This window comes from Macrosteles quadrilineatus, unplaced genomic scaffold (genome assembly GCF_028750875.1).
Source record: "Macrosteles quadrilineatus isolate MER2022 unplaced genomic scaffold, UCM_ALF_1.0 Scaffold_2__2_contigs__length_208266976, whole genome shotgun sequence".
In the NCBI taxonomy this organism is placed as follows: domain Eukaryota; kingdom Metazoa; phylum Arthropoda; class Insecta; order Hemiptera; family Cicadellidae; genus Macrosteles; species Macrosteles quadrilineatus.
This window is the reverse complement of record NW_026542595.1, coordinates 174,269,930-174,342,018: the sequence shown is the minus strand read 5'-3', so window position 1 is coordinate 174,342,018 and position 72,089 is coordinate 174,269,930. Positions and strand designations below refer to the sequence as shown.

Here is a 72,089-nt window from a genome sequence, read left to right as displayed (position 1 = left end):
ACAACAACATAATCTCAGCTAGTAAATACTGCTTATAGTTCCACATTTGTACCCATAATGATAAGCAAAAAGGCAGCACGTGATGTACACTAAGCATAAAGGCAGTATCTACATTGCAGATATTGCCTTTCAATAGTTATTTGTGTAACTAGTGAGCCGTGACTTGCCCACCAAGCGTCCCACCAATGTCACGCCTCAGTTTTTTTTATAGTACGAGTACTGGCTTTGCGCCGGAACTCAGTCGGTTTGGGTCGGGCAGCAATCCTGCAACCCAGAGTCAATGTCCGCCTTCTGTCACATTTTCACCAGAAGGCCGGCGATTGTCAATTTGTAAAGACTTGGGTATCTTCGATGAATATCAGTGTTAATCTTTCAATGTCACTGTTAATTTTGTTCATCCGTTCTTCGTAGACTCTAGTCATGGTTTAAGTGTTTTGCCAGACGTCAGATGAGTAAGTTGATTGATTATTTTTGATTTGTTTAGGTTAGAAAGTTTCTGAATTAGTCTTGGCTTTCAGCCACATGTTGTGCAGACTTTGAGTGGGTTTTGGCTAGTGAGAAACAAGTATTAAGCACCTTCTGTGCATTGGTATTACTTTTATTTACCAATTACTTGTTTTTCAAGGCGCTAGACCCATTTCTGAGGCTGGAATTGAACAGAGTTTTGTTGGGCCTTTGGCCAAGCTTTGTGTGGTCAGACCACAAGTTTTTCTGGTTAGTTTAGTAGTTTTTGTTGTTGTCAAGTTTTCAAAGCTTTCCCCGAGACTCTAGGCCAGATATTACCCAAGAAAACTCACCTTGAAACTCACTTTTGTGCGGGCTAGGGTCCGTTTGTTCTGTGTCCCTGTTAACTTGTTATTAGGCCTAAGGCCTAGTTTGTGCTCATTTTGGTTTTGTTATTGTGGCCTACAATTTGTTTAATGTAAATTTTGTCCCTTTGTCCCCTGTAAAAGTGTTTTTTTGTTATTTGTAATGTAGGCCATGTCACTCAGCCTAATTTTTTTTAGTTAAGTAATGGCGCCTCCTGGGGGCCAAGCTCGGTCATAATTAGTTAGTATTAGTGCTCTTACTTGTCCCCTGCAATTTTCATTAAGTTTGGTTAATAAATGACCGAGTTATAAGGTTTTTAGTTTAGCGCATTCTTGTATTCTGAGTGACCGTAGGTAACTGACCCCCTACCTAGCCTCAGGCTAGTTGGTAGGCATGGGTATGTCTTTTAAAAGCTGCGGGCACCTGTGCCACAGCTTTTAAAAGCAATTTGAGCAAATTTGGTTGGTAATAACCGGAGTTATTACCGGTTTTTCCTGAAAATGCACCTCCAGCCAAAGAATTTTTTATATTTTGTGAAAACTGTTTTTTGAAGTATTTATTGTAGTATTTATGTAACTGTTTTGTGTTTTACTAGTGTATATTACCCTTCTGGACCCTAAATTCATATTTTTTATTGTTAACTAAAAGTTTTTATGAAAATGTCTGTCAGAATGTGTTGTTTAAATCTGCAAAATCCTAGAGTCTATTTATTGTTATGTTTTTAAAGCTTTATTCATCTGAACTAATTATTTCTAGTCATTTTCCATTTTCTAATTTTAAAGACTGTTTTACAAAGGAAAGCCTATTGAAAGAAAAGTATTTTTAATAAAAATCTCATTTGTAATAGTTTTGGTCAGTGAACGAGTGGTGCGGAAATTGTTTTTTGGAATTATTTCTTGAAAAGCTTGGTAGGCCTAATGTTATCAAGTTTATGGACTTTTATTAGTTAGGCCTGGAATGTGTTCAAAGGGTCCCAGATGAGAGGCTTCATTCTGCTGCTTCCGGAGAGGGTCGCCCGGGGAGACACTACAACTTCTCCTTCTTCGGGCTGCCCGTCACCCTGCTTCTGGGACCAGTAGAACACTACGCCTTCTACCACCACCGACTACCACCAGGAAGGACAATGACTATGATGTGCAAAAGGAAACCGCAAGTTTTATGTTTAGGCATGAATATTTAAAAGGACTGTTATTTAAAGGGGCCCCAAAATAATTCATCTTCGGTTATTTATGTGTCATAGTCATCGTTATTTTTTAATTGTTATTTATTTAATTGTTATTTATTTAATTGTTAATTCATTCAAAGTTTATATTGCAGTTACCATCCTTAAATTATTTCATTGTTAGGCCTAATTTGTTACTGGTACCAGTTTTTGTAATTCAGAAGGGTAAATTTTTTGAAAGATTTTTAAATGAATTCTTTGGATGGCTGACATTGTTGATGATTGTTATTTGTTGAATTTTGAGATTAATTATAGGCTTTGTTGACAACTGTTGTTTTGTTTTGATATTCACCCGCGGCCTTTCACTGTTGTTAGGGATGTGGGGCGGCCACTCGCACTGTCACTATGGGGGGCATGCTTCCACTAGTTGTTCGTCTGGGGGCGGTGCGAGGGGTCGGCTCACTAGTTCGTGAAGTAGCACATCGATCGCGTTACACATTATATTCATCCTACAGCTACCATACAGCATACAAATAATTAGTCTTTCAAACCACTAAACAACAGGTTTTAGGTTCGGTTAAATCCAAGCGTTAAACAAAAATAGAAGGTTGGCACGGAACAACAGGTTAAGTCGTAGCTTTGACTGTTAATACTACAGTAGTATCCAATAGTCAATGGTCGTAGAGTCGTAGTGTCAAAATCCAAAAGGCTGTAAAACGCTGCACGAGCTGATTGTAATCGTAGTATCTTAAACTGTTGTGTGAAAAATTGACCTTTCTATAATTTGGAAATGTTGTACAAAAACTTATAATTAATACGCTACATGAAACTTTGTCGGTTGAACTCCTCCGCCATTTCTTAACCGATTTTATCCATTGACGTCTCATTGGAAAGAGCGTGTCGCGTAGATTTGCAAACTGGCCTTACATTTTTTTTTAAGTCCCTTGGGCTCTGCCCCAGTGGCTTTGAAAGTTCCCAAGTTATCCTTATGGAGAACATAATTGTTTACATTTTGATCAGCTGTATAATTGCTGTTAATTGCTATTATTTATTTTTCAATCCAATGAAACGCATTGAGAACATGTATTTACTATTTGAGTTTGTGTAAACATAACCCCCAAGACGGATCGTGTTAGTATGGTTATGGTTGTATCTAAAATTGGTGTATTTATCGTTGTTTTGTGTCGCTATGACGGATCGTGTTAACATGATTCTAACTTAAATTTGTGCATTCATCGTTGTTTTCTGTACCTATAATTTGTTTATTTGTTTTTTTCTTTTAAATGCCTCCGACGTGACGAAAACGAAACATGTACAGGAGGCGTAATCGTGATAACGACCGCAGCTACAGAACAGTGGCGCGTAGGCTTAACTCATCACAGTCAGCACCTGACCCTGGACAATCTCAACTATTAAGTTACAAATGCGCCCTAACACGACCCCAAAACGACTTTTCGTTCTCAATTGGCCCTCTATCAATGACCTGTGTTGCCTGTATAGCGAGGCATTTAGAGAGAAGGCGAAAACCATCCGGAATGCTTTAGGTTTATCAATAACGAAGATAAACATGGTCTGAGTTACACTCCGGTAATCTTTGTGTTGACTCTTTTAAACTCATTGTAAATATGACTGTTATTCGTTTTGAAATAACTCCTGTAATACATTGCAATTGCTCGAATTCGAGCAACATGTACACTAGTATGTTAATAAAGCATCGTTTCATAAGGGCGGTGCGAGGGGTCGGCTCAGATGGTAGCAGAGCGTGGTTTTTTGGTTGCGTCCTGGGTGCCTTGTTGTGAAATTTCGGTTTCACGACTTGGATACTTAGAGATCCGATCACTGTCCACGTTCTGATTTGTTTTGAAGGGCCGTGGATGGATTTGATTTTTGGGTGATTCTGGTCTGGCAGTCTTAGGAATTTTTTGAAGAAATGTTGTCGTGTTGGGGTAAGCACACTGTTGTAGTTTTTATTAGGAGCTCGCCCTTGGCCGAGTCACCGGGTGGAATCTGGTTAATGACTTGCATCCTTTGGGAGCAAGAGTGTCTAAAGCATGGCCAAACCCAAAATTGAAACTGTGTGTGTGTGTTTACCTCATCACACAAATGTTAGGTGTTGTCGTTTAGTGTATGTATGTATGTGTGTATGTCGTGAGTGTAAGTCCGTGTTTTTGTTTTGGTGGCTAAGGCGGTGTGTATGGGCAGGTTCTTCTGTTTGGGACCTCATCTGACTGTAGGCATTTCAGTCCAGAGCCTTTAGTTAGTTAAGTTTGTGAATTGTTTGTTATAAAATTTTTTGTGTGTGTTTTGGAAGGTAGACCGACTGACTGAAAGCAAAATGGGTTTGTTTGCTCCACTGCCCAATCCCATTGCTGGGGTTTTGAGCGACATTCGCCCGGTTGATGGTTTAGAGGTAGAAACTTTGTTGGAGTTTTTGGGAAAGGTGTTGCACCTGAAGGAGTTCCCAGGCATGGAGGACTCAGTAGCGTTGGAACTGCTGGTTCCACTCTGCCTGAGACCTCTTGGTGACAAATTGTTAGACTGTTTGAAACGGGGAGTAAACTTTGACATTTTTCACAGTGAAGTGCTTGAGCTCTTTGTCCCCTTCAGGGTCATGGAGAGATTGAAGGTTGAGAGAGTGTTTCGACCTCAAAAGTTTGATGAAACTCTCAGACAGTATGTGGGTGACATTTGTGGCGTGTGGCGTGTCCTACGGCTGGGCATCCCTGAAAACCAACTGGTGGACATTGTCTTGCAGGGGTTGAAGCCTGAGGAGCGGTCCAGACTGATTTTTGCTCCGAAGCCTTCTTCTTTTGCAGACCTGGATAGGCTGGTCATCCTTTCACGGAGCGTTCAAGACGCTGATTGTCAGAGGGAGCATGTTTCGGGGCATCTTCCCCAGACTGTTCTCCATCCTGTTGTAGCTTCCGTGGGTCAAGGTCCTGAAACACCGCAGAGACAGAGGCGTCCTGTTGTTTGCTTTGGCTGTGGTCAAACAGGTCACATGAGACGAGAGTGTCGTCAGAGGGTTAATCTTGGGACTTTGTCCAAAAACCTGAGTAGCTCACAAGGGGAAAGTTTGCCTAAACCGCCCTGTGAGAAAGCTGTTTTGGAGAAAGTCAGCAGGAATTTGGTTTCTCTGAGTACTGCCCCTTCTGGGAGTGCTGGTTTTGGGGAGCCTCTGTCGCGGGGAATGAGGGAGCTTGCATGCATGGGAGTGAAAGCGGCGCGCTCAACTTGCCCCCGACTCAACATCTTCTTAGGTAAAACGGTGCAGAAGGCCCTTGTGGATTCTGGGTCAGCCCGTTGTCTCATTTCCCTTTCCCTGTTTGAAAATCTAAAATCTTCTGGGCTAATCAAGCAAGTTGAGCGAAGTACCCACATCTGCTGGACTGCATCAAAATCCCCACTTCCTATCATCTATGAAGCCCGTTTGAAATTCAAGATTGAACATTTTTCTTGGGTGTGGAGTTTTTGGGTAGCCAAGGACCTTTGCATTCCTGTCATTTTGGGAGCGGATTTCATCAAGCATTGTGGCCTGATTTTGGATTTAGGCAGAGGCCAGTGCTTCTTTCGTTTCGCAAGACGGGTGCTCATTCCTTTCGCGGATGAAATTGTGGATGGTGCAGCTGTGGTAGAGCCTGAGACACCCAGCAAACCAAAAGTTGATCCATTAGGGCATCTGACTCCTGGTGAGGCTGAAGCTATCAGAACATTGTGTTCTCGTTTTCCTGAGGTGCTGACGCCAAAGCTTGGAGTCACAAATCTTTTGGAGTACGAAATCCGTTTGACTGACACCCGTCCTGTTCGGTCTCATCCTTACAAACTTGCTCCACCCAAGATGGAAACACTCCGTGGAATCATCAATGAGCTTCTTGAAAATGGGGTAATTGAGCCTTCTCGCTCAAGTTACGCTAGTCCAGCTTTTCTAGTTCCAAAGCCAAATGGCAAGTCTCGAATGGTTCTAGATTATCGCAAGTTGAATGCTCAGATTGAAATTGACTCTGTCCCTCTCCCTGATTTGCACTCTGCGTTCGATTGGTTCGGTAAGGCCAAGTATTTTTCCGTCTTTGATTTGAACCAGGCTTACCATCAGATTCCTTTGAAACCTGAATCTCGGCCTCTCACTGCTTTCTGCGTTCCGTGGAACTTGTACCAGTTCACACGTGTTCCCATGGGCCTAGCTGTGGGAGCCCAGACCCTCACCAGACTTCTGGACTCCATCTTTCATGACGTCAAGTTCAAATTTGTGTTCAACTATCTTGACGATCTTTTGGTGTACAGTGAGAGCTTTGAAGACCATCTGGTTCATCTTGAGGAAGTCATGAATAGGTTGCTTAGGGCTGGCCTTACCGTAAATCCCGAGAAAGTTAGTTTTGCTCAGGCTGAGATTTCTTTCCTAGGTCATCTAGTATCTTCACGAGGTGTCTGTATCGATCCGGCTAGAACCCAGGCTATCAGGGAGTTTCCTCCTCCCCGAGATGTCAAAGGCATTGCCCGTTTCATCGGCATGGTGGGTTTCTACCGGCGCTTCATCCCCAATGTGGCTGAGTTGGCGGCTCCTCTCAATGAGCTTCGGAAGAAGGGCGCCAAGTTTGTTTGGGGTGAAGCACAACAGATGTCTTTTGATCTTCTGAAAGAAGCTATCATGCAACCCCCGGTTTTGGCGATGCCAGATTTCAGTCAAAAGTTTGTTTTGCAAACCGATGCTTCCTCCGTCGCCATTGCGGCTGTGTTGTCTCAAGAGGTAGATGGTGTTAGGCAGCCAATTGCGTATGCCTCACGCACTTTGAACCCATGCGAAAGGAAAAGCTCTTCTGTGTATGAGTTAGAGTGTTTGGCTGTCGTGTTTGGAGTGAATAAGTTCAGACGTTTTTTGGAACACAAAGAGTTTTTGCTGGAAACCGACAACCAAGCGCTCTCGTGGCTCCTTGCACATCCTCGCCAGCTTGGGAAAATTGGTCGTTGGGTGGTCCAAATATCTTCCCTCAAATTCCAAGTGCAACATGTTCGAGGCACGCAGAATGTGATTGCTGACACTTTATCAAGGATGTATCACTCACCTGACGACCAACCTTCTGATCAGGAGGAGCACACTGGGTGTGCCGTGCTCCTGGAGTTTCCCCTTGCCTTTTCTGAGTTCATCCCACATCAGTTAAAAGATCCCGAGCTGGCTAAGATCATTGGTGAGCTTCAAAATGGGGGAGCCCACCCCCCATATTTTCTGTCCCAGGGTGCTCTTTGTTGTCGAGACCGACAGCGAGGTAAACCCAAGGTTGTGCTGCCTAGTCTTCTTGTACCCATGGTCTTTGCGTACTTTCACTCTTCCCCTGTGGGTGGGCACTTAGGGATTCACAAGACCATTGCGAAGGTTAGGGACATGTTCATCTGGAAGGGTATGGACAGGGACATTGCGGCACGAGTGCGTTCTTGTCAAACATGCTCGCTAAGCAAGCCTGCTCAGAATACCAAGTATGGGTTGTTGTCATCTGAGGTGGCGGAGAGACCTTTGGAGAAGGTTTTCATAGACTATGTAGGGCCACTCCCACGTAGCAAGTCAGGAAACAAATTCTTGCTTGTTTGTGTGGATGCCTTCTCCAAGTTTTGTTGGCTTTTTCCTTTGAGGAACGCCACTGCACAGCTCACCGTGCAGGCACTTCGTACCCATTTGTTCCAACACTTTGGGATACCCGCCACCATTGTTTCCGACAACGGAACTCAGTTTGTGTCTCACCTTTTCAAAAGAATGTGCTTTGGGCACGGTATCCGCCATGTGACCACTTCTCCTTACTATCCACAGCCTTCCCATGCTGAGAGGTTCAACAGAAATCTTCGATCCGCTCTCATAGCTTTTCATGCTGACAAGCAGACCACCTGGGATCAGGAACTTCCTTGGATTCAATTTGCTTTCAATACTGCACACCATGAGAGTCACAAGGCGGTCCCTTTCGAGCTGTTGTTGGGCTATCCACCCAATAATCCTTTGGCAAATGTGTGGAAAATTGGCGACCTTCTGCCACCCCCTGGTGCTGCCAATGTCAAGGCAACTTGGCAGGCGGCTAGGAGGAACTTGATCCGAGCTAGGGAATTGGTCCGGAGGAAGCACAATCGAGGTCGGTTGGACAATCCTTTCCAGGTGGGGGATTTGGTTTTCTGTAAGGCTCATCCGGTCAGTTCGGCCGTGGACAAGAGAGCCGCTAAGTTGTCTCATCGGTGGTCAGGTCCCCACCGCATCTTGAAGTTCTTGACTCCTGTCTCCGTGCGGCTGGGAGATCCGCAGGCTGGAGAAGTTTTCCGGAGGGCTCACATTTCTCATCTGAAGCCTTTCCGGGGAACAATTCCGTAGGTCATCTTTCATTACTCTTGTGTCTGAGTGGGAAGTGCACTGGGCCAGAGAGCTTGATCACCTCTTCTGTCCCTTGTGCGCTGCTGAAGATTTTTCCCTAGTAAATTTTCCAGCACTGGCCAGTGCAAACCCTGGGGGTGAGTAGTCCCTCCAGTTGAAAGACTTTTGGCGTTCCCCACTTCAGACACCTGAGTTGATCTGTGGTGTTGAGATCTTCTAGAATTGGGAGAGGTTGTCTTCTTTTTTTTTGGAGAGGAAGTCCTCCTTTGGGGGGGGAGGTTGAGCCGTGACTTGCCCACCAAGCGTCCCACCAATGTCACGCCTCAGTTTTTTTTATAGTACGAGTACTGGCTTTGCGCCGGAACTCAGTCGGTTTGGGTCGGGCAGCAATCCTGCAACCCAGAGTCAATGTCCGCCTTCTGTCACATTTTCACCAGAAGGCCGGCGATTGTCAATTTGTAAAGACTTGGGTATCTTCGATGAATATCAGTGTTAATCTTTCAATGTCACTGTTAATTTTGTTCATCCGTTCTTCGTAGACTCTAGTCATGGTTTAAGTGTTTTGCCAGACGTCAGATGAGTAAGTTGATTGATTATTTTTGATTTGTTTAGGTTAGAAAGTTTCTGAATTAGTCTTGGCTTTCAGCCACATGTTGTGCAGACTTTGAGTGGGTTTTGGCTAGTGAGAAACAAGTATTAAGCACCTTCTGTGCATTGGTATTACTTTTATTTACCAATTACTTGTTTTTCAAGGCGCTAGACCCATTTCTGAGGCTGGAATTGAACAGAGTTTTGTTGGGCCTTTGGCCAAGCTTTGTGTGGTCAGACCACAAGTTTTTCTGGTTAGTTTAGTAGTTTTTGTTGTTGTCAAGTTTTCAAAGCTTTCCCCGAGACTCTAGGCCAGATATTACCCAAGAAAACTCACCTTGAAACTCACTTTTGTGCGGGCTAGGGTCCGTTTGTTCTGTGTCCCTGTTAACTTGTTATTAGGCCTAAGGCCTAGTTTGTGCTCATTTTGGTTTTGTTATTGTGGCCTACAATTTGTTTAATGTAAATTTTGTCCCTTTGTCCCCTGTAAAAGTGTTTTTTTGTTATTTGTAATGTAGGCCATGTCACTCAGCCTAATTTTTTTTAGTTAAGTAATGGCGCCTCCTGGGGGCCAAGCTCGGTCATAATTAGTTAGTATTAGTGCTCTTACTTGTCCCCTGCAATTTTCATTAAGTTTGGTTAATAAATGACCGAGTTATAAGGTTTTTAGTTTAGCGCATTCTTGTATTCTGAGTGACCGTAGGTAACTGACCCCCTACCTAGCCTCAGGCTAGTTGGTAGGCATGGGTATGTCTTTTAAAAGCTGCGGGCACCTGTGCCACAGCTTTTAAAAGCAATTTGAGCAAATTTGGTTGGTAATAACCGGAGTTATTACCGGTTTTTCCTGAAAATGCACCTCCAGCCAAAGAATTTTTTATATTTTGTGAAAACTGTTTTTTGAAGTATTTATTGTAGTATTTATGTAACTGTTTTGTGTTTTACTAGTGTATATTACCCTTCTGGACCCTAAATTCATATTTTTTATTGTTAACTAAAAGTTTTTATGAAAATGTCTGTCAGAATGTGTTGTTTAAATCTGCAAAATCCTAGAGTCTATTTATTGTTATGTTTTTAAAGCTTTATTCATCTGAACTAATTATTTCTAGTCATTTTCCATTTTCTAATTTTAAAGACTGTTTTACAAAGGAAAGCCTATTGAAAGAAAAGTATTTTTAATAAAAATCTCATTTGTAATAGTTTTGGTCAGTGAACGAGTGGTGCGGAAATTGTTTTTTGGAATTATTTCTTGAAAAGCTTGGTAGGCCTAATGTTATCAAGTTTATGGACTTTTATTAGTTAGGCCTGGAATGTGTTCAAAGGGTCCCAGATGAGAGGCTTCATTCTGCTGCTTCCGGAGAGGGTCGCCCGGGGAGACACTACAACTTCTCCTTCTTCGGGCTGCCCGTCACCCTGCTTCTGGGACCAGTAGAACACTACGCCTTCTACCACCACCGACTACCACCAGGAAGGACAATGACTATGATGTGCAAAAGGAAACCGCAAGTTTTATGTTTAGGCATGAATATTTAAAAGGACTGTTATTTAAAGGGGCCCCAAAATAATTCATCTTCGGTTATTTATGTGTCATAGTCATCGTTATTTTTTAATTGTTATTTATTTAATTGTTATTTATTTAATTGTTAATTCATTCAAAGTTTATATTGCAGTTACCATCCTTAAATTATTTCATTGTTAGGCCTAATTTGTTACTGGTACCAGTTTTTGTAATTCAGAAGGGTAAATTTTTTGAAAGATTTTTAAATGAATTCTTTGGATGGCTGACATTGTTGATGATTGTTATTTGTTGAATTTTGAGATTAATTATAGGCTTTGTTGACAACTGTTGTTTTGTTTTGATATTCACCCGCGGCCTTTCACTGTTGTTAGGGATGTGGGGCGGCCACTCGCACTGTCACTATGGGGGGCATGCTTCCACTAGTTGTTCGTCTGGGGGCGGTGCGAGGGGTCGGCTCACTAGTTCGTGAAGTAGCACATCGATCGCGTTACACATTATATTCATCCTACAGCTACCATACAGCATACAAATAATTAGTCTTTCAAACCACTAAACAACAGGTTTTAGGTTCGGTTAAATCCAAGCGTTAAACAAAAATAGAAGGTTGGCACGGAACAACAGGTTAAGTCGTAGCTTTGACTGTTAATACTACAGTAGTATCCAATAGTCAATGGTCGTAGAGTCGTAGTGTCAAAATCCAAAAGGCTGTAAAACGCTGCACGAGCTGATTGTAATCGTAGTATCTTAAACTGTTGTGTGAAAAATTGACCTTTCTATAATTTGGAAATGTTGTACAAAAACTTATAATTAATACGCTACATGAAACTTTGTCGGTTGAACTCCTCCGCCATTTCTTAACCGATTTTATCCATTGACGTCTCATTGGAAAGAGCGTGTCGCGTAGATTTGCAAACTGGCCTTACATTTTTTTTTAAGTCCCTTGGGCTCTGCCCCAGTGGCTTTGAAAGTTCCCAAGTTATCCTTATGGAGAACATAATTGTTTACATTTTGATCAGCTGTATAATTGCTGTTAATTGCTATTATTTATTTTTCAATCCAATGAAACGCATTGAGAACATGTATTTACTATTTGAGTTTGTGTAAACATAACCCCCAAGACGGATCGTGTTAGTATGGTTATGGTTGTATCTAAAATTGGTGTATTTATCGTTGTTTTGTGTCGCTATGACGGATCGTGTTAACATGATTCTAACTTAAATTTGTGCATTCATCGTTGTTTTCTGTACCTATAATTTGTTTATTTGTTTTTTTCTTTTAAATGCCTCCGACGTGACGAAAACGAAACATGTACAGGAGGCGTAATCGTGATAACGACCGCAGCTACAGAACAGTGGCGCGTAGGCTTAACTCATCACAGTCAGCACCTGACCCTGGACAATCTCAACTATTAAGTTACAAATGCGCCCTAACACGACCCCAAAACGACTTTTCGTTCTCAATTGGCCCTCTATCAATGACCTGTGTTGCCTGTATAGCGAGGCATTTAGAGAGAAGGCGAAAACCATCCGGAATGCTTTAGGTTTATCAATAACGAAGATAAACATGGTCTGAGTTACACTCCGGTAATCTTTGTGTTGACTCTTTTAAACTCATTGTAAATATGACTGTTATTCGTTTTGAAATAACTCCTGTAATACATTGCAATTGCTCGAATTCGAGCAACATGTACACTAGTATGTTAATAAAGCATCGTTTCATTCATTCATTCATAAAGTGTTGCCAACTTATTTTCAAGCGCACACGTATTACGTGCCTTATAAAAGTACACTGTTTTTTTTTATGATTGGCTGGAATACTGGAGTGCGTCAAAAGTAAGTGAATGCGGCAATTGACTTTGCGTGCTGTAATCAATGCTCTGTCAGGTAACTGTAGGGAAATAGTTATTTGTGTAACTAGTGGTGAAAGTGGCACTTTGCTGCACACGAGAGCAATGTTTACGCACGAGCCGCAGGCGAGTGTGGAATGATCTCGAGTGCAGCAAAGGCCTTTTTCACTCGTGTTACACATTATATTTTTCCTACAGTCACTATAAAGCATATAAATAATTAGTCTTTCAAACACTATGCAACACGTTTTTAGGTTCAGCTGGCAACACAAATGGTGCCCTAGAGAAAGTAGTACCCGCGGTCCATATCACTCCGCTATTTTTCCTCGGCAAGAAATGTGCTCCGCGTTTTGAGAATATAGTTCCGTATGTTTTTGTAATTTGAAGTGGTTTCCGCGCCTAAAAGAAATGCTTAAAAGGTATTTTCTTGTTTATTAAGATCGTAGGAAGGTTTTAAAAACGTTTAAAAGAAAAGTCCAGAAAGTTCAGAAATACCGAAACTATAAACACGAAATGACAGGTTAAATCGTAGTTATAATAGTCAATCAGCTGCTCATAGTATAATTATCTTTAAGTGTTGCCAACCTATTTCCAAGCGTACACGGATTACGTGCATAATGGAACCACGCTGTTTGTGTTGTTTCGTTGGAATTCTGATGTGCGGCAAAGTATAAACCGTACGGCAAAGTATAAACCGTACGGCAAAGTATAAATATGCAGCAATTAGCAGCTTTCTGTACTATAAACAGTACAAGGAAGCCAACTTTGTCGGGTGACTGTAGGAAAAAATAATTGTCAGTGGTTTTTATCACTTATTTTGAATTTGTTTTGATTTTTTCTCGAAATACTTTTGCCTTAACAGATAGAGATCGTAGTTAGGTCCATAACTGGAAAATGTTCACAGTCACTGCACAAGATAACAAGCTCTGCCTTTGAAACGCCAAGGATCTTAATGCTAGCAATCCGACATTTGGACACGATAAAGTTTTGCTATTTGAAATTATTCATTTATGTTGACTTTTTAGCAAATTTCCCTATAGGGAAGTAGCTATTACCGTTGGTGGCACGGTAAGACCTGGGCCCAAGACCGATTTATTTTTCATTTTGATGACCCCAGAGTCTAAAAACACTACTCGTTCAAATTGTTATATTATATGTATATATTAAAGGCTAATGGAGAAAAAATATGTTTACATTTGAACAGATGAATACATTTGAATTTGACACTGTCACTAGAGGGAACGGGTATTTAATTAGTGGGGATATAAATCTTTGCATGGTTGTGGTTTGAAAATTGTTGTTTTACAAACTACATAAATAATAAACTAGTTTTATAATTTTTAATATATTTTCATTATAGGTAAGTGTTTAGATTGAAAACATCAGAGAACTGGCAGCAGTATTTGCGGCTGTCCGGACCGGCGCGGCGAGAATGTATCGAACGCTTCTATTGTAATGGTTCTTGAGTAGGATAGTTAAAATATATAGGTAATCCTTTTTTGTGTATTTGAAAGAGGATTTTATGCTGTATAATTTGTATAAACAGTTTTCCTTATAACAGGAAACCAAAAGGATACTTGGTGAAAAATGATAATTATAAGTTGCAATAATAGTTCAAATTAATTAAGTTTTAAATCAGCAAAGAAAGGTAAAGAAAAAATTAACACATTTTTAAATATTCTGGAGTCCACAAGACATTTTTATGCAAACAGGAGGTTTTAAGCCAATTAGTTTACTAGTAACGCCCATTTCCGTAAACACTTGCATAAATCCAACATTGCTGACTTATTTTTCTGGGACTTTTTTCTGGGACTTTCTTCTGTGGGTTCAGGAGACCTTAATAAATGATTTCCAACAGGTTTCAACTTTCATTTACCAAATCTTGTCATTTTGGAGAAAATTGCACTGGACTATTCATAACACTTTCTGAAATCGTTAAATTAATCAAAAAATCAAGATATGTACTCTATTTTCTCGTTTTCAAGATCTGCAACTGAATAACAGTATTCTGTTTAATATTTTCAGAATATCAATGGCAAAGGAATTGTTATTTGCTTTCGAATAAAATCTATTTTTTGTTAGAGATGGCACCTGCCTGATCCTATCATGTAATTATTATGTTGTGTGGTTTGCTTCTTTATGGATATATGTTGATCAAATTTGGCAAATTTATTTATTTCATCCGATATTAATAAGAAATACACTTTTTACCTTCCCCATAACAGAAAACCGCGTTAAATATCTTATTATTGTTTAATATCTTGTGGTAATATCTGAGCAAAAGTCCAATCCGACAAATTGAAATTCTCTAGTCTGCAGGTTTGCTGTGGCGGGATGATTTATTTCTAAAAGAGCTTTGATAGCCTCTAAATTTAAGAATTGGTTGATTCAAATATGAAGCACACTCTCTTTTGCACCCTATCATTAATGCATTGCTTTGGTTTTATCAGGAAAACAAGCTGAAAAAATTCTGAACAGTGAGCACCAAGTTGACCTAAAAGTTATAATTAATCACTTTAATTGGCTATATAGACGTGTAGGATGAATCTCACTTACTAATTGGCATGTTTATAGCTCGATTCTGTTCGATTAGTGTTGACTTGTTGATAATTTGAAACTGGCACTAGCTATTTTCAATTATTAGACTTTTATCAATTAATTTATAGCTATGCAAAGCTAGTTGTACAATTAGCAAAACGAATGGGAAGCCTTTGGAAGGTTCTTGAAGTACATATTTGATCAATTATATTATGTTTAATGAACTTACAATCAATTGCTTTGATGCAAAATAATAAGCGTGATAAAGTATTAGCAAGATTTTTTCATAAAGTATTATAGCTATAAGACCAGGACTACTAAAAATTATTTATCTTAAAAGGGTTTAGAAAGTAAAGCCGTGGAAGTAATTTAAAGAGAACTTAGTCGCCATTAAAGTAGAGCCTATTACAGCAGCAATTAGTCACAATGTGTTGCCAACGACGCTTTTCTTCGCAGAATTTTATTATTGAAAAATACTCAATTAAAGTTTAGCCAAGTTATTTGGTAATTCTCAATTTTCTTAGTGGACACTAACAGCAGTTTTGTTGATGAACAACGTTGAAACTATCCACTTTTAAGCAAACAATTAACAAGAATAGTTTTTTTACGTGTTTGGGAAACCCGTTTTATGCTAAAAGGTCAATTTAATCATAAATAATTTATAAATTAAAAACTTTTTTTAAAACAAAACGTTTTTAAACGCACTAAAAAGTAGAAAATAATTTATAAATATGTGGAGAGTATAAATACTTTTAAGATTTAAAACGAAAAACGTGGGGTGCATGCAATAGATAATTTAGAATTACCTTCACCTATTGAACTAATGTATTATTATCAATTGCATGCACCCCACGTTTTTCGTTTTAAATCTTAAAAGTATTTATACTCTCCACATATTTATAAATTATTTTCTACTTTTTAGTGCGTTTAAAAACGTTTTGTTTTAAAAAAAAGTGTTTAATTTATAAATTATTTTATACTTTTTAGTTTTTAATGTGTGTGGATGTTAAATCAATTTCAAGCATCTATATCAGATAAAGACAGAGGCATGTGGGAAATCTAAGGTTTATTTAGGTCGCCGGAATTTTATCCCCCTGGAATTTTACCCCCTGGGCACAGCTGACGTCACTATGACGTAGGAACCTGAGTGGCCAAAAGTTTGTTCGCGGCCGGAATTTTACCCCCGCGGATTTGGAAGTCTAACGAAAATAGCCAGAGCGTGATTAATTAGATTAGCGATAAAACCCGGAATTTTATGCCCTGTCCATATAACCAGCGTTTAGACAACTAAAGATGTACGGTCCGGATTTTTACCCCCGGAATTTTACCCCCCGGATTTTTACCCCCCGGAATTTTACCCCCTGGCCGATTTTAGAAATTTAATAATTGATTTTCTTATTTCTGTTTTTAATTAATTGTAAACTTTTAATTATTTAGTAGCCTAACTTTATTTATTTATTTTGTAAAGAAATGTTCGAAACAATTATCGTTAAGTTGATTGTTTGTACGTCATATTAACCAACTGTTGGCTTCAAAAATCGAATCCTAATACTAGAATCTCAAAATTAAAATTACAAACTTGTTCGATTAGTGAATGTTACAAATAAATTACAGTAATATACAGTTGGCTACTTAATAATAAAATGTTTACTATAAAACTAAAACAGAATGAAGATAATTAATCATTCTCACTAATTTATATATCTATCTGGCCAGTAGGTAAAATTCCGAGGGTAAAATTCCGGCGGTAAAATTCCGGGGGGTAAAATTCCAGGGGTAAAAATCCGGGGGTAAAAATTCGGGGGTAAAATTCTAGGGGGTAAAATTCCGGGGGTAAAAATCCGGGCCGTACACTCTAGGTTTTTATAATTTGATGTGTACTGATTGAATTCACAACCGTGAAAATATATGTTTAATTCAGCGTTTAATCCATCGAGCTGATGTCGCGAAACTCAAAAGTTCGCGGCCGGAATTTTACCACCTGGTTTGTGACGTCACGTTTGCCCAGGGGGTAAAATTCCAGGGGGATAAAAATCTGCTACCCCGTTTATTTGAGTTTCTTTTCATATAAATATGTATACTAACTTTAAATATATCAATTTATTTATTGTATTGTTTTTTACTTTCTCTCCCTATACCATAGTATATGGAGAAAGTATTGATTTCGATAAAAATTTAGTATGTTGTAACCCTTTAAATTCTTAACAAAATGGTGCAAATCCCATTTCTTTCAATATACGGTTCAAAAGTTATGGTAAATTATGTTATTTTCCCATAAAAACCCCATAAAATAACAAAAAATAGGATTTTAGACAAAAATCCGGTTTTGATTTAACATAGTATGTTATGGTCCTTACAATTTTGATAGTTTTTTTCATTTTTTAGAAATTTTTATTTCTAATGGGGATTTTTCCATAAAACCCCATAAAATAACGGAAAAATAGGATTTTCCCAAAAATGGCCCGAACGATTTTGATAAAAATTTAGTATGTTATAGTCCTTTATATTCTGAACGAAATGGTACAAATCCCATCTCTGTAAAAATTACGGTTCAAAAGTTATTGTAAATTATGTTATTTTCCCATAAAAACCCCATAAAATAACGGAAAAAAAGATTTTCCCAAAATTGGCTGGAACGATTTTGATAAAAATTTAGTATGTTATAGTCCTTTAAATTCTGAAGAAAATTGTATAAATCCCATTTCCGTATATTTACTCTCACCGCTTACACATGATAAAGGTTGTTGACAAACTTATGGGAGAAAGTATGTGTCAGAATGCTGATACCGTTTATTTTACTAAATAGAATACTAAATAAATAACAATTGACATTATTAACAAACACCTTTTCCTACAGTTACCTAACAATGTACATGTTCTCTCACTGATTTGAGAAAGCAAAGTGGCCAATTCGCTCATCAGTGAGACAATGTTAACATTGTCTCACTCTAATTACTTTGTCTCACTCCAGATTTGCAACGTGAAGGCACGAAATAGTGAGCGCGTAACATGCAGGCAACGTCGTGTGCGCGCGAAGTACGTTGGCAGCACTGGCTGTAAATCAGCTGGTCAACTGTTGTACTGTTGTATTTGACACTTCACATTAAATGTTATATTAAAAGTTCACTTCTGTGTAAAAATAGGTTATGTTTGAAGAAACATCAGACCAATTTATTTGTTTTATGGTAACTGTAGGAAAAGTATAATGTGCAACTCGAGTTCAAAGTACAATTGCCTCACTCGAGAAACCATTGAGTAAGGATTTCTCTCGAGTGAGTCAATTGTTCACTTTTCTCACTAGTTGCACAAATAACTATTATATATGCAATCAGATTGTTTATCTTTATTTTGAAATATATTTGTTTGTATAAAGAATCTCTTGAGTGCATAACCTGTACCTCTTAACCTCTGCTCTTCGAACTGTCAAATTAAAGTATATTTAAGCTGTATATTAATTTAAGCTGACTTAAATTAATTGATATATTTACATTCTTTCAAAATGTAAACATGGAAATTTTGGAAGCCCATGGGGCGTATCCCAAGGGAAATATGAAAATTAAATGATATAATATTGCATTGTCATCCATTTGTGAGCTAAGTTTCAAGTTTCAAGTCTCTAGCTCATCGGGAAGTATCAAAATTTGCAAGAAAGCGAGTTAATAAAAACAAACCCATGGGGCGTAGCCCAAGGGTAATATGAAAATTAAATTATATAATATTGCATTGTCTTCCATTTGTGAGCTATGTTTAAAGTTTCAAGTCTCTAGCTCATCGGGAAGTTAGTATAAAATTGATTGCAAAATTTGTACCGGACAAGAAAGCAAGCTAATAAAAACGTTTTAATAAAATAGATTCAACTCATCCAATACTTGTTAAATACCGACCAACTTGTTTACCTAATACCGTTTTTTTAAGCAGCCGTTTCAGATCAGTTCTGAGAATTGAAAAAATTCACTTAACAACATTGTTTACTTACTTAACGGCATTGTTGCTTTACTTAACAACATGGGTAACGGACCAATGAGGTTTAAGGATTGAGAGAGAAGAAGTAAAATTGTTATGCTTCGAACTTCACAGCTGTTTAGACCAATTTCATTGTTAATGAGTTGTGCAATTAGTATTGCAAGGGCACAATGTTTCGTTGCATCACTCTCAGTGGCAATGAGAGGTTATAAATGAAAACACAACCTCTCTTATAAGCTATGTGTAGTGATTGTTAGTTTAAAAACTGTCGTTGGAAAAGTAGTGTACGCAGCTAAATAGTCTTTATGTGATCTTTGCGTAAACTACTATTAGTTATGAAATAGACTTACGTTAAATCTCGACCTTGGCGGTGCCTGATGATTGTAAAGTGACATTTCCAGGTCGACCTGTGCCCCATTTACACCATTTACACCGTGCCAGTGATCACACAGGCACGAGCTTTGCGTGTACACTTTGTACAGCCTCTACTCAACTGTCTGTCAGTTTCCTGCAACCGCTAACCTGACTAATTTATTCTTTTCTTTTTCAACTCGCCGCAGAGCGTTTGGAAGACTTCGTCACGTTATATTTTTTTATTCTTAAAAAAAAATTTTGTAATTATTATCAAATTTGGATTTTTATGATGATTGTGTGAACTAGGAGTTAAAAATTTTACAACCTATCCTGGGAGTTTATATGGTAAGAAATTACGCAATTGGTTACCTTATAAACAGTTATAGTCCTAAAAATAAAATCAATATCTTTAAGGGCAAAATTTATGAAGTCAACTCACTCCCACAATTTACATAAGTCAGGTTATGGAATTAATTTGCATACAATTAGGTTTTAATGGCAGATTCGATGTAGGATATCTAGGTTTAATGCTTGGTACTCGAGACTATGATTGTGAACAGAAATTTCAGGTTTTTTTTCATTTGAAACCAACTTACCATGAACACATTTTTCAATAACAAAAAAATAAATTTCTGGGCCAATAAATTAATTCAAAGATTATCGAATTGAACACAACAGAAAATCTCAATAATGGAGTATAGACTGATCGGTTGTATTTAAGAGATGAATGGCATGAAACAATGAAACACTCCTCTTTTAGCTCTTCAATTCTTTATAGCCTTCATTTGATCAAAACAGCAGACATTTGAGAATGTGGACGGTTTCATTCAAATCAATTTAAGCATTTCCAAACTGCAATATAGGACCTTCTATTATACTAAAGGTAAGTAGTTGATATTTGATTCCTAGGATATTTTTTTGTCTTAAACATGAAAACTCAGGTCACCTTGTTGTGTAAAATTTAGAAACTTACTTGTTACGTTAGGTTACGAAATTTTAAGTTACATTTACAACTGGATTGTAGAGATAAAAAAACCTTTCCAAACCAAAAACAGAATAAATTTTTAGGTAATACAGTAGAAGATCTTTACTTACATACATGTATATGAATCTATGATGAGTCTATAAATAATTAAAGTTAACTTTGGTCGTTATGGCCGAAGGATAATTTACAGTAATGAGTTGCAATTAGACACTAACGTCTTGTCCTTGAATGATTAAGTTGAACAGAGATACTAGAGATCAATACTTATCACTTATAGGTAGCTAAAGAGTAGCTGGCATTACTTTAGTGGCTTGCTTCATGATTGTTTTGTAGTGTAACAATTTAATAAACAGCGACGATGACTTGCTATCAGATACTAAAGTCTCATACTTGACTCGAACTATAAAACTTTGGGCAGTGATATTAGTAAATAATAATTTATAGATCTGCTTGCTCGTGAACTGATTTGTGTTTATAGAGAATTTATCTTTTGAATTAAAAGTTGTAGAACTTTAAGCCAAAAGTACGCCAGAAGTTTTAAGTTGCTTAGGTTTGTAAGCAAAGTATCTTTTTTCTAACTATAAACATCTTTTTAAAGCTTGAACTGGTTCGACAAGCTTCTGGGATCCGTTATAAAAAGTCCTGTTGGAAACAAAAAATACCCCCGCCGCAGCAAACCTGCAGACTAAGCGAATTTCCATTTGACTGATTTGATTTACACTGAAATGTCTACTTAAAAATATAACATTTATTCCCGATTTAAATAGAATTAGTTTAACAAGTACTTAGGTTTGCTGCATCAGGGAGGGTAAAGCTGTTTTTTTTTTTGTAAAATGTTAATAGTTAGTAAGAAATAAAAACGTTTTCCAAATTTGATCAAAATATGTTCATAAACAAGCAAACTACAACAGTTTACTTATTCTCCATAAGAATAACATGGGAATTTTAATTTTATAATTTTGTTGAATTTTCTCCGTAACCATTAGGCGCATAATAACGCTTCAATATACTAAATTATTTGTTTTTTTAAGCTCTACAAAATGGTTTGGAAAGAAATTGCTAAATTTTATGTTTTTTGGGTCAAAAATGGGAAAAACCTATTTTTACCCCATAAAACCCCCCGTAAACCCCCGTTCCCATGGTCCGATCATGCTGGATCGCGAACTCGTTCGAATAAACGTAGGTTTACACGTTTGTACCAAATTTCATCAAAATCGGATCATTTTTGCTCGAGTTATCGTGCTAACGGACACATATATATATATATAAATATATATATAAATATATATATATATATATAAATATATATATATATATATATATATGAATTTGAACGGATGGTGTTTTTGGCCTCTAGGGACCTCAAAACGAAAAAAAAAATCGGTCCCGCGTCCAGGTCTTACCATGAGTACTACGGTAATAGCTTATTCCCTATATGGGAAATTCGCTAAAAGATCTTTTACTTACTTATTTAAACTAATTTTCAAGAGGTTACAACCATACCTTTAATATTTTTGCCATAATTACTAACGTGTTGCTAATGTGTTTACATGAGAATATTTCAAACTAAGTTTAATTCGTACATACGTCTCATCAAACTTTGACATCCTCATTAACCGTTTAAAGGCTTTGGATTTAATGAAGTGAGTGATCTTAAACTTTGAATTTCCTTCAGTAAATCAAATATAACTCTAGCGTCAAACTCTGATTCCTGAGGAATATATTTTCGTTGATAGGCCTACAAATTTTGTATCTATATACATGTGTATATTGTTAAGTATAAGTGTGCGTATTATTCAAATCAACTTGACCCCATTTAGACATTGGTTTTAACATATCTCAACTATATGCTGTATAAATACACGTAACTTTTTTGTTATAAATGTGACTAAAATTTACCTCTGAATCTCTGATGGCTCAAAGTGACATTTGATGGTACAAAGTTACCTTTGATGACTCAAAGCAACATGTGATGGTACAAAGTTACCTATGATGAATCAAAGCGACATGTGATGGTACAAAGTTACCTATGATGACTCAAAGTGACATTTGATGGTACAAAGTTACCTATGATGACTCAAAAAGACATTTGATGGTACAAAGTTACCTATGATGACTCAAAGTGACATTTGATGTTGTAAAGTTACCTAAGATGACTCAAAGCGACATGTGATGGTACAAAGTTACCTATGATGGCTCAAAGTGACATTTGATGGTACAAAGTTACCTAAGATGACTCAAAGCGACATGTGATGGTACAAAGTTACCTGTGATGACTCAAAGCGACATGTGATGGTACAAAGTTACCTATGATGACTCAAAGTGACATTTGATGGTACAAAGTTACCTAAGATGACTCAAAGCGACATGTGATGGTACCAAGTTACCTATGATGACTCAAAGCGACATGTGATGGTACAAAGTTACCTATGATGACTCAAAGCGACATGTGATGGTACAAAGTTACCTGTGATGACTCAAAGCGACATGTGATGGTACAAAGTTACCTGTGATGACTCAAAGTGACATTTGATGGTACAAAGTTACCTATGATGACTCAAAGCGACATGTGATCGCACAAAGTTACCTATGATGACTCAAAGTGACATTTGATGGTACAAAGTTACCTAAGATGACTCAAAGCGACATGTGATGGTACAAAGTTACCTAAGATGACTCAAAGCGACATGTGATGGTACCAAGTTACCTATGATGACTCAAAGTGACATTTGATGGTACAAAGTTACCTGTGATGACTCAAAGTGACATTTGATGGTACAAAGTTACCTATGATGACTCAAAGCGACATGTGATGGTACAAAGTTACCTGTGATGACTCAAAGCGACATGTGATGGTACCAAGTTACCTATGATGACTCAAAGCGACATGTGATGGTACAAAGTTACCTATGATGACTCAAAGCGACATGTGATGGTACAAAGTTACCTAAGATGACTCAAAGCGACATGTGATGGTACCAAGTTACCTATGATGACTCAAAGCGACATGTGATGGTACCAAGTTACCTATGATGACTCAAAGCGACATGTGATGGTACAAAGTTACCTATGATGACTCAAAGTGACATTTGATGGTACAAAGTTACCTAAGATGACTCAAAGCGACATGTGATGGTACAAAGTTACCTATGATGACTCAAAGCGACATTTGATGTTGTAAAGTTACCTAAGATGACTCAAAGCGACATGTGATGGTACAAAGTTACCTATGATGACTCAAAGCGACATGTGATGGTACCAAGTTACCTATGATGACTCAAAGCGACATGTGATGGTACAAAGTTACCTATGATGACTCAAAGTGACATTTGATGGTACAAAGTTACCTAAGATGACTCAAAGCGACATGTGATGGTACCAAGTTACCTATGATGACTCAAAGCGACATGTGATGGTACAAAGTTACCTATGATGACTCAAAGCGACATGTGATGGTACAAAGTTACCTGTGATGACTCAAAGCGACATGTGATGGTACAAAGTTACCTGTGATGACTCAAAGTGACATTTGATGGTACAAAGTTACCTATGATGACTCAAAGCGACATGTGATCGCACAAAGTTACCTATGATGACTCAAAGTGACATTTGATGGTACAAAGTTACCTAAGATGACTCAAAGCGACATGTGATGGTACAAAGTTACCTAAGATGACTCAAAGCGACATGTGATGGTACCAAGTTACCTATGATGACTCAAAGCGACATGTGATGGTACAAAGTTACCTATGATGACTCAAAGCGACATGTGATGGTACAAAGTTACCTATGATGACTCAAAGCGACATGTGATGGTACATAGTTACCTATGATCACTCAAAGCGACATGTGATGGTACAAAGTTACCTGTGATGACTCAAAAAGACATTTGATGGTACAAAGTTACCTAAGATGACTCAAAGCGACATGTGATGGTACCAAGTTACCTATGATGACTCAAAGCGACATGTGATGGTACAAAGTTACCTATGATGACTCAAAGCGACATGTGATGGTACAAAGTTACCTAAGATGACTCAAAGCGACATGTGATGGTACCAAGTTACCTATGATGACTCAAAGCGACATGTGATGGTACAAAGTTACCTGTGATGACTCAAAAAGACATTTGATGGTACAAAGTTACCTAAGATGACTCAAAGCGACATGTGATCGCACAAAGTTACCTATGATGACTTAAAGTGACATTTGATGTTGTAAAAGTTACCTATGATGACTCAAAGCGACATGTGATCGCACAAAGTTACCTATGATGACTCAAAGTGACATTTGATGGTACAAAGTTACCTAAGATGACTCAAAGGGACATGTGATGGTACCAAGTTACCTATGATGACTCAAAGCGACATGTGATGGTACAAAGTTACCTATGATGACTCAAAGCGACATGTGATGGTACAAAGTTACCTATGATGACTCAAAGCGACATGTGATGGTACAAAGTTACCTGTGATGACTCAAAAAGACATTTGATGGTACAAAGTTACCTAAGATGACTCAAAGTGACATGTGATCGCACAAAGTTACCTATGATGACTTAAAGTGACATTTGATGTTGTAAAGTTACCTATGATGAAACCGTCCACATTCCCCGATCAATGCCTGGTGTTGTGATTAAATGAAGGCAATAAAGGGTCCCACGACGATTGTTTCATGACATTCATCCCTCCAATTCAACTGATCACTCCATACTCACTTATTGAGATTTTTGTTGCATTTAATTCGGTTAACTTTGATCAAATTATCGTCCAGAAAATTACAAAGTAATGAAAATCGTATGTATATTAAGCTGACGTGAGAATGTACTGGAAATACTAACAGGTAAATTAAAAACCCCTTTTACCTTACAGTTATTAATCTTGAAGATAATCAATGTCTTGAGGTGTTAGCTAGATGTTCTACCTTGAACCTGGCTTTAAGCTAATTGTATGCAAATGCATTCCTTAACCTAGCTTATGCAAACTCTTGGTTACGAGTTAACCTTATAATTTGTTCTAAGTCCTTCAAAGCATTGATACTTGCAAATTAAGGCATATGAATTTTTATGGTTTTAATATGTAACCAAACGTCCACCAATAAAATATCATTAGATAAAAAATAATACGTATTGTTCAGAATGGATAACAATAACCAATTTTAAAGAATATATTCGTACGGTATTTAACGGTATATATTCCTGGTAGATATTTTTATTTTCAGACGATTGGAGTATTATATTTTATACATTTGTAGGAATGTCGTTGTCGTATTTATAATGCTAATGCATATCGTTTATTTGACCAGAGATTCCAATCATTCTGCTTCCAAGTTTACAAGTTTAATTAATCATTCCTTTCAGAACTAATCAATAGTCATTTCCATGTAAATTTGCAATATTCATCCAAGCGTATTCAAACAATGTTATACATATGAACACGATTACAACACGCATATTTACGTTTATCTTTGGCGAGGGCATTGCATGCATATAAATTAAAAATTATGATTATAAATAGATCATTGTGACTTTTTACCATTAATATACTCTTCTCTGTGTTAAGAATCTAATGTCTTAAAATCTTTTAACTGGTCATTTGTTTACTCTTAGTCAATACGATGCATAAAACCGTTTTCAAAATTATTGAAAATGCTGCGTTTTCTAGGAAAGTTTTTAGTTGCGTACCTATTTACGATAAACAATATATTTGATGTGTTAAAAATTTCGTTTCAATAATGTGAAATCAAGGTGATGTTAGCCTCAACACAGGGTCCACCTACAAGAGATAACTATGTTTTCCATACTCTATGTAAATCCACAGTTGCAATATTTGTTAGTATGGGAAATAAGCCGATCCTCATTTAATTTTCATAATTTAAATATGATTTTGTTAACAATTGAAAAAAAAACCAATGCATAAGTATTTTGCATAAGTGTTTAACAACGTTATTTAACTGTAAACACAATGTCAAAGATATTTGCTTGCTGGTTGTGCCGCGCGCCGTTAGATTTTCTCGACGCAATAAACGCAGTACGCGCGTGCCTCTATATTGCTGCTCGCTACCCTTCTATATTCTTCGTGCTAACCTGTTGGGTTAGGCGTAAAACGATATCGTCTTATCAATTATCTATATTACATAGTTTTACTAACAATCATTTTTATGTTGCTTAAACGCAATACATGTGCTGAATTTACTTGGCTTAGATTTGCAGTTAATATTTTCACTTTATGAAATAACATGAGGGAATAATTGCCCTGATGGAGTCTGAACGAATCCAAAGCAAAGCTTCAGAATACAGTACTTTAAAGTCGGCATTTCACGTCACCATGAATAATCTTGAAGTTTGAACTCTGCAAGAAGTTTTAATTTAAACATATGTTTGCAGCGTCTTTGTAATTAGCAGATTCGATGCAATACATGACGACTGAGGAATTTTCATTGTTTTAAAACAGCAAACTAACTGCCAAAAACCATACGAAAGATTTACATGCATCTTTTCTTTAGGTAATTTAACATTGATGCTGTGCAATGACATAATCTCAAAGAATGACAAACTATTTTAAGGTTAGAAATAATACAGTTCTATATGGTTCTATGTATGCGGAACAAAATATTTCGGGTTTATAATGCAGACTTAGGTTCTCCTGACTAACATAAATCAGCTGTTTATTGATTTATTAAACTAATAGTACTTTAGGAAGTTGCAGGGTTCGAAAAATCTGCTAAAGACGTGATACACACATAATATTGCAGCAAACATTTTTACAATGGTAATCAGTTGACTTATCAACTAATCACTAAGGTAATCCACGTAATTCTGATACCTGAGCTGGAGGTTGCACCTTGAACCTGGCCTAAAACTAATTAAATGCAAATCCATTACACAACCACGCTAATGCAAATTTTGGTTAATTTTTGACGTCGGTTTTGACATTTTTTGAAAACACAATACTAAGTTATGAGTAATTTGTGTTTGTATTTACATTTTAGACACTAAAGTGTCAATGTTTTAAAACAAATGCGCTGACGATGTATTATAAACTGTGACAATAGTAGATAAAAAATGTCGTATTGGAAAGTTTTAAATTTGCTTTAATTAAACCGTTCATTGTTTACAACTTATGCTCAGGCTTAATTTATTGTATTAACTCTATATTTGGAGAAACATTTTAGGTATTGGATATCCTACTACTGTATTGAACTATAAATTCTCATTTCCATCCATCTATACAGCATTTATCCAGCATTACTATCTGCCTTTCCGGAGTAAATGCTAAAATTAAAAAAAAATGCTAATAAGGTGGATGTTTATAGCTCAAAACAACTTCATATAGGTGTTCAAACCCTACGAATCACCAATGGATTTAGACGGATGTATGACACAGCAATACAATAGCCCATGTTGTTCGGAAATCCCCATAAGTTGTAGGTCCAAATTTCTATGAAGAAATATGCTACTATGGCTGTGAAAATCAGCTATTGGAGAACTACAGAGATCATCTTACTACCTGTCTTGAGAATTTTTTTCAATAGTGAATTTCCATATGGGGTTTATTATGAACTAACATCTCTCAAACCTTAATCATATCCCAATAGATCCATCCAATGTTTTTCATCGTCTTATTCTTATGTTTACCTAAATATTCAAATATTTAACAGTGTACACATATATTGTAGGAAATTCTTCAAACTCAAAACACCTTAAGTTCAATGTTTCTACGCATTAGCCTATAGTAATATTTCAACTTCAACATCTTGTCAAACCTACAGTTTATGACACCATAAATCGTTTCCCATGAGTTTATATTCTCCCATAAACAGGGAAAGCAAGACCGATATAGCATCCCTAATGCACTTGTGATGTTGTCAAGATATTGTCATATGAGTGGTTTATGTTTATTGCATAAAGTGGGAACCTTTCTTGAGTCAGTACATATTTTCTATTTTACGGGACTTCCTATAGTGCTTGAACAATATAAAACTAAGGACATTGACAATGGAAAATAGTGGTATCGTAGTTATTTAGAAGGTTGCTGACCTTTAGTTATTATTTTTATCATTTACGTGTTCTATGTTAGGTATTAATAGAGTTTTAGCTTTTTGTTAGTTGTATGTCGGGTTGGATTTGTTATCTGTTTTTTGTTGCAGAGTATAATTGTATTCACTTCAATTCGTAAGGTACTTGGTTTCAAAATTAATTATTATAAAATGAACCTTTTATCGTGATTACGTTAATACTGTAATTAGGCTAATTATATTCTAAATCCAATAAGTTAATAATAATAAACTGATATTAACAGCAATATACTCTCGTAAATATATCTTTAATCATCCTAAATTAACAAAAATAGCGTGTGGTACAACCGTGGTTTGATAGTTACTTATTAAATACAAGGTAGATGACGACAACTTAAAAGTTCACTCGACAACAAATGGCTCAATGAACAACAGCTGTGATGACAAATTGCTCCATCTCCCTCCTGCAGGATTAACTTTCTAAGAAACAATTTTATACACTCAGAGCAAAGTTTTAAAATAAATTATGTGACATTATATCAAAGCACAGAATTGCTTATGTTTTGATATTGTTATTGTTAATTGGCTCATTATACTTGATATTACGGTGATTTTCCGTAATTTCCCTAGGAAATGTTGATACAGAAATTAGATACAGATTTTTTGAAGATTTGACGTAATTCGAAAAGTTTTGGAATCCTTGTTCCACCATTGTACTATTTTGGACCTAGTTGATTTTTTTATCAAATAAACCTATTCTGTATAAATAAGTAATGGTACAGTCAATTTAAGCTCATAAGATAAGTTTTAAGCTCATATGATTATCTTATTTCAGTAGACATATTTGTGGGTTTTCACCAATGAAAGATGTGAAAGCGAAGATCATATGAACACATGGCGTCTTCGCACTGTGGATATTTATAGGCATGGACTGTGGATGCGATAATCCCGGTGTGGTTTGACGCCCGCACTAGTTAATACTACGACTATCCGCAGTGCTCATGATAATAAGACCAATTCGTTAATTACAAGGAAAAATGTGGTTCGGATTCCACTATAATCTGTAGGTCCCTTAGTTGCCATTGGCTGTATGGGCTATTAATTAACAGCTGTGTCTAAGGAACATTTCGGTCTTAGTCACTAACAATACTACAAGATCGCGCCACTCATCCTACACTCACCCTTCACTCATATTTGGGTTAAAATGCGCACATAGTGGTGTCCCTATTTTAAATCATTGATATAATTGATGAAATTGGTGTAAATACCTGCTTCGTAGTAATCCTAATTGTTGCTAGTGTTGTAACTAGTTTCGACTTTCTACAAAGTCATCTTCAGACGTCAAGGAAGATGACTTTGTAGAAAGTCGAAACTAGTTGCGACACTAGCAACAATTAGGATTACTACGAAGCAGGTATTTACACCACTTTCGTATATTCAACGTAATCTGGAGGCTAACTTCTAAAATGAGATATAATTTAATTCATAATTGATACACTGACGGGTAACGTTGTCTCTTTTTATTCGATCCATTTATTTTTACATGATCAGTTATTGACACGGGTGTGTTCAATATGTTTAAAAGATAAGAGTGAACAACTTAATTTTTATCAATTCGCCACGTCTAGGATTAATTCATATGTACGGTATTCATTACCTAAAATGTAAATCTGTTTTCTGTGAATTATAAAATTTACATGAGAGAATCTATTGAAAGTATAAAAAACTAGATACAACTTGACAGCGAAAGAAAATCAAATTGTTTTATTTACTCGATGGAGGGGCAGAACGTGAAGAACAGAAGCGGAAACGGATATGAGCCTAATGGTACGGGGAATCCTTTATATAAACAACTAGAATCGCTTGAAGCTACAATAAAAATAAAAATTGTTCTTATACCTTCAGATTTCTGTACAGTTACTTTTACAATTAATATTTAATAATGGTATATTCACCCAGCCCTATTTATACCAACCCCTGTGGTAATACACACAGTCGCCATTTTGTTTGTTTTTTTCACTTATTAATTGTTTTCTAAATTACGGTTAAACATACGAAATTGAAACTTTAACTTAAATAAAATGTTTAACAAGAATACCTTATTTAAGGCAATTTTATTAAAAATTTATTTACACCTTACTTTTTAGATTACTGATAGGATAGATAACTGAGATTTGCCAGCTTTAGTAATCACGTATCACTACAGCTGACATATATCAGTTAATATTCGTCTAATCTAAAAAAAAGATGTCAATCAATTTTTTTATGAAATTGCCTTTAAAAAGTTATCCTTGTAAATTAAAAAAATCAATGGTTTTTCAGATATTTAAGAAACAACATTTTAAATGGCATTTTGCTTATGAATTTAAAAATGTTCATAATGTTCTGGTAGCTTTGTCTAGTTGTCATAAATGTTTGTGCAAAATTTCAATTTCGTATTTTTAACCGTTCTTTAAGAAACAATCAATAATTTAAAAAACAATGGTGCTGTGTGAATAAATAAGAACTTCCGGACAATTTAAATATGGTATTAAGATATCTTTCTTACTCAGGCATTGTGCTTAATGCTCTAAAATTTTGGTAGAGAGTTCCGGGACACCCTGTATCATAAAGAGGTGTTTTTTTTTTATTACAACAAACCCTCATACAAGGGCTCGTAATGGAATGGGAAACGTCTTTCAAAACTAACACAAACAGAACCTAGGTAGAGTCAATAAAACTTCCAATTGTTTATTAAAGAATTTCAAAAGACGAAAGTTATGTCTTTCAAGGTTTTGCTCTCGTAAAAGTTTGAATTGTTTACTCAACTTGTTCCTGACTTTATCAACAGTTGAATCAAGGTAAATAATTTGGAAGGCTGGTTTACTTTAAGTTTGGATTGACATTTCAACTATTTAAACTAATTCATCCTCAATCTTATTTTTTAGCGAATTTCCCTAGAGGGAAGTAGCTATTACCGTACCGTAGATGGCATAGTAAGACCTATGCCCGAGACCGATTTACTTTTTTCATTTTGATGTCCCCAGAGGCCAAAACACCTCTTTTTACACCCCCTTTTTAAAGAGCTTAAAAAACCAATAATTTAGTATATCAAAGTGTTTTTGTACGGCGATTGGTTACGGAGAAAATTATTTGTAAAATGTTGTAGTTTGCTTGTTTATGGATATATTTTTATCAAACTTGGTAAATTTATTTCTTTTATACTAAGTTATTAATATTTTACTAAAAAAACCACACTTGTTAGCCTCCCTATAGCAGCAAGCTTAGGTACTCATAAAACCTAATGTTAATTAAATACCATACATTTAATTGAAAATCAATCCAGGAAAATGGAAATTTGCTTAGTCGGCAGGTTTGCTGCGGCCGGGGTATTGTTTCTGGTCGTAAATATATGCATGAGATAAATATAAGTTACTTCCGGGTATAATTAGGGTTACACATCACCACTTCATGTAGGATTACAATTTCAACTTTACTTGTAAGTACTGTACTGCATTTTTAAGGATAAAATAGTTTTCATAACTTCCATGAAGCATTAAAAGATCAAGTGAAATAGTATATTTCATCACTTGGGCCTAAAGTGATTCTTTTTGACCCGAGGTCAAGTTTTACGATCGAGGCGAAGTCGAGGTCGGAAATTGAAGGAGGGTTAAAAAGTCATTTTTTGCCCGTGTGGTGAACTATATTTTTCGTCATAACTCATTGCATCATTAATTACAAACAAAGCCAGAAAAATTAACAATTGTGAACCTATCAAAACGACTTCCAGGCTGTTTTTGCTGCGGTATGACAAAACATTTGTTAAACCCCCTCATGACTAACTAATCAACATTTTTTTACAATGCAGATTTCATCATAAAACCGTTGATTGCAAACAATAACTTATCAATAATGTTAATCACTTAAAAATGAAAACAGTCTTATTATTCCCTTAGGCTGGGTTGTAATTCAATGGAGGTTTCGATAAATTTCAATTCAGCTGATCGGGTCAAACCGACACAAACGTCAGTCAAGGCAGCTTTATTACTTTCATCTGGCCACATTGGACATTGATTGTGAAGCAAAGCATTCATCCCAGGTAAGTTATATGGTCAATAACTTCTCGGGAAATCGTCGAAACTGTATCCACATGAGTATTGCAAGCTCTCATTGTGTTTCATGTCAAATGAAAGAATATCTCCGTCGCGGCAAACCTGCAAACTAAGCGAATTTCCATTTGCCTGATTGGATTTACACTAAAATGCCTCCTTAAAAATATCACATTTATTCCCTATTTAAATAGAATTCGTTTTACAAGTACTTAGGTTTGCTGCAACAGGTAGGGTAAAAATGTTTAGTATGAAATAAATGCTTTTTTCAAAATTAGATCAAGATACGTTCATAAACAAGCAAACTATAACAGTTTACTTATTCTCCATAGTAATAACAAGAAAATTTCATATTTACAATTTTCGGGATTTTCTCCGTAACTATTAGGCACATAACGATGCTTCAATATACTAAATTATTTGTTTTTTGAGCTCTACAAAAAGGTTTGGCAAGAAATTCCAAAATTTCATGTTTATATGGTCAAAAATGGGAAACCCGAATATTTACCCCATAAAACCCCCCATAAACCACCATTTCCATACATCATGGTGGTTTGCGAACTCATTCGAATAAATTTAGGTTTATACGTTTGTAACAAATTTCATCAAAATCAGATTCACCTATTAATTGTCATTTCATTTATATGAATTCGAACGGATGGTGTTTTTGGCCTCTAGAGACCTCAAAACTAAAAAGTAAATCGGTCCCTGGTCCAGGTCTTACCATGAGTACTACGGTAATAGCTTATTCCCTATATGGGTTATTCACAACAGGGGAATTCGCTAAAATCAAGGTATTTCATTAAATAAGAACGTTTATGGACTGAATCGGATTGACACGGAAAAAACGAGTGTAAAATTTTGTACTAAGACTCGGCCTGTTTAATTAAATTAGGAACCGAACAAGTTCGCTGTACAGTTCACTGATGTTTAGGGATTTGATTAAAAAAGAATTAGAGTTTTCCAATTTACCTGCCTAAATCACTTGTCCAATTGTTAACAGAAGGGCGGACTCCCTGAACTGGTCTTTATTAATCGTTTTAAGATTTATTTTCCGCGCTTTGAAACCTTTAAGGCGTTAAAGATGTAGGGAAGAATTATAAGACGTGATTATTTTAAATATAAGAAAAACAACCAAACTTTCCACGTCTCATGTCAACAATATAGTCCAGGACCTGACTAGGGTTCTGTGTGCATGTCGTGTATAGAGAATTTTGCTTTTGCATTTCAATATAGGTGTCTTAGGAAGTGTTTTCCACTCGGGTGTCAAGTTCGCACCTGGTACGTTTTCAAGCTATGACGTCATCAAGATGGCGGCTCGGCAATTTTTAAATGCGTATATTTCGCAAACCGTTTAACGGATCGGGATGATTCTTTTTTTGTTTGAAAGATATTTTTACAAACTATCTTTATTGTATTTACACATTTGTTGTAAACTTAAATATTCACCGCACAATATTGAAAAATGTCGTTTTTATTGTTATTATTTTTATTGTTTTGATTATAACTTCTTAACCGCTGATAAAATCAAATACCGCCCGTTGCAAAAGTTGTAGATAATTCAATACCCTTTCCAATGATACCAAATAATATGTGATTAGACCTAAAAATAAAGCAAAGAGATTGAATAAACCGTAAAAAAACACTGAAAGTGGTGTACGGTCCGGGAAATATTAGTCCTGGACATGACTAGGGTTCTGTGTGCATGTCGTGTATAGGGAATTTTGCTTTTGCATTTCAATATAGGTGTCTTAGGAAGTGTTTTCCACTCGGGTGTCAAGTCCGCGCCTGTTTCGTTTTCCAGCTATGACGTCATCAAAATGGCGGCTAGGGCAATTTTTAAATGCGTATATTTCGCATACCGTTTTACGGATCGGGATGATTCTTTTTTTGTTTGAAAGATAATTTTACAGGAAATGTTTTTTGTATTTACACTTTTGTTGTCAACTTAATATTTATCTCACTATATTGAAAAACGTGGTTTTTAATATCATTGTTTTTGAATTTTTCCTCATAACTTGTTAAACGCTTATAGAATGAAATAAATACCCATTACAAAAGTTGAAGATATTTTTAAGCCTATCTTTTTTGTATTTACACTTTTGTTGTTAACCTACTATTTGTCAAAAAGTTATAAGCAAAAGTAAAATAAAAATAACAATTAAATATACATTTATTAATATTGTGGGATAAATAGTAGGTTAACAACAAAAGTGTAAATACAAAAAAGATAGGCTTAAAAATATCTTACAAAAAAAAAAGAATCATCCCGATCCGTTAAACGGTATGTGAAATATACGCATTTGAAAAATTGTTCCAGCCGGAATATTTTCCGGACTATCTACCATGTTAAGTGTTTGTTAGCGGTTTATTTAATCTCTTGGCCTTAATTTTAGTTTCAAACATTAATTGTTTGGTATCGTTGGAAAGGGCATAAAATTATCTTCAACTTTTGTAATGGGTATTTATTTCATTCTATAAGCGTTTAACAAGTTATGAGGAAAAATTCAAAAACAATGATATTAAAAACCACGTTTTTCAATATAGTGAGATAAATATTAAGTTGACAACAAAAGTGTAAATACAAAAAACATTTCCTGTAAAATTATCTTTCAAACAAAAAAAGAATCATCCCGATCCGTAAAACGGTATGCGAAATATACGCATTTAAAAATTGCCCTAGCCGCCATTTTGATGACGTCATAGCTGGAAAACGAAACAGGCGCGGACTTGACACCCGAGTGGAAAACACTTCCTAAGACACCTATATTGAAATGCAAAAGCAAAATTCCCTATACACGACATGCACACAGAACCCTAGTCATGTCCAGGACTAATACTTCCCGGACCGTACACCACTTTCAGTGTTTTTTTACGGTTTATTCAATCTCTTTGCTTTATTTTTAGGTCTAATCACATATTATTTGGTATCATTGGAAAGGGTATTGAATTATCTACAACTTTTGCAACGGGCGGTATTTGATTTTATCAGCGGTTAAGAAGTTATAAGCAAAACAATAAAAATAATAACAATAAAAACGACATTTTTCAATATTGTGCGGTGAATATTTAAGTTACCAACAAATGTGTAAATACAATAAAGATAGTTTGTAAAAATATCTTTCAAACAAAAAAAGAATCATCCCGATCCGTTAAACGGTTTGCGAAATATACGCATTTAAAAATTGCCGAGCCGCCATCTTGATGACGTCATAGCTCGAAAACGTACCAGGTGCGAACTTGACACCTGAGTGGAAAACACTTCCTAAGACACCTATATTGAAATGCAAAAGCAAAATTCTCTATACACGACATGCACACAGAACCCTAGTCAGGTCCTGGACTAATAAGTTTTCTGATAGAAACACCATTCTGGAAAATACAATCCCTTTATTTTAGGATTTGTGAAAAAGGGCTCTCGAAAAAACACCCTAATAAATGGCAATTAGCACTTAATATTCATTTTTCTGAATGATTTTGTGACAATAATTGTGAATTAATAATTTTAAAATGTGTTCAGGTCACTAATCGCACGAGAACACGCCCTACGTATAATCATGTTAGGATTACAAGGATTTCTAACATCATGTACCAGATTATGCAAAGCCTCTATGATACCTCTGTACCTTGTTTTACACGAGGAATAATCTGTAGCATATAGAACGATCAGCCAAAACGTGATTTATAATAAAGATAGATGTTCAATTAAAAAACTATTTGCAAATGACAAATGTGGATTTTTATTACATTTGCAGGCGTTTTTATTTTTGGATGTCCAACAACTGTTTGCTGGTAATATAGCCTTAAAAATAACTGAAAGTGCTAAAATAGGTTTAAGCAAGAATAACTCGTGGAAAAGCCTAACTACTCACAGAACGTCTTTTAAGAATACTATTGGTAAAGCTGAATCGTTGAATATTTGAACCACCGCCTCCTATCACCAACACAACAATGTCTAACAGTTTTTATACCATTGGAGGAAATTGATAGTGGTAAAGTATCTAACAAAACAAACTGCTTTCGTGCTGTATTTATATATATTAAATAAACGGTATCAGCAATCTGACACATACTTTCTCCCATTAGCTTGTCAACAACCTTATCATAGGTTTCCGGGGGATGGGTAAGCGATGAGAGTAATCTACAAGTATCTACTTTTGAACCTCAATTTTTACAGGAATGTTTCACAGGGGGTTGCACTATTTTGTTATTATAAGGACCATAGCAGACGAATTTCAATCAAAACTGACTTTTTCGAAAATCCGATTTCTCTTACTTTGTGAATTTTTTATGAGAAAATAAAATTTTCACCATATTGCCTACCTACTATTGTATAGGGGGGAAGTAAAATAATAATGAAATGCATGTCAATTTTCAGCTTTAAATTCGGCAAAATACACTTAAACACAACACAAAAACATTCAGGACTTGGTTCAAGACTTGATTATATATATTGCCATCCTACCAGGCTTTAAGTTGGCAAAAAATACTCAAATGACATTGCCAAGCAGAAAGAACAACTCAACAAAGAAGTAGTCTCATTCTACTCAGCTATTATCTGGTCCTGTGAGGCCCATTGTCTCTAATCGAAACATTTAAACTGAATTCTCTCTCTTTTTAAGATCAGAAAAGCAATTTTTAAGTCACTTTCTTTAGAAAATGTCATTATATATGTCTCGAAAGTATCCCATAATTCTTAAAACAACATAAGTCATCAATAGCTCAGCAATAACAAATGCAGATAAATATAATTAAAGTAATAATCTTAACCAAATATCTAAATTAATGCATTTGCTTTCAAATGTACCTATTTGAATATTGAGGTGTATGTAGGTGTATAATATTTTAATTTGGAAACGATTAACTATCCCAACCTAACCAAGTCAGACTTGCAAAGGAGTTGGGGGCAGCTAAAGGATCATTAGTAAAACCAATGTTTAATCTAAATTATTATAAGGGTAACAATTGACAGATTTCAAAAACTAACTCATGACACATATTCTTGTCGTATGTGATAGAACCTAGTTTAGAGGTAGGACTTGGACTAGTAAGAAGAGAGAGATCCATAGAGTTATATAAGTGCTTGGCCTTTATTGGATAGGCTATAGAGAAAAGTTGGCTAATCTGAACAGTCAAACTCTGATGTCAGCAATCTGTGTAATTTGTTTACTTTGTTTATCTCTTAAACATCGCGTCAATTCAGACTGAACATCTATATATTTAATACACAGTTGTAACACTGTTTTCTCAGTAATTACTGGACCGATCTACAAGATTTATGTCTCAAATTAAAGGGGATAGTGTGTAGATTTGCCGAACTTCCATAGAATTTACGTTTTTTCTAAGGGCTACGACCTACAGCCCTTTAAAGGTCGAGTCAATACAATTCTTATTGAAGAATATAATACACAGTTTATAAATTATTCGTCAGCTTGTGTAAATGTTTGTCAGACATTTGTTATCATTTTTATAACCTCACTTTCAGTATGCAATTATTAAACTTGGAGATTCTGTTTATAAACACACGATTTTGATCATGGAAAGTGTATTTGTTAACTTATTTTTGAAATGTTTTAGTTGTCCTGCAAAGTGATCTGAAGGAAAGTGGTAATTAAGTTTAAGTTTAAGTATGTAATGTGAAATAATACCCATAGTAGGGAACGGAAACTTATTGTTTTGATCAATATAATTTATTCTCTACGGCCACCAGAATAATCATGGGGAAATCCGCTTGCAAGTTGTACATATAATTGCTAATGAGTGGGAAACATTCAAACATTTTATAGTAGGTGACGAATCTTACTCAAGATCAGTGTTAGACGTTCAGTGTTACAAAACTTTACCTTCTCGAGATGGCGAGTAAGCTGGGATACGTGGAACTACTTACAATACAGTATATCAGTGATTTTTTTTTCAAGTACACAGGGTAGTTGCTTGAGAAACTGTGACACCATTCGGTTCTGGCGAAGAAGTATGTGACTTGATGTTTAATGGCAATGTTGACTCGGGTCATTATAGCGTTATAAAACTGTATCATTAACCCCAGGATGTGAAAAGTACAAAAAGAAAAAGAAAAGGTAGCCTAATCATTAACCGGGCGTAAAGAGACATACAGAACGAAAAAAACATGTAGAGAACCATCGAACTAAAAAGGTAAAGAGCAGTGATGGTGTTAAATGTGCTCTGGAAGTCCCTTCTAAAAAATACCAATTTTTTTGAATTGGGGTCGTTAGATTGGATTTGTCAGTACTGCAAATGGGACCGCGTCTCGTCTGAAATTATTTTCTAGAATTTTCCCAAAAGGAAATGCCCGTTGAAATCTAATAAAATTTACAAATTTACATCATACATGTTACATGTTAAGTTAAATATACCGTAGGCCTAGCTTATATAGGCCTTAACTACATGGTGATAATTTAACACAACATATCAATTTCATAATTAATTAGGCCTATTAATGATCAAGATTTTCAAGAAAATTGCCAAATAATATTACTCACCAATGATAATCAAAATTCTTGTTTGATGTCAACAAAACAATGGTTGGACACTGATATTTGCATGGTAAATGTAAACTTAAAACCTTCAATACACGAAACCATTATTAATAACACAAGGTACAAAGACAACGAACTATTATCACTTACAATAACGAATATGACATTAATTATTTGAAAAACTATGAGAAAAACCACCACAGCAACTTATAATCACCGTAATGCGACCGTCAACAATAAAGAAAACAAGACTTTACATGTAGACCATATGATTATTAACAGTTTAGCCAATTTGCGCTACACAAAAGACCCACGCAGATTTTTTACAAAGCCAATGATTATAGCTGATTATAAAATTGGTTATCTAATCTTTAATTGTAGAAACATTGGTGTGTAAGCAATGGCATAATTGGTATAAAACCTATGATTGGAGGGAGCTCTATAATCTACGATTCAATCGCCAATAACAACACTAAACATACTCCCTGTCAAATCAAAATATTTATGGATCAGCTGAATGCATTATTTAAAGTTTTTTGTTTTTTTTTAACAAGTATTTATTTACAATCTATTCTATACTAAAGGGTGGACCAAAAAAACAGGGACAATTTTAAAATGTTATTACTCATCTGTTATAAAGGCTGGAGAGTTCATTGATGCGACAAAAGAAAGTTTATTTGATGCCATTTAGTGTATCGTTACTATGGATCATCAATGGTTACCGCAACATCGTGCCTTTGTCATAGAGACTTTTTTAAAGAATAATTTGACTTTCATTTCTACTCAACGTCAATTTCGTTTTCACTTCAACATTGGCCGTAATGGTGCAACCCCAAAGCGAAAAATTTGGGTAAGTTATTTTCAGAACACGTCTTCTGTACTCAAAGTCAAATCTAGTGGGATGCCTCGGACTGTTCGAACGCCGGAAAACATTGAAATGGTTCGCGCGAGTGTCCTGCGTCCAGCGTCCAAAGCCAACCGTTTGCAAAACATTGCATTGGCATTTAAATTTGCATAGGTTTAATTTTGAGTACAAAAGCCTTGTTTAGGACATTGTTTACCCATCTTTGGGTAGTTTATTCGGTTTGGGGCTGCACCATTACGGTCAAAGTTGAAGTGAACACGAAATTACGTTGAATACGTTGAGTAGAAATGAAAGTCAAATTATTCTTCAAAAAAGTATCTATGACACAGGCACGATGTTGCGGTAACCATTGATGATCCATAGTAACTATACACTAAATGGCATCAAATAAACTTTCTTTTGCCGCATCAATGAACTCTCCAGCCTTTATAACAGCTGAGTAATAACATTTTAAAATTGTCCCTGTTTTTTTGGTCCACCCCTTAGAATAATAAGTAAATTTTATAACCATTTTAACGTGGGTTAGTTACACTCCATCAAGTGCACTAACATACAAAACTTTTAAAAAGTTTAACTAAAAACGATTTGGAAGGTCTATTGGATTAACTCTTTTGAGCCTATATGTAGCTTCACTATTGTCGAGGAGGTTGACTGCCAGGAAATTTGGATGGGTTTCTAATTTTCTTTGGTATTTTTCACTTCGTTTCTTTATTTCTTCTTTAACATAGGGTAATTTTGTATCTTGATGAATTACTTTATTTGTGACAAACCAAGGTGCTTGTAAAATTTTTCTCAATGTTTTCGATTGAAACCTTTGAACTATTTCTATGTTTGAGTTGGAAGTGGTTCCCCAGAGTTGGATACCGTAGGTCCAAATAGGTTTCAATATAATTTTGTATAAAAGTAATTTATTTTCAACAGATAATTTTGAATTTCGACCAATGAGCCAACTTAGTTTGTTTGTTTTTAAATTTAAATGAAGTCGTTTGTTCCAAATGTGTGAATACCATGTAAGCCGTCTGTCGAGATGCATACCAAGGTACTTAACTTCGTTGGATTGTGGAAGCATGACATTATTCAATGTTACTGGGGGACAAGTTCTTGTAGACATAGTAAATGTAACTTGAACGGATTCTGTTTCATTTACTTTAATTTTCCAATTCTGTAGCCACTGAGACAAATCGTCTAATGCAGCCTGAAGGTTTGATGATGCCAGAATAGGATCCTGATTTGATGATAAAAAAGCAGTGTCGTCTGCAAATGTTGCAACCGTAATACCCTGAGTACTTGGAAGGTCATAAGTGAACAAAATATACAAAATAGGTCCAAGAACACTGCCTTGTGGTACACCTGATTCAATTTCATGCACATCTGTAACTATATCTTGATATTTAATTTGAAAAAAACGTTTGGACAAATACGATTTCAACACTCCATAGTATGTATGGGGCAGCAAAGTTTTAATTTTGAACAATAATCCTGTGTGCCAGACTTTATCAAACGCCTGGGCTACGTCCAAAAAAGCAGATGAACAAAAACGTTTATTTTCAAGATCTTCCTTGATTACATTCACTATTCTATGCACTTGCTCAATGGTGGAATGCCTTCGGCGGAATCCAAACTGATGGGAAGGCAACAATTCTTTTTCGTCAATTATAATTTGGAGTCTTTTTAAGAAAAGTTTTTCAAAAACTTTAGAAACCACAGGAAGAAGAGATATAGGCCGATACGAGGATGCTTGATTTAAAGGTTTACCAGGTTTCGGAATAACAACAATTTGTGAAACCTTCCACTGTATTGGGAAGTATTCAAGGCGTAAAACTGCATTGAAAAGTACTGTAAGGAAAACTATTCCTTTTCTAGGAAGCTCTTTCAACACTTTACCTGTTATCAGATCATAACCGGGGGCTTTTTTGCCGTTTAAATCGTCTTTTATCACTTTAGCTACTTCAGATGGTGTGAACAATTTTATTGGTAAATCAAGTTGATTTGGAGAATCGAGGAATTCCAAAATTTCTTGCTCAACATTTGAATTAATATTATATGGCTTGAACACTTCCTTGAAGTATGAAGCAAATACATCTGCTTTCTCGATGTTGTTTTTGGCCCAAGAACCGTCTTCTTTTAGAATAGGTGGAATGCAAATTTGTGGACGTTTTAAGTTTTTTGTAACTTTCCAAAGGGAGTAGTCACTAGCTTCAGATGGAGAAAGGTTTGATGTGAAATCTTGAGTTAATTTAAAGTTTGTGTTGGTAACGGAGGTTTTCTCTTTTATATAAATCGTTTAGTTGTTGACAAATGAACTCCACCAATTGATTAATGCAACTACAAAACAGAACTGTTAGATGAGTTGCGTTGTGTTTTAGAAGGCGTCGCAGTTCCTAAAAGAATGGGATTACACTGTGCCTTCTTGATTGTCGATGAAGAACAAAGATTGTCTCTGATCTTATCAACCAAACAACACAGTAACAGTGAGTTTATAAGCACATATTATACCGTTGTAGGATATACAAACTATTTAGAATATCTTCCTTGTGTTGTTACAATAACGTTGTGGAGTGGCGTTGTAGAATAGTCCTATAAGTTTAAATATTGACGTCACGGAAAAGCCATACGGGATAGGGACACCAAACGGATGGGGATGATTTGATTAATTTATGATTAAACCTAGAATTATCATCCTTATGGACCAGCTCGTAAAATCCGTTTTAAAATAAATTAGAAACATTTAGGCAGCATAATCAATTTAAACTAAACGCCACCAACATGAAATGGCTCCAGATTGCACGATGGCCTACTTCCACTTAGAGCTAATTAATTGCCAAATGGAACATAGACTGGATATACAATATACACATAGACCATTCACAAAACAAAAAGCTTTCAAATATTGTTTTTACAATTCATAATAAATATCCTTGTATTTTACGATTAAATTGACGCCAGTAACAATCCACTCATAAATAAACATTGATCATAAGACCAGCTAATTAAACTGAGTGTTGTGACGCAAATAAGCAATAAATATGTATAATGCTTTCATCTACCGCATTATTCGCTAAATTAATCTACATTCACCTGTTGGCGGTTGGCGTTGGCGCCTTTGTTTGCTTACTAAACAATTCTTGTTAGTGTTATAATAATAATTATCTATATCATTCCAACATTGTGGAATTAAAATCAAATTTAGTTTAGTTACTAATGGGCTGAAGGCTTACTACTTTATGTTAATTATTCGCTCGCGTATTTATTATCATACTAGCAGAGTACCCGTCCTTCGTCCGGGGTTGATGTATGTTTAAATGATTTAGATTTTTATTTATCGTTGAACATTTAATTGTGTCATTATTGTTAGTAATTGCAATCAGTGAAGACTGCCAGTATCAATTAATTGTACTATTTATTTATTAATTTATCCTTTCAACGGTAACACCATTTTTACATTGGAATATACATTAAATAGGATTAATCACTTTATAAACATAGCATAATTAGGTAATAAATATGAGCAATAATAAGAATAAATTAGAAAGCAAACATGACATGCAAAAGACATAACCAGTATAAAAGAAAACAAAAAAACATTCATAGGCTGAATCATTTCAATTGTAAGACATACATGGCCACTGAGCTATAATTTTAACTGGAGGTAGCACTGAATGTCAAAGATGCGTTTCGCCAGCCGCCATGTTTGCGTGAGGTGTGAGTTATAAGAAGCCATGTTATTGGTTAAGAAAACTCATTGCTATACCAACCTAGTTATAGAAGCCATGTTATTGCTATGATAAGAAAACTCACTGCTATACCAACCTAACAAAATCAGCGACACGCTGTTGACAGACTTCTGCCATGGCAGTGCTACCTCCAGTTATAATTTTAACTCAGTGTACATGGCATACTATAACTAACGTGAATTAACAATATATAATCTATGATACTGGTATTCTTAAAAATACGAGAACTTTTTAATAGAACAAATTCTTGTACTTACGCACACAAAATGATAGCAGTGTATATGTGTGGTGGTTTTCTCGCATAATTTCGTTAAATTTACTTATACATGCCAAACGCCAAAATCGTAAAATTTCGTGTACAGTACAAATCTTATGCACTGTATATTTCGTAATGTGTTATCTTTTACTTTTACTTTACCTTTTACCTTGGTCCTCTTCTCCGTAGTCGTAGAGACTAGGGAATCGTCATCTTCTTTTTTTGTTGTGTTATTGTAGTGTTAATGTGTGTGTGTATGGTGTAAAGTGGGTTTATCTATGTTAGTGTAGAATGTAGATATGGATATTTTATGATGCTGCTCAATGAGTTGGCTGTATTGTTACTAGATTCTTCTTCTCACTAGCCTCCAATCTCTCTCTCTAGTCTCGACTCTAACCATTTTTTTTGTTTTGTTTTGGGTGGTTCAGTTTCATTTCAGTTCAGTGTTCAGAATTCGGCAAACCGGCATGGTATCAGTGGTTCTGTTATCTCTTAAATTTTAAGCTAGTGTTTAGTGCTGTTGTAGTGGTTATCTTTATCTTTACTGGATAGGCTTCATTATCTTATCGATAACGGGTTGATTTGGCATCCTTCGACTGTGAACAGAAAATTTGTTTGAGTATAGTATAGTTCTAGTTAGTTAGAAGTTGGTGTAAAACTAGCTAATCAGCATTTTCGAACTTTTGAAATTGGTAAGTAGCCTAGGCCTAAGTATAGTAAACTGTAAATTAAACTGTACTGTACTAACGAAAATTATTTCCCGGGAAAATCTGTTTAGATTCCTAACTTATCTGTTAAAACATTTTCGTGGTTTCATTTTCAACTGACATAAGTTAAGGAGATCCCGCTACTATAATATAGGTAAAACCACGAATAGGTAGAATTCGTGGTAATTATTCCGTATAGGTGCCTCCAAACGAATTTTTAATTTTGATATCTTACTTTATAGTTTTTTACCTCCTGAATCCAAATATACCATTATTTTTCACAGCTGATGAATATTTCTCAAGATATCGCCGTAATAATACACAACATTACAATAAACAGGTAGGATGGATGACATTTACAAGTGGAATGAGCTAACTCTGATTCTGCAATATGAAAATCACCTGATTAAGTTACACTTTTCACTTTCTAAGACCAATAAGTTAATAATGTATTATTGTTACCAGTATTTTATCCTTATTAATGATTCATTGATTTATATTTCACCGTTTAGAAATTACATAATAAAATAATTGGTGCTATTCTAACATAACCTAACCTAACCGAACCTCTAGAATGTGTAAGCAAACTCCTTTTGATGTCAGAAAAGGCATGTCAGGGTGATAGGTCGTGCTTTATGTGTATTGGTGACTGCATTAAGTCCTTGAAGGTAGGTTAGATTAGGAAGGTAAAGTTCAGGTTACAAATGTATCGAGTTGTTAGTTTATGTTGCCTGCAGACTGTTTTTGTAAACGCAGAGGATACGCGTCCGGTAACAGGACGTGGATTAGGCGTCCGGCAGTTAGGTACTGTCATAACCTAACCTAACCAAACTTGCTGATAATGAAAAAAATCAAATTAAGGTTCAATTCTCTTCATAACATAAAATTATAAATGCCAAAAATGCTAACAAAAGATGTACAGTTAAGAAGAAATTACATTCAAAGCAAAATCTGTGACAAGAAGTTAAAGAAACCGATGGGTTTCGAACCAGGGACCTCTTGGATATCAGTCGAACACTCTATCCACTACACCACGAACAACGCTGGCCGAACATCGTATCGTTGTGGTCATGGCTTTCCGGGACCCCACAACCCGGTGATGTCACTACCGGACGCCTAATCCACGTCTGGTTACCGGACGCGTAGGCCTATCCTCTGTGTTTTGTAAAATTAAAATCCTGAGAAAAACACTTCAAATTACTTTTTCAAAAATGCTTGCATTTTTGAAATAGTCATTTGAAGCGTTTTTTTCTGGATTTTAATTTTTCAAAAACAGTCTGCAGGCGACATAAACTAACAACTTGATACATTATAACCTAAACTTTAACTTACCTAATCTAACCTAACTTCAAAACACTTAATGTAATGCAGTCACCAATTCACATACAGCACGCGACCTACCACCCTGACATGCCTAAATAAGAACTACATACATGTAATTAGTCCACCAGTCCATCTCCATAATGTGACGAAATTCCTATTATAGAGAACATTAAAGTTATTTGACTACAGAATCACTTGAAATGTTATCCATCCTAGATCTTGTTTATTGTACTTATTGTTAAGTATGTTTTTGCGGCGATATCTTGAGAAATTTTCATCAGCGGTGAAAAATAATGGTATATTTGGATTCAGGAGGTAAAAAACTATAAAGTAAGATATCCAAATTAAAAAATTTGTTTGGAGGCACCTATACGGAATAAATACCGAATTGGTGGGTTAAACATACCTTTGGCCTGCTACACATAGCTTACCACTCAATGTTTGATGAACAACTAACTTAAATAGCTATTCCTCATAAATTATGTGAGAGCATTGTCTCAATGATATTGTTGACATCCTATCTAAGTTATTTGTAGGCTAAGCTGTAAGTTATGATATTTAAATATAAACCTCCTCTCAGTTTGTTTAACAAGCTAGGCTAGTAAAATTAGAGTCTCACAGTGGGTTCTACAGCATAAAACTCCTACTAGGTATTTCTTATTATCGCCCTTAATAGGCCTAACTTAACTTAGATTTGCTTCCGAGATAATAAGTTGACGTGAAATAAAATATTTTGTATCACAAATTGGTAGGCTAATAAGTTTAAGCTATCCTTTCAGTTTTGCTTGGTTAAAATAATTTAAACTTTAAACCTAGGTAAGTTAAGTTATTCAATTGAAGAAGATAAGTTAGTAGACTTATAAGTTTACCTCAGCATTCTCTGTCGACAGCTCAATTACGGTATGCAAAAATGCAATTAAGTTACTTAATGTAAAAAAACGCATTAATAAAAAAATAAAAATTCACTTTTATTCTAAAACTGGCTAGGTAAAGTGTATATAACTTTATAATGAGAGAATGGAACATTTAATTTGATTCATATTCAATTAAGTTAAGTTAATTTAAGTTAGCCTAGTCATTATTTGAAGCTAAAGATAACTGAGAAGCCCAACAACAAGTTACTATAAAAAATTACTATAAATCTTGTCAATGTATTATTTTGTAAAATGGCGATTGCCGTAGAAATAAATAAATAAATAAACTATAACACAAATCTCAATGTAGGCCTATAATTAGGCCTAAGTAACTTATTTGACACCGCGGGGTGCGGAGCCGTGTTCAGCTGCACCTTTTGCACATGCCTAATGCTCCTTTCACACTATCCGATTTCGCTCAATCAGACAGGCAGATGATTGTGGGTCTGTTGCTTTTACACTAGCCAATTTGTAATTGGACGAGTAAAAAACATCGGACCCCCCACTCCACTAGAACAGAGTTCATTTCGACAGTTCTGTGGAAAGTGTTGTAACTTAAAGTTAAACCATGGATTGCAAATAAATCATTTTTACTTTACCGGCGTTGAAAAAGAAAAAACATGATTTTCTCCACTGGGTTTTTCCTATTAATTTGAAACACGAGGAAGTGGGGATGTTTCATACTTTATTTCAGGGTCTTTTTCTATTTCAGGAAATGATGAACAAAAGTTTTTACTTACGATATAGGATTTTTATTACGCCTATAGATAAACATAAAACAAAAAAATTCATTTTTTGACAAACAACAACTGAGATATGCCCGTTATAGCGAAAGCTTGCAAATAGCAAGTTCACGGGGTAGGGGTAGGAGGGATAATGCACAAGTGGGAGAAGTGGGGACTTTTGAGAAAATGTAGGCCTACCTCATCATGATCTATCATCAGGGTAAATCCAGCTTTCCCCTAATTAGTTAAATTAGGGGACTTTGCACATAGAAGGTTTTAGTCTATTGACTGAGCTAACCAGAATATAGCTTCCTTGTTTGTACCCCCCCCCCTCCCCCCTTGTTATACCTGTTTTTATATGATGACATCTTGTAACCCTTGACCAGTGAAGAACTCAAATTTAAATAGTAATAATTGTTTGCAAATTCTTCACTTTATTTATAGACATATTGTTGTAGGTTTGAGGAATGCTTCTGAATCTGAAAGGCAGAGAACAGCAAAATGAGTAGGCCTAACTCAGATCTTGATCAGCTGATTGAGCTGTTCCCAAATGTTTCAGAGGAATTCTTGAGTGGAATTTACAATGCTTACGTAGATGATGAACCTACTGTAGAACAACTAGTTGAGGTAATTTGTAGTTTTGAGTTCCCGTTGACTAAAGAAACTACTAAGGAAGATCATTTAGAAACTGGTAGTGTTGATACTGATACAACTGCTGAAGTTGTGGTTGATGTAAGTCCAAAAGTAATTTGTGCTGGAAACTCAAATGTTTGTCAACCGCTTGTTAATGAGTCATCTCAAAAGTCTTCTTTGAGTAATGGCAAATTGCTTTCAGCCATTGTTAATGGTAAAGATCTCTCGGAAAGAAATGTGATCATGTCCGAAGCAGAAAACACAGTGTTTGAGGAACCATGTAGCCCTATCCCACAAGATAAATATGAGCCAAATAATAACTCTTTTGAAAATTTTACTGAAGTTAAGGCTTCTACATCTAGATCTGGGACCTTGTTAATAGGAGAAGTGCTTTTGGATACAATTGATTTGTCGATTGGAGATGAGGATGATTCCTCACCTGAATGTTTTATCAAATATCTCGTGAAAGAAAATGATGTTTTGAGTGAAGATGAGAATGATTCTCCTCCTGAGTGTATGATCCAATTTCTCGTGAAGGATGATGTTTTGAGTGGAGATGAGGATGATTCTCCTCCTGAGTGTTTTATTAAATATCCTTTCCTTTTGGCAGAAAATTATGTTTTGGAAGTAAATAATATTTCTACACAATCGGAGGAAGCTAAGCAACTACCTGATGTTTCCAAAGAATCAAAAGAAGTTGAACAAGCCTCAGACAGTAAAAAACTAACAAATAGTTCATCGTTTCTCAAGGCAACACCAACTCCCCGTCGTAGGAGGAATAGCAGTTCAAAATCAACTGTGTCAAACTGCTCTGCCAAGCAGGCAAGGTTGAGAAGCTGCAAAGTTAAAAATGAAGAAGAAAGGTTGCGGAGGAAACTTGTCAATCAAAACCGGCTCTTGCGTGAAAAGCTGGTGAAAAACACAACTGTTGTCGCACCTTCGCAGTTTCAAGATCCCGATAAGAAATATGCCTTACTCTGCAATATTTTTTCAGATGCCAACCCCGATTATCTGCTAAGCCAATGTAAACTATTGAAGGACCAAGATAGTATTCTTGCCTTTATTTCTAAAAATCTTGAGTTGAAAAATTATCCAAAAACACAATCTGTTGAGGAGGAACCTAAACTCGCACAACCTGTTGAGGAGGAACCGAAACTCATGGAAGAATTTCACTGCACTGTTGCACAGTTCTTGGAAGCAATTCCAGATCCATTGGTAGAGTTTTCAAGTGCTGGATACATCAGAACTGGTTATAAACAAAACGCTGAAATTTACTTGAAAGCAAGGTAAGAAAATTCACCTGTACACTATCAATTCTTTTAGTTTTGGGGGTAATTTAAATCCTCTTCTTATTATTTTGTCTGTATAGGTACCAACTACCAGTTACACTTGTTTAAGATTTTACTGTATCCAATTGGTATTTAGGCTCAACAAATCACCTTCATCTACTATTTTATTTCCTATAATTCTTGGCGAATAATTTGTACTTTCTCCCCCTATACATAAGGTGAAAGTGTTGTTTTTGTCAAAATTTTTAAGTTTGAGAGTTTAGTTGCTAACCATTTTGGGACACCCTGGTTTTAGAAGTGATTAACGTGTGTGGGTGTCTGTCTGTCTGGATGTGTACACAGCTACTGATAAAATTTGGTATGTGCCATGGTATCTCCAGGTGTTTTTTCATTGTGTTTTAAAACTTTGATTTTTAATGGAGGTTTCCCAATAAAAAACAGAAAAAATCCAATTTTTTAAAAATGGCATGAATGATTTTAATTAAATTTTAGTATGCTATAATCCATAACTTGACTCTAATCAAAACAGTAAAACCCCTATGGCTATGAAAATGGTGGTTAAAAAGCTATTGTAACTTGTGATTTCCCAATAGAAAAAACCCATAAAATAACAAGAAAATCAGATTCTTTTTTTAAAAACCTGCTTGAGCGATTTATGGGGTTAAGGTATCCTTCGACTTCCATGTCTGTGACAATCCTGAAACCACGTTATGGACAGGACAACTGTCTCACCAACTGGCATCATGTAAACCAAGCTTTTGAGATGTCTCCTTTCAGTTTGGCAATTCCTCCTTTAGTCAAAGCACAATTTCCTTAATTTTGGTCACTACCTGAACCTCGACTGAAGTACAACAGCAACTGTGCACTGTGCAAAACATCATCAACTACGTGGAAAAGTTTCCAACCCCCATCAAAATCACTCCATCCATTATGCAGGTTGTCTAGTTCCAACCTTTTTACTTCATTTAAGTCCATTCTTGGTGACGGAATTCAGTAGGGGTTGATGACTTGGATCACAGAAATCTTATCACAGAATGCAAGTTGCACTTGACCAGAGCGTATTTGCCTCAATGTTGTTTTTTGCTACTATAACAAGACTAATTGTTGTACAGGGATGGAAACCGGTTGGAATATTAGTGAATAAACTATAAAGTAAAAAAAAAACAGCATTTGTTTCAGATTCGAGCTAGCTCGGTTGGACTTAAGCTAGTAGGACCTCGATAGGAGTCCTTAACTTGCGTACAACCCTTGTACAAACACTGATTTACTGTTTGAACTACTTATTTTACATTAATTTAAATCCTATATTTTTACTTTGTCCTTCCATGAAACTTTAGGTACCAAGGAATAAGTGATAAAGATATAAAAGAAAGTCTGGAAGTGAGCGGATACAACCTGACGGAAATTTGTGCCCAGTTTGAGAGGGAAGGACATATCCCTATTCCTCAAGTTTTGGAATACACCCCACTCCACCATCCTGTCAATGTGTTCTTTCATCAGGAGGTAAGATATATTGCTAGCAAAATGTTCTCAAAGAATGAACACCTCTAGATTTATCAATAGCAGCCCTTGAAATAAAACTAGTAAAATGGCAATCCAAAAATTATTTTCTTGCATAAAATTTAAAATTTACTCTTGTCTTAAACATAAAAAAATACATTTCAACATCTCTAATTTAATGTTATTTTTTGCATAACTATTAGTAAGCAAAGAAATGTGGATCATTTGCATTTGGGTAAGTTTTGAAAATATAGCTACAGTGTACCTCTAATATTTTGTTCTATGTATACTATGTAAGGAAATGTCTCAAATCCATTTATGTTCATTAGATAGATTGTGCAATGGTCCCTACAGTGAGTCAGGCGTTGCTCTGAATCAGAACTAAATTTGCTGATAGTTTATCTCATATAGCCTTATCATTTCCAGTTGGGTAAAGCATATTCTCGGTATATACCTAACTAGCTGTAACCCTCGGGCTTTGCCCCGTTTAACTTCTTAATTTTCAAGATTATCTCGTTCGCATGGCTCAATCACGTCCTGGTTGAAGTTTGTTCGCTACGCTCACTCACCTTTAGTTTGGAGCTTGTTCGCTACGCTCACTCACCTTTAGGTTGGAGCTCGTTCGCTGCGCTCACTTGCCTTCAGGTTAGCTCGTTCGCTACGCTAACTCGCCTCCAGGTTGAAGTTTGTTCGCTATGCTCACTCACCTTTTAGTTGCAAATTAGCTGTTGTCATAAATGTAAAAGAAATAATAGTGCTGCACCCTGTTGGTAATCCTTGTAACTTTAATGCTATTGAACATCATAGAACAGAACCAACTTGATTAAATTGAAACAGCTAAATTAAGATTCAATAATTCCATTTCTCATAAGGTTAACATGGGAAACTCCAGAGCCACTGGGGCGGATCCCAAAAGGATTTTTGAAGTAAGAATATGCCTATATGTTAATCGGGAATGTGAGCTATCATCATGCCAAATTTCAGCCCAATCCGACCAGTATTTTTCGCGTTCACTTGTCACAAACATACATCCATACATCCAAACTTTCTCATTTATAATATTAGTAGGATTAGTAGGATTACCATTTCCTGCATATTTTATAATAAAAAAATTTCAAAATTAAATTTTAATAAATTTGGTATGTGTTGTTTAATTTTATTTTTTATCACTCTTTAAGTTTAATCCAATTTTGGGATTAGAGTCTTCACTAAATCTATTTTGCCGATTTTCAATCATGTACAACTCAACTGAATGAGCAACAGTGAGAATAGCAACTTTATTTGCATTCACCAATTGGTATTTTGCAGAAAAGTACTTTAAAGAAATTTAATTGATTGATGAATGTTGTGTTAAAATACTTGATTGTTTCTGTAGATTATCTTTGAGGGTGAGGAGGTTTTATGAGGGTTCTGAAACGTTGTACTCTTAACACCATATTTTACAGGTGTGGTATATTGAGCACAAAAATGAGATTCAACAATACCTTGACAGTGCCATTGAGGCTGCTAGATTCCAAGAAGAAATCAACAGACCACCTCCACCTCCTGTAAGTGCTTGTTATACAGTAGAGTCCCGCAAACTCGGCGTAATGTGGACTGGAAGGGATGCCGAGTTTGTGAAATGCCGGGTTATCAGGAACAAGGGTTTAAAATAAGAAAAATACAATTTTTTAAGCTTTTTAACCGCTTTTTTTATTTATATTTATATTACAAGTCAGTATTAAGTCATCAGATATAGTACAACAAATCCTTGGTATGAGTTGCGAATGATTTGCTTGAGCTGGCTTGAGTCCATTTTTAACACGGACTCAAAAAATCACTAATTTTCTGAGCCAGGTGATGGCCGAGTTATCCAGACTGCCGGGTTATCGAGAGCCGAGTTTGCGGGACTCTACTGTACATTTAAACATCTGATTTAAGCATCTGTTATACATTTTATGAAGTTAACATCAAATATGAAGGTAACTTGGTTTGATTCCAAGCGAGGTCTTTCCCAGGACCAGATGCCACTTTTCATTGCGCCATCACATGATGCTATCTAACAAAAAGGTCGTTAGACAAGACCAGAATTTTGACCGTTCCCTTTCAAAATGTTAAAAAATTCAAATTTGTATTGACAACACAAAGAATAAAAAAAAGAATTTACAGCACATAGGCCTAATTAAATTACCTTACTTTAATACCTCTACTTTTAATTTATTTTTGAGTTGAACCACCTTAGTTGATAAATATGTTTTGTTTTCTTCTAACTTCCTTTTTCACTAGGAAAAATGTGTAAAACATGAAAACGTTGTAAACCTCATGTTGTTGCCTTTTTAGCGAATTTCCCTATAGGGAAGTAGCTATTACCGTAGGTGGCACGGTAAGACCTAGACCCGGGACCGATTTACTTTTTCATTTTGATGTCCCCAGAAGCCAAAAACAACATTCGTTCAAATTTTTATATATGTATATATATATATATATATAGATTTATATATATATACGTCCGTGAACGCGATAACTTAAGTAATTTTTGTCCGATTTTTAAAAATTGGTTTTTCTCACTTTTGACCCTCAAAACACAAAATTTCCCAATTTCTCTTTAGACCTTTTTAAAGAGCCTAAAAAAACAAATAATTTAGTATATAAAAGTATTTTTGTTCGGTTATTAGTAACGGGGAAAATTTAAAAAATTCCCATGTTATTCTTATGGAGAATGTCAAATGTTGTAGTTTGCTTGTTTATGGATATATTTTGATCAAACTTGGCAAATTTATTTATTTTGGTCTAAGCTATCAATATTTTACTCAAAAACACACTTTATTAGTTTCCTTGTAGCAGCAAACCTAGGTACTCGTTAAACCTAATGTTATTAAATTATATTTAACTGAAAATCTATTCAGACAAATGGAAATTTGCTTAGTCGGCAGGTTTGCTGCGGCGGGGGTATTTAAGTAGGTAAGTGAATGTTGAGTGGTCAAATAAATTAAAAGAAGAAATGAGTTTATTTTTCTGAAAGCATGGTTGTAACAACTTATTTACAATTTTTAGGTTGATGAAGTGTTTGAATGTGAAGTTTGTGCAGAAGAAATAGTGGAGTACATCAATCTAGGAACATGCGAAGGGCCTGTTGGTCACCTGTTTTGTGTTGATTGCATTAAAAGGTACACATAATTTAGGTAATTTATTAATTACATTAAAAGCTACATCATTTAGGTAATTATATTACTTCTTACTTTCTACTTTGTTAACTGATTATTCTTATTTGTTCTTTCTGACTCGGTGGCTCACTCAGATTGTGAATTAATTTAGTTTGCTCTTTTTTTAACGAGAAAGAGAGATATCTAGAAATTAATTGGATATAGAGTGGTCTCATTTTAAATTGTTACAGGAGGTTTTAAAGAATACAGGCAAAACTGGAGAGTTTTCAAAATATACATATCATAGACTGTTTCAAGCATTTTATTCAATTTGTTTTGCCTCTTCTGTCTAGTCTAGTAGCTAGTAGTATTTGATATGCTCAATAATCCTTATAGTTCCTGTAGACACCTAGTTTTTTTCAAATATTTTTGTAATTTTTCGGTTTAGTATTGTGGACTAAAAACTAACTAGACAATGTTTTTTTTTCCTTTTTTTGAGGTTGGCGGCCTCTTTTGACCTTGCATTTGTCTGTCCACATAGACTACAGATCTGTGCATGAAGCGTATCCAGCAAAGCAAGGGGTGAGCCGGTACAGTATAAAGGTGAACTGTACTGATAAAATGTTACCTGCAGTGACCAGGATCCGAACCCTTGACATCGCTGCCTTGGGCCCGAAGTCCGTGACGCTACCAACTGAGCCACCGACTCACTAAATATCAGTTTAAACATAACCAAATGTCTCAACTGAACAAGATGTCGACTTAGTACTCCTCTGTTGCAGAAGTGCCGAGATTAAAATTGGTGAAGGAGAGACGAGCTTCCCTTGCCTAATGAACTGTGGAGCTGTCATTCCTTTGCGAACTGTTCAGGTTTGATTCTTAAAAACTCAAACTTAAAGATCTCTTTTGTTCTAAAGTCATTGAATATCAATGAGTCAAAGTTGGCGTCTACAGCTCATCAGTTGTTACAGCCATTTTGGCACTGCAGTAAGGTTTACCAATCTACTAAAGTCTACTAAAGTGAACCAAGTTATTCACGGACACACATATATAAATGACATTTTGAACAGATTGTGTTTTTTCCCTCTATGGATATCAAAATGAAAAATTAAATGGTGCCTAGCTCTTACCACAAGGCCATAGAGGCCTACGGTAATAGCTACTTCCCTATAGGGAAATGGTCTAAAACACATTACACTCACAAATATTACAAAGCAATGAAGCATTACAGGTTTGTCACACACGGACTGGTTGACATTGTTGTGGATTGAGTCAATAATTGTAGAATAGTGACTGGTATTTATACTGCAAGCGCATCATTTCAAGAGTTTGGTTCAGTTTGTGATTGCATCATGATGTCTATGTATGTTATTGTTCGGTTGATTGTTTGGGGGAGTAAAATATGAGATAATTACAAATGAGAGAGTGAGAAATAAGTAAAATTCGAAGGACCACCCGATTAGGTCGGGAACCATAGAGCTTGAAAACACCTTAATTAAATGAATGAATTGAAAAGAGTCACTCACCAATTTCCAGTGTTCTACTAGGCTAAGGGAAGGCCTCGTGTCCAAGCTAGGGTGTTGCACAGAGGGAAGTCACTAGGGATGGAGGAATCTTGATCTTGATTTAGTAGAGCGTTCACGCCAAAACAAATGTCTTTCAGATAATGATCTTCTGTCGCCGTAGACCGTTAACGATACGTCCACGTAGAAATGTCCTGAGAATCTGCTCACGAACGCGCACAAAGAAGTTCTAGAAGAATAGAGCACAGAGGGGGGGAGTAATTTAGAACAACACTGGGGACTATAAAACACTGCCTTTGATTTAGAGTAATAAGAGGATTTTACTTAAAATCTGATTAATGATACATAAGAGAGAGTTACAAAGAGTTAATTAATCCAAACGCCTATAAGAGAAGCGTGGACAAAGGGAACACAGCAGTACGCTGTGCACGAGAACAAGAACTGAGCCAAACTGGTCTTTCCTGTGCATACAGGTACGCTACAAGCGCTGGGAAATTCCGTTGCTGGCAGAAGTGACTCAGACTGGGCTTCGTCTATCTCTGTCTGCCTCACTCAGATAAAACTAGATTACATTACGAAAATATTAAAACTAAAAATATTGATCTGTTGGTAGAAATTCTTATAACTAAAAATATTACTAATTAATATATCTTATTGACTAAACAGTTATATCTTGACTAGGGGTGGGCGCTATTTAATGTAGTTTGACAAATAGTAATGAAGTGTCACCCACTTCCTGGCAAAAGAAGGCTGAGAATGTCCTATTATATTTGTTACGTTGTCTAAACTGATTGAACGAGTGAGACAATTAACGCTGATGTCTCTTCCTGAATGGCTGAAACGTACTGAACGAGGAAGGAATAGGTGATCGGTATTATTTGACCTATTACAGAAGAGCTTAGAAACTTTCCAACTGTTATTGCAAAGTAACGGTATTCCCTTACAGGAGCTGCTGCCCAGTCACATGGTTGAGAAGCTGATGGATCGTATACAGGAGGAGGAGATACGCAGGGCCAACATTGCAGGCGTAGAGACCTGTCCTTTCTGTCCTTACGCTTACGGCCCTGGCGAGGAAACACTGTTTATCTGTCAGAACCCTACCTGCATGAAGCTGTCTTGCAGGTTAGCCGTCACTTTAATATAAACGTTAACAAAGATTGTGGATTTGTTCCATATTTTGTTTACCGTTGTCAATAGCCTATTCTTGGTAAAAGGATCTGTCAGAATAGGTTTGATTTTTGGAAGAGCAGGTTTGCCTGTACAGTGGATGAGTCTTCTCAATAGGTTATACATTATTTATAAACACAAAATTGAAATATTTCATGGTTACTTCATAAACATACCTAAAAAAACAGACTTGTATCATTCTGATTCAAACAGTCCAGATGAATGCCTGCTAATTATTCAATGTGTAAAGGTGGTTTCTTGCAATGTAAATGTTGTATTAACTGGACTAAAAAAACTTGTATTGTTTGTAGAATTTGCCGCAAAGAAGATCATTCTCCCGAGATGTGTGAAATATTCAAAGAAGAGGATGAAGAGAGAGCTCGGCTTATTATTGAAAACCGTATGACTGAGGCTTTAATGAGGTTTGCTAATTATAATAACTATGAAAATATATTTTATTGTGTGTGGATGTAAATCTAAAATAACATAGATTTACCAACCAAATTTTGTTAGAAAGAAATATTATTCCTTTTATTTTATACAATATTGTTTAAAAATTTACATATACTCAAATTACTGTGTGTGTAGTAATTTACTAACATACGCCCGTCATTCATTCTTGCTGAACTATTTTTAAAATTCCCCAAACCTACTGACAAACTTTTATTTGGTCCTTGAGCATGCACAAATCAAATTACATAATACTACAGGCATTAACAATCACTATATGATCAACTCTTGTAAATTTAATTGGCATAGCTCAAAGTTTTTTTCTGTTGGGAAAATATATTGATTAAAAGTAAAATTTTAGCTTGTCCAATTGAATGTCTAGCAAAACCATTCAAGCAAGCTGGAAATTGGGTGGCTAGTAAAAACATTAAAACCCGTGCAGGCAATATGGAGACTAGCATACAACTAACAAGCGTGTATGCAATTGTGAGTACATTATACAGGAGTGCCTCAAGTGATTTGCACAACTTCATTCTTTAAATCGATCCCATTTCATGCTATTCTTTTCCCTACAGGTCATCTGTTTAGAGTATTCTATCACACCACCTGCGGGCCTAATTGTAATCACAGTTATGGTGCAAGCTGATATAATCAAATGTTTACTCCACAGATGTTATATGTTATGTATATCTGTTGTGTCGGTCTATCTATATGATTTGTCTGTATAAACAGGACATGCCACAGCTGCAATAAAAACTTTGTCAAGTCTTCTGGATGCAACAAGATGATCTGCAATTGTGGCGCAATGATGTGTTACGTTTGCCGGCAACCTGTCAAAGACTACTCACACTTTAATGGCGATGGAGGTGATAATTTCGATAGGTAATTATCATCAGTTTGATTATTTATCGTTACGGTACCCATTTAGGCAATAAGTTATAGTAAATACAAAATACCTAGGCTATGGCCTACTCATATGCTAAATGTGCATTTTAGTATGTTTTACTTGTGATGCCTAAATATTTAACCGTTGGGAGCAGAATACGTTCTGAGTTTTAAAAACATTTATCCCACAACATGGAACATTAATACCTTATGATATAGGTATATATATACCTTATATCATATACCTTATGATAAGTAATTATCATCAGTTTGATTATTTATCGTTACGGTACCCATTTAGGCAATAAGTTATAGTAAATACAAAATACCTAGGCTATGGCCTACTCATATGCTAAATGTGCATTTTAGTATGTTTTACTTGTGATGCCTAAATATTTAACCGTTGGGAGCAGAATACGTTCTGAGTTTTAAAAACATTTATCCCACAACATGGAACATTAATACCTTATGATATAGGTATATATATACCTTATATCATATACCTTATGATAAGTAATTATCATCAGTTTGATTATTTATTGTTACGGTACCCATTTAGGCAATAAATTATAGTAAATACAAAATACCTAGGCTATGGCCTACTCATATGCTAAATGTGCATTTTAGTATGTTTTACTTGTGATGCCTAAATAATATTTAACCGTTGGGAGCAGAATACGTTCTGAGTTTTAAAAACATTTATCCCACAACATGGAACATTAATACCTTAAGCCAGTACCACTATTCGGTCGTATATACAATGTGTCAGACAATGTGCCAAACTGGCTAAAGACAAAGCTCATCTTAGTGAAAAGGCTGCCCAGGTCTTCTCACTCTTTCTACACTCACACTTCATTCATATGCACGTCAAAATAACGTAGGTACACATAAAGAGTCACACGTTGGTTATAATGAAGGACATTAATAAAAGAAATGTAATATTAATCATTCAGTTAACATTAAAAAATAAACAATGCTATTTAAATTAATAAAATACTGGTACTCTAGCCCCATCTTCAAATTCTCCAAGGGTCCTCCACTTCTTTCTTGTTCTCCTTAGACATGTGCTTCTGTCCCTTAATGTCGCACAGATGGTTTTTACCCTTATCCAGTTCATCACCTTTTATCTTTCTGCCATTGCTCTGAACAAGGTCTGGAACTCCATGCCAAGCATTCCGTCTACAGAAGTGACTAGTGGAGTGAAAGAAGAGTTTCTTGATTCAGTTAGTGTCAAGTATTTTCTTTTCTTCCCTCTTACAGCATTCTCCAATATTTTTTCGGATGGGAGTTTCGTGTTTGATGGAGTATCAGTGTCAACAACATATACATTGAATAATGCCTCCATCTGAACCTCCCACACACCCCTACAAGCTTTCAGTGCTGCAGCATCCAATGGCCCTTGCTCAGAAATCAGTTGTTCTTGAACACAGTTATAATGAAGAACATGTTTTCAATTGCAGATGTCCCTTGTTTTCTCAAGATGTGGACTTGCATGTTCGACCTGTCGCAGAAACGGCTCAACAAGTGTTCAACGAGATTGCTGCCAACAACCCTCAGCTAAACTTGGACCGAACCAAACTTATCCCCAAATAGACTTAAGTGACGCTCATAATCTAAGAATTGACAAGCTTTTTTGAACCACCTCAGATCGACTAAACTATTAAATTATTTAGGAAGATTAACCCTTCTTGGTGCAATTTGTAATGTTTATTGCCGTTTTTGACAAAGGTTTTTGCTGAATTTGAAGGGAAATTGAGTTTGTGATAATATGAAAATAACTTGCGTTTTCACTATTACAAGAACTGTGATTAAATATTATTCAAGCGTCTAGACTAAATAACTCTATACCGGTACAGTAACTCATAAGACTTGAACCACCAAAGTGCCTTGTAACTAAATGTGTTCTTTAAATATAGTACAATTTTAATTTACTAATACTGATATTTTCCTATTATTATCTGTTAGTAAGATAATTGTACGGGTTCTTAGTTACTGCTTATTACTGTTACTGCTATTGGTGCTACAGAGTTCCTATATGATGCCTAATTACTGAGGGACATTATTAGTTTTAAGTGCATTTTTGTTATTTTGCTCTAAAAGAGTTTTAGATGTAAGATGAGCTGCCAAAAGTAAATACTTTGTGATACATTGATGCTCAAGTAAGATAAAGAAAAAAGCCATTGTTATGCATTATCTATCTCTTTTATCTTTTGTGTAGATTTTCAAGAAAACTGTTTTGTTTTTTACTTTTAAATATACTTTAACTGTTACTCCTCAAATTGTAATTACATTATAGTGTTCTTATGATTGGATCCTTTTGTATTGTACTTGACTGATATTTATAAATGTTATAGTATTCCATTCCTAAATAAAAGGTTTTTTTCTAGATTAAGAAGTTTTTTTTTACCTAAGGATAATTGGGTGTTGAGAAAGTTAAGGGTGTAGACCTTAACAATCTTGGAAATCTTAGGTACTTTATAAATAAATTACAAAAATAATTAGGTTGTGTGTGAAAAGATAAGAATAAACTTCCTAAAATCTGGTATGGTAGAATTTATAAATTTTTTTCAAAAGGTTTCCTTGATTTACTTGAATTTGTTGTCTTTGTTAAACAAGTAGTCCAATCTTATAAGGAAAGCATATAAGCTAAAAAGGATTCTTAGATTTTAAAAAAATTCTTCTTGGATGACAAACAGTTCTTATATGTATTAAGTTATGCAGAGTCAATCAGTTAACTGCAGGTCTGTGCGTCACAAAAAAAGTTTTTCATGCATCCCATCTGGTGTGCCTTAAACCCTAGGAAAAAGTTAAACTGCTAAAAGAGTATGAGTGCCAAATTAACTCTCCAAGATCTACCTAATTTGCACTCATAAAACGCATTTAAAGATGCTATGTGTCTATGCATTGTCATTATATACAGGAAAATAAAACTATATGATATCAAATATATTGGTCAACAAGATTTTCAATTTAAAACAATTTGTACTTTCCAGACTTTTTTTGTTTGTTCTAAAAAACAGGACATTCCAAATTTTAATATCTACTTGTTTTGCTTGTAACTGGATAGTAAGTATGGTATAACTTAGTCATGCAAATATGCTTAGCAGTTCTAGGTTCTAGCTTACAAAGACTATATATATATTCTCATTTTTAGAACAAAGCACTAATTGGATTTTATTCAAATGCAAGCACTTTTTAGGGCGTAAGAACATTGGATATGCTGTTTTGTTGATGGTTGGTACTATCCTGATAATTAGACCAATTTGTAAATTACAAGGCAAAAATGTGGTTCAGATTCCACTATAAACTGAAGGTCCCTTAGTTGCCATTGGCTCAAGGCTGTATGCAGTTTGGTTTGGTCAGCATATTAACAGCTGTGTCTAAGGAATATGTACGGCCTTGGTGACTAAGAAGACTACAAGATCGCGCCATTCATGTCCATTCGAACTTGGCTCAAAATACCTACAATCGTATGGGCGCTATTTTAAAGTAAAGTATTAAAGGGTACTAGTGTACATGTTGCTCGAATTCGAGCAATTGCAAAGTATTACAGGAGTTATTTCAAAATGAATAACAGTCATGTTTACAATGAGTCTAAAAGAGTCAACTCATGTATTAGGCTGGGGTGTAACTCATGGAGATACTCACGATGTATGTAACATTAATCAAAATTTCCTGTAAATATTGTATCATATTTCATAACCTGGTATTGCTTTTTAATGTTTTATACAAACATTTTCCGACTTATAGCCATATAAGGTTGTCCATGTTTATCTAAGTTATTGATAAACCTAAAGCATTCCGGCCGGTATTCTCCTTCTCAAAATGCCTCGCTGTACGGGCAACACAGGTCATTGATAGAGGCCAATTGAGAATGAAAAGTCGTTTTGGGGTAGTGTAGGGCGCATTTGTAACCTAATAGTTGAGACTGTTCAGGGTCAGGTGCTGACTGTGATGAGTTAAGCATATTACGCGCCACTGTTCTGTAGCTGCGGTCGTTATCATGATTACGCCTCCTGTCCATGTTTCATTGTCGTCGCGTCGTAGTCATTTAAAATAAAAATAAATAAACAAACTATAGCTACACAAAACAACGATTAATGCACAAATTTAAGTTATAATCATGCTAACACGATCCGTCATAGCGACACAAAACAACGATAAATGCTCAAACTTAAGATACAACCATACTAACACGATCCGCCGTCTTGGGGGTTATATTTACACAAACTCAAATAGTAAATAAATGTACTCAATGCGTTTCATTGAATTTAAAAATAAATAACAGCAATTAAATAATACAGCTGATCAAAATGTAAACAATTATGTTCTTCATAAGGATAACATGGGAACTTTCAAAGCCACTGGGTCAGAGCCCAAGGGACTTTTTCAAAAATGTAAGGCCAGTTTGCAAATCTACGTGACACGCTCTTTCCAATGAGACGTCAATGGATAAAATCGGTTAAGAAATGGCGAAGGAGTTCAACCGAGAAATTTTCATGTAGCGTATTAATTATATAGATTTGTTTCTTATTATTTAACCAATGTACAAAGTACTTGATGAAATAAACCTAGGTAATGGTGAACAATTGTTGGTGTTTTGGATTTAAACCATAGAATAATAAACGGTATCAGCATTCTGACACATACTTTCTCCCATAAGTTTGTCAACAACCTTTCTCATGTGTAAACGGTGAGAGTAAATATACGGAAATGGGATTTGTACAATTTTGTTCAGAATTTAAAGGACTATAACATACTAAATTTTTATCAAAATTGTTCAAACCAATTTTGGGAAATCCGATTTTTCCGTTATTTTATGGGGTTTTTATGGGGAAATAACATAATTTACAATAACTTTTGAACCGTAATTTTTACAGAAAAGGGATTCGTACCATTTTGTTTAGAATATAATGGACTATAACATACTAAATTTTTATCAAAATCTTTCGGGCCATTTTTGGGAAAATCCTATTTTTCCGTTATTTTATGGGGTTTTATGGGAAAATCCCCATCTAAAATCAAAATTTCTAAAAAATGAAAAAAACTATCAACATTGTAAGGACCATAACCTACTATGTTAAATCAAAACTGGATTTTTGTCTAAATTCCTATTTTTCGTTATTTTATGGGGTTATTATGGGAAAATAACATAATTTACCATAATTTTTGAACCGTAATTTTTACAGAAATGGGATTTGTACCATTTTGTTCAGAATTTAAAGAGCTACCATAACCTACTATGTTAAATCAAAACTGGATTTTTGTCAAAAATCCTATTTTTCGTTATTTTATGGGGTTTTTATGGGAAAATAACATAATTTACCATAACTTTTGAACCGTAATTTTTACAGAAATGGGATTTGTACCATTTTGTTCAAAATTTAAAGGGCTACAACATACTAAATTTTAATCAAAATCGTTCGGGCCATTTTTGAGAAAATACGATTTTTCCGGGTTTTTATGGGAAAATCCCGTTTAAAAATCAAAATTTCAAAAAAATGAAAAAAACGCCTGGAGATACCATGGATAAGAACCTACATACCAAATTTCATCGAAATCGGACCACAGGTGTAGTCTCTAGCTCTGTACACATCCAGACACACCGACACACACACACACACACACACACAGACATCACTTCGAAAACCACTTTTTTGGGTCCAGGGGGACCCAAAACGAATATATCCACTCAAAACTCAAACTCGAAAATTTTGACGAAAACAATACTTTCTCCATATACTATGGTATAGGGGGAGAAAGTAAAAATTGATACTCTTGGTAATAAAAGAGTTAAAGCTAACATCAGCATAATCAACCGTCAACACGAAACACACACTGAACAAGATTTCAGAGTCAATGCCTACCTATTAACATTAAACCCTGTAAACAAAGTTTTGTTTCTGCATAAATAAAATGTTGTCTTTTTATTGATCTTTTTTTTCTCAGTTTAAATTTACCAATGTAATTCCATTCCAAGTTTACTGCTGTCAAAGTCAGTTGATTAAATATCACTTCACAAATTAAATGTTTTATCATTATCAAATCACACCATGTGGTGTTAAGCATCAGTTGAGGAGTTGAACATCAATTTAGATGTGAGGAATTAATGAACTCATCAACATGCAAGCAAAGGCATTCCTCAGGGCATTGTCTTGAGTCCTTTGATATCCTTATCAGTCTCATGTCATCTTGTGTAATAATCTTATCCACTGATTTGCATGCATGTGAAGCTGCTTTCATTTAAGGTGGATTATTGTCAAATATAATTTGCTTACGCACAGTTGCGTGTTTCAAAACCTAAAAATAGTTTGTTTTTTACTTTCTCCCCCTATACCATAGTATATGGAGAAAGTATTGTTTTCGTCAAAATTTTCGAGTTTGAGTTTTGAGTGGATATATTCGTTTTGGGTCCCCCTGGACCCAAAAAAGTGGTTTTCGAAGTGATGTCTGTGTGTGTGTGTGTGTGTGTGTGTGTGTGTGTGTGTGTGTGTGTGTGTGTGTGTGTGTGTGTCTGTGTGTCTGGATGTGTACAGACCTAGAGACTACACCTGTGGTCCGATTTCGATGAAATTTGGTATGTAGGTTCTAATCCATGGTATCTCCAGGTGTTTTTTTCATTTTTTTGAAATTTTGATTTTTAATGGGGATTTTTCCATAAAAAACCGGAAAAATCAAATTTTCTCAAAAATGGCCTGAACGATTTTGATATAAATTTAGTATGTTGTAGCCCTTTAAATTCTGAACAAACTGGTGAAAACCCCATTTCTCTAAAAATTACGGTTCAAAAGTTATGGTAAATTATGTTATTTTCCCATAAAAACCCCATAAAATAACGAAAAATAGGATTTTAGAAAAAAAATCCTGTTTTTATTCAACATAGTATGTTATGGTCCTTACAATTTTGATAGTTTTTTTCAATTTTTTAGAAATTTGGATTTTCCCATAAAATAACGGAAAAATAGAATTTTCCCAAAAACGGCCCGAACGATTTTGATAAAACATTTAGTATGTTATAGTCCTTTATATTCTGAAAAAATTGTGCAAATCCCATTTCTGTAAAAATTACGGTTTAAAAGTTATTTTAAATTATGTTATTTTCCCATAAAAACCCCATAAAATAACGGAAAAATCTGATTTTTCCAAAAATGGCCCGAACAATTTTGATAAAAATTTAAAAGTTTAAACGAGTTTGATAAAAATTTAGTATGTTATAGTCCTTTAAATTCTGAACAAAATTGTACAAATTCCATTTCCGTATATTTACTCTCACCGCTTACACATGATAAAGGTAGTTGACAAACTTATGGGAGAAAGTATGTGTCAGAATGCTGATACCGTTTATTTAATATAGTTGCTCTCTTTGTAGGTAGCTGTGTTTTTTAATTTATCTTAAGGTTTCTGTTTCACAATTATCGACCCTCGAACATATGCTGAATGTTTATGAATACTGTCTGAAATTTCTAAAATGTTGCTTTTTTGTTGAAGTGTATGGCTAAAATTCTCTCTTTTCCCTCTCGTATTGCTGGACTCTGTTATCTGTCATCTATCTTTATGATTTCCATTGAACTGTTATCAGGTGTTGCTCGCAACAATTGATGGACACATTTTTATCTATCAGGGGAGTTTGGTTTTTTATCAAGTTTGATTGTAAAACTTTTCCAGAATGTTTACTATTATCATTTTTAGCCTCATCAATCAGTGCAAAAATAACCACTTTGTTGTTCAACAAGAAAAAAATATTATTTTTACAATTTTTCCAACAAATAAAAATCTATTACCAAAGAAAATGTTTAATTTATTTCAATGAGTTGGTTGTTTTTGGTTTAATTTTTTACTTGGTTAAACATGATTATGAAAACCAAAGGCTCTAGGGGTAAGGGAATGATTGATGATGTAATCTGCATAGCAGGTGATTGACCACAATACCTTGTCATGCCAGCTGTGTCCCTAACCAGCTGATTGGAGAATGTTGCTTGTCAAAATCAGCTGACTGCTTAAGATGCATGGTAAATTAAATACTCTGACAGCTTACCTGCAGACTGAATTTCCCTTTGCCTGATTTGATTTTCACCTAAATCTATTTAAATAACAAAAGGTGTAATGAGACCTATGGCAATAGCGATAGGATAGGAATAAATTAAACAAGGTTACTTGGTAAAAATGGAATTAGGTTGTTTACCAAAAATTACACCCCAACAATTTGCAAAGCAATGGATTGGATTATTAATCTACCCAGTTAATCTATCAATTTGATTTGTTTAGGTACACATAGGAGCCTGTAAATGTAGTACAAGTACAACAAATTCAAAAGCTTATTTCATTAATATTTGGTAGCACATTTATGAGTTTTCAAAACCCGAAGAGGTCATAGACACCTCGACACCTGAATACTATTCTTCCAGTCCAGGCCCGGTTTAACAAGCATTCAAGAGGAACGAGTTATTTGTGTTTTTTCCAACTACTGTAGTGTGCGAAGTGGCACTTTTTTGCTGAGTTAATATGTATTTTAGGGTTTGCAACCGATTTTCAAAACTTTTTTCATTCTACTTGAAATTCAACGCTGATTCTGAAAATATATATTTTTTTTCCTACAGTTACCTAACAATGTACATTAGTCCGGTTGCCAAGCCCAAAACCCAAAAGTTTTGGATTAAGTTTTTTTATTTATGGATAGTTACAAGAACATATACAGCTTCAAGAAAATGCATGATGACATTCTGTCACCTTTGGGCAATTCGAGTTTTCACCGCCATCTTGAATTTTTCCTAATATTTTTGTATTATTTATATATATGTAATATAGGGTTGTTGTATATAATTTTATATGTTTTTATGTACACTGAGATCAATGGGAGCACTAAAAAGTATCTAGAAATAGTCATTTCTTAAATACCGCCGCCATCTTGAATTTTTCAAAATATTTTTGGATTATTTTTATATTTGTAATAATAGGGTTGTTGTATATAACTTTATAATATTAGTAAGATATGTTTAAATGTACTCTGAGTTCGATGGGAGCACTTAAAAGTATCTAGAAATAGTCATTTCTTAGAAATCGCCGCCATTTTGAATTTTCCAAAAATTGTAGGATTATTTTTATATTTGTAATATAGGGTTGTTGACGTTGCTGTATATCATTTTATATGTTTTTATGAACGCTGAGTTCAATGGAAGCACTTGAAAGTATCTAGAAATAGCCATTTCTTAGAAACCGCCTCCATTTTGAATTTTCCAAATATTTTAGGATTATTTTTATATTTGTAATATAGGGTTGTTGTATATCATTTTATATGTTTTTTATGTACGCTGAGTTCAATGGAAGCACTAAAAAAACTATCTAGAAATAGCCATTTCTTAGAAGTCCTTACCATATAAAAAAGAATAATTTAAAAACAAAACTAAAAATAATTGGCATTTTGTAATATATAGGTGTTGTGAATAATTATTTTTAAAGAACGCCACTTTTTATTGTACAAAAAAGTGAATGACTCAAGTAAACAGTGTAATAGGTGAAATTCTGATATTGATTACATATTGGTATAAAAAAAACATTTATGACTAAGAACAAACAAACATTGTCCAAACAGAGATCAGTCTGCCACTGGTTCTTCAACAGGGTCTTCTTCCCAGTCTACTTCTAATCCAGCAACACGTGTCAAATCATTGGAACAGGAACTGTTTGAGCATGTACAGAACATGGTGCATGGTAGGCTGGCACTCTTAACTACACTGATTGCTGTTGCATGGCAATACGTTTCTGCAAGAGCACTTAACCAACTTCAAAATTTCCGGCGGAGCAAATAAAATATTTTCCGGCATAGTTGTGGGTAGGAGGCATCTTGAGTTTTCATCCTTGTAAAAACCGTGAAGCAGTGGGCATCTAAATCTGGTGGGTCAGAGTACATTGAATGCTTCAAAATACAGGTTTGAAGGTGTGCTTTTCTTCAAACGCTGAATTTGTTGTTGGTAGTGTGCACAGTTTTGGCAGTTGAGTCGTTGCACTTCGAACTTTGTCAGCCCACAGTTTGACACGAGCCGAAGAAGTTGTGTTACAATTAGATACACCATAACAAGTAGACATAAACTTCGATGCTTGCAGCTTTATTTCACAAAAATCAGCATAATGTATATCTCTAACCATTGATAAGGAGTGTCCACTTTTCAAAACCTCTTAATGGCTTTAATCTTACCGATTCCATAGCACATTGCAGTGGTATCACATCCAGTGATACCATGAGCTGCAAGCAAATCAGGTATTATTTCCATATGTTTGTTGACGACAGATTTTTTTTTATTTTTTTTATTTTATTTTATTTACATGCTTCAATACAGTTTAAAGACCATTTACATTGAAGCAGTTCATGCACTTATAATATTACTAGCTGTGTACCCGTTCTACGCACGGGGATCTTATAATATTCAGTTGAAACCTTCTTATATAACGAACAGCAGTTGGTTTGCATATTTTAAGATATGCTGGCCAAACTATTATACATAGCTTCATTTTATGTTGTTTTTTGTTGTTCCGGATCGGTATGACAATCAATAAAAGGTTAAATTACCTCTGTGTCTGCCGGTCGATCCTATAACGGTAGGCTTACTTTTATTTTTACTATCTGATCTCGTTTGCATGGCTCAATCACGTCCTGGTTGAAGTTCGTTCGCTACGCTCACTCACCTGTATGTTGGAGCTCGTTCGCTGCGCTCACTTTCCTTCAGGTTAGCTCGTTCGCTACGCTCACTTGCCTTCAGGTTAGCTCGTTCGCTACGCTCACTCGCCTCCAGGTTGCAAATTAGCTGTTGTCATAAATGTAAAAGAAATAATAGTGCTAGTGCTGCACCCTGTTGGTAATCCTTGTAACTTTAATGCTATTGAACATCACAGAACAGAACCAACTTGTTTAATTGAAACAGCTGTTAAGATTCAATAATTTCATTTCTCATAAGGTTAACATGGGCTTCCAGAAATTCCACGTCAAAAATCGACAAAAACTTGATTTTCAAGGGTTTACTGTTAAATATCTAACTGTCTCATATTCGATGAAATACGTCTAAAACCATCTCATATATGTATAGTATTTGGAAAATAAGTTTCAGGCGGGACAGTGCTATAGTTATTGAGGAGTAGTTGTAATAAAGTGCGTATTTTAGCGTTACCAAGAGAATGACAGATAGACAGACAGACAGACAGACAGACAGACAGACAGAAATTGAGATAAGGTTTGATTCGGTTTCTCTGACCTATGAAATGTAAAAATAACCAAAAAGTTCATTATTCTAAGCAATGTACAGACAAAACTCTAATTTTATTTATATAGATTGCTTCAGTGGGTTTCTTCTTGTCTTTTCACTTCATTTTTACTTACACTTACATGCCATGCATTTAATACTAACATAAAACAAAATTATCAATAACTATAACAACAATGTATATATATTTAAAAAAGATTAACAATGATAAATTATATAAATATATAAATACTGAGTAGTAAAAATAAATAGAACAACGAAAAATATATAAATTAACATTTACTGATTGATTAATACTGTTTTTAATTTCAATTTGAAATTGTTTATGTTGTCAGAGAAAATATCAATATTATTGCACTTTTTTATTACGTAATTGTAGTCTTTCATTAATCGATAGAGGGGGGAGGAGGCATGGGCAGTGGTGCGGCTATAGGGCAACGAGAAGAGATGTTTGTTTCTACTATTGAAGCAAGGTACGCGATAAGACAGGCCGGCCAGGCTAGCAGCGTCGTCAACCTCTCCACGCGCCAGTTTGTACAGGAACACCTGACCTATGATCGTTCTCCTCAGATCTAGACTCTGCAGCCCAAACAGTTGTAATAAATCATGGTATGGAACATCGTACGTATAAATATTAAAACATTTGTAAAATAAGAATCTTAAAAACTTTTTCTGGACTTTCTCTAAAGCATCTTTAAACTGTAAATGATATGGATTCCAAATTATGGAACAGGTTTCTAATCTTGATCTGACCAGCGAATGATAAAGCATAATTAATGTTTCAATGTTTCTAAAATTTGTACTTTGTCTAATTATAAACCCTAACATTTTACTTGCAGCAGCAATGCATGTTTCAATATGAAAATTAAAAGATAGTGCAGAATTCATGTGAACACCTAAATCTTTAATTTTGTTTACTCTACTAATTAAAATGCCATTTAAAAAATAGTCATTTCGTAAAAAATTTGTAGACCTAGTAAAAGTCATTAGTTGACATTTAGAAACATTAAAAGTCATTTTGTTTGAAACACTCCACCTATAAACATTGTCAAGATCTTCTTGTAAGCTATTTGCATCATCAAGACTATTGATATGCTTAAACATTTTTAAATCATCGGCAAATAGAAGTGAATTTGAATTTAAAATACAGTCACTTAGATCATTAATTAGTATTGTAAAAAGACAAGGCCCTAGATTCGAACCCTGGGGAACCCCAGATTGGACATTGAATACAGCAGAGGAAAATCCATGATAGAAAACAAATTGTTTCCTATTAACAATGTAAGATTTGAAAAAATGCAATAAATCATTTGACATGCCATACCAATGCAGTTTCTGCAACAAAATTGAATGGTCAACCTTATCAAACGCTTTGGCCAGATCAAGAAATAACGTGTCTGTCTGAGCCCCAGAATCCAGACCAGAGGAAACGTAACTAGTAAAATTTAATAAATTTGTGTTGACTGATCTTCCTGGGACAAACCCATGCTGGTCATTTGAAATGTATTTTTGAAAATGTCTGAATAAATATTTGTGAATAATAATCTCAAATATCTTCGCCGGTACAGATAACACTGCTACCGGTCTATAATTTAAGACTTTGGTTTTTTTTTCCACTCTTAAAAATTGGAGTTACTTTGGTTGTTTTCCATCTTTCGGGAAATAGATAAGTTTTCAAGCTTAAATTGTATAAAAATTCTAAAGGCCCAACTAAAAATTCAGAACAACCTTTAAATAAATATTGTGGGAGTAAATCTGGACCAGTAGTGCATTTTGATTTTAAATGTTTGATGGCGTCCTGCACATCCTGACAGCTGAGGCGAGGCAGTGTGAGGCAAGACGCGCCGGTCAGACACGGCCCCTCCACCGCGCACTCCACACTAGGCTCTGTAGTGTAACTCTCGTACACAGAACTAAAATATTCCGCGAATGCATTTACAACCGCTCCTCCGTTATCCAGTCTTACTCCATTGTGCTCCATTATCATAATTTTATTTCGTTCAGATTTTTTACTTTGAATAAAATTCCAAAACTTACTGCTATCAACATTTATACTATCTTCCACTCCATTTACATAATTGCGATATGCTAGATCAATTTCATTTTTTACTGCTGTTCTCTGGACTTTAAATAAGTTATAAGCTTCATCAGTGTTTACTTTTTTCCACCTTCTTCTAAGTTTTTCTTTACGTTTTAAATTGTAAATAATAGAAGGAGTAAACCAAAAGGGATATTTTGCTTTTTTATTTTTCTTTAATGGACAGTTTTTATCAATTATTTCATAAAGTGTGCTATAAAAACAATCTAGAGCATCATCGACGTTCAAAATCTATATAAATAAAATTAGAGTTTTGTCTGTACATTGCTTAGAATAATGAACTTTTTGGTTATTTTTACATTTCATAGGTCAGAGAAACCGAATCAAACCTTATCTCAATTTCTGTCTGTCTGTCTGTCTGTCTGTCTGTCTGTCTATCTGTCATTCTCTTGGTAACGCTAAAATACGCACTTTATTACAACTACTCCTCAATAACTATAGCACTGTCCCGCCTGAAACTTATTTTCCAAATACTATACATATATGAGATGGTTTTAGACGTATTTCATCGAATATGAGACAGTTAGATATTTAACAGTAAACCCTTGAAAATCAAGTTTTTGTCGATTTTTGACGTGGAATTTCTGGAAGCCCATGTTAACCTTATGAGAAATGAAATTATTGAATCTTAACAGCTGTTTCAATTAAACAAGTTGGTTCTGTTCTGTGATGTTCAATAGCATTAAAGTTACAAGGATTACCAACAGGGTGCAGCACTAGCACTATTATTTCTTTTACATTTATGACAACAGCTAATTTGCAACCTGGAGGCGAGTGAGCGTAGCGAACGAGCTAACCAGAAGGCAAGTGAGCGTAGCGAACGAGCTAACCTGAAGGAAAGTGAGCGCAGCGAACGAGCTCCAACATACAGGTGAGTGAGCGTAGCGAACGAACTTCAACCAGGACGTGATTGAGCCATGCAAACGAGATCAGATAGTAA

At 35.3% G+C, this 72,089-nt stretch overlaps 1 protein-coding gene across 3 annotated transcripts; it reads left to right on the top strand.

The window, feature by feature from the left end:
* The first annotated feature begins 44,029 nt into the window (after positions 1-44,029).
* On the top strand, positions 44,030-60,150 carry LOC128987874 (E3 ubiquitin-protein ligase RNF216-like). Of its 3 annotated transcripts, none has more exons than XM_054408941.1 (10): positions 44,030-44,253; positions 48,858-49,149; positions 50,490-50,655; positions 52,098-52,199; positions 53,686-53,798; positions 54,557-54,644; positions 56,244-56,419; positions 56,776-56,886; positions 57,647-57,796; positions 59,260-60,150. In XM_054408941.1, the coding sequence occupies exons 2-10, from the start codon at positions 49,022-49,024 to the stop codon at positions 59,390-59,392; spliced, it is 1,167 nt and encodes a 388-aa protein (XP_054264916.1). In that variant the 5' UTR covers positions 44,030-44,253; positions 48,858-49,021; the 3' UTR covers positions 59,393-60,150. The 3 variants fall into 3 exon arrangements, with proteins under 3 accessions (XP_054264916.1, XP_054264914.1, XP_054264915.1); XM_054408939.1 differs by having other exon boundaries at positions 47,689-49,149; XM_054408940.1 differs by lacking the exon at positions 44,030-44,253 and adding an exon at positions 47,746-47,857.
* The last annotated feature ends 11,939 nt before the right edge of the window (positions 60,151-72,089 follow it).

Excerpts from the sequence above, each read along its gene's own strand:
- LOC128987874 (XM_054408939.1), top strand. The coding sequence starts at position 47,732 with ATGAGTAGGCCTAACTCAGATCTTGATCAGCTGATTGAGCTGTTCCCA. Across the intron at positions 50,656-52,097 it reads ATGTGTTCTTTCATCAGGAG|GTGTGGTATATTGAGCACAA; the intron begins GTAAGATATATT and ends CATATTTTACAG. Across the intron at positions 53,799-54,556 it reads TGTGTTGATTGCATTAAAAG|AAGTGCCGAGATTAAAATTG; the intron begins GTACACATAATT and ends CCTCTGTTGCAG.